Source organism: Pelecanus crispus, chromosome 10 (genome assembly GCF_030463565.1).
Source record: "Pelecanus crispus isolate bPelCri1 chromosome 10, bPelCri1.pri, whole genome shotgun sequence".
Taxonomy (NCBI): domain Eukaryota; kingdom Metazoa; phylum Chordata; class Aves; order Pelecaniformes; family Pelecanidae; genus Pelecanus; species Pelecanus crispus.
In genome coordinates this window covers 39,643,134-39,714,843 of record NC_134652.1, presented here as the reverse complement: position 1 = coordinate 39,714,843, position 71,710 = coordinate 39,643,134, and the positions used below count along the sequence as shown (strand labels likewise).

The 71,710-nt window shown below is 45.2% G+C and overlaps 1 protein-coding gene across 1 annotated transcript; it reads left to right on the top strand.

The window, feature by feature from the left end:
- The first annotated feature begins 41,121 nt into the window (after positions 1-41,121).
- Positions 41,122-61,164, top strand: MINPP1 (multiple inositol-polyphosphate phosphatase 1). Its single transcript, XM_075717950.1, has 5 exons — positions 41,122-41,698; positions 42,590-42,778; positions 43,647-43,744; positions 45,217-45,350; positions 60,765-61,164. Exons 1-5 carry the CDS (start codon positions 41,122-41,124, stop codon positions 61,162-61,164), a joined length of 1,398 nt encoding a protein of 465 aa, XP_075574065.1.
- The last annotated feature ends 10,546 nt before the right edge of the window (positions 61,165-71,710 follow it).

Below are 71,710 nucleotides of genomic sequence, written 5' to 3'. Positions count from 1 at the left end.
TCAAGATATTTTATTTTTAGGTTACAACATCTGATGCAGGAGGGAAAGAAAGGATGGGCACAGGCACAACAGCTGAAAACAAACTTGGAAATACCAAGAACAAGACATTTCCATTTCACATTTAGTTACATTAGCTACACCTTCAACTCACATTCAGCATTTCTGGAGTCATGGTGGCAAGATTTATATTGTCACACTGATGTCACCTTCACATGCAGTTTCCCCACAGTCACAAGCTCCTTACAAAGAGCCTGTCACCATCCTTGCAAACTAGATCCAATGCTGCTTTTTTTGCCTCTTGCTTAGTAGGGAAACAATATAATTGAACAAGCTGGGTCGGGTATGGAGGAGGAAGACACAGGATATTGAGCAGGTGACTCCTGAGTGGTGGTTCAGTAAGGAAATCTCTGTTATGAGAACTTAGAAGTTAGTGAAGCTCTTTTATAACTACAAGTTACATGAGCCAAAGGCAGTAACAAAACTTAGCTCTGGGGAGAATCCAAAGGTCAGAAAGAAAAAGGTACGGAAGCATGCAACACAGACCTCCAATTTAATCTCACACAACGTTTAGATAGATGAGCAAAGTGATCCTCCAGCAGTGGCCTGCTCCCTTCTTACACACAATGCTTCCCTACCACTAAGGAACTTTCTTCTCACGTCACTGCAAATGTACGCCACAGGTATGCATCAAAGCAACAGAGCTACATAGTGAGACTTGGGCAGCAAGTTCTGCCTACGGGAGGAGAGCAAAGCTAAACAAAAAGACAACAATTGGCCAATATCAAGCACACCTTTTCCCGAAGCAGCTTCTCTTGATAGAGAGCTAATTTTTACCTTGGGCAGCTAGCGAGGAAGGGATGCACATCCAAAAGTACAAGCAGAGCCTTTGGCAGCCTGAAGCTCTGCTGTGGTTCCTTCCTCCCCTCTTTCACAGTGAGGCTTTTTCTTTTTTAAACTTATCAAGCAAATCTCACAAATCTCTCAGACCCACTTAAAGCCAGGGGTTAAGTGGAGCTGAAGTGAGACAGCATATCTCTTATTACACTAAGATTGTCTTACATGTTCCTTTTTGCTAATTCTGTTGGTGCAATAGTTACCAGTGGGAAGTAGGAGGAAGCTGGAAGGCGGATCCATTCACCAGAGCAGCATGATACAGGTAATAGCACAGTAATTCAATACATACTTGCCCTCTGGGAGTATTAAACTCCACGGCTGGGTCTGCAGAAGAGCTCGGTGACCCGGCAGAGGTGCAGCCTGCTCCCAAGTGTCACAAACTGTGCCTGTTTCTTGGGTCTCCGGAGGCCAAGCAAGCAGAGGCTCTGCTATCAGTGTGCTGGAAGTGGTTTATTCCCTCGAGGCTGTAAAACACAGCAGTTCAGCAGCAACCCTCCTGACAATACACCATGCTCAGAGGAGCCACGGACCTCAAGCTCCCAGTGAGGCTTTGCTGTCATATGCCATGCACACCAAATTCAGCAGAAACTTTTTTTCTCCTGCGACACTGACCTGAGTCTCCTGGGAAGAAAGATTCATTTATTCTTTTGTTGCAGTGGCCAGAAGAGACACCTGCACAGATATGTGCTGAGGGCAATGAATGCAAGATGGATTTGCACTTGACTAACTCACTGCAAGTAAAAAACAAAGTTACAATATGATACCTGGGATAATGACAGGAGTGCTTTAATTAGTCTACAAAGCAGTGTGTAAGAGTGGCTCCTGGGCAACAATTACTCTGTGTTAAAAATCAATACGTCCCTAGTCTGATGCAAATGATACCTAAATCTCAGTACCAGTGCTTTTTAAGTGGGCTTAACACACACATTAACAAGCAGCAGATGACTTGCTAGGGGCCAGGGTGGAGTTGAGGGGTCATCTCTGTTGGAAGGCGGCGTAATATGTCCATAAATAAAGTAACTCAAGTTCACCTGCAACAAAGTAAGTACAGCTGAGCCCTAAGGCAGGGGGAAAAAAAGATTCGAAACTTCTGGCCACAAAAGTTATTCCAACTTTCAAAGGTTCCCATAATTTGTAGCAGAAATTTGTTTCAGGTGATTAAAAGTTTTCTACCCTCTGTTTTGACCTAAAAGCCATCAACTTGGAAAAGGAACTTTCTGGACCACACCCCTGCCAGGCTACAGTAATTGCTTTTTAATCTTGTTTCTTCTGGGCATTGAAAAGCATTTTTGCATTGCTGCAACAGCCCTCCTGTGCAGTTAAATAAACGGTAAGACATGCTCACCTCCCAGGCTTCGGGGAAACCACGATCGGTATTCATTCAGAAATTCCTTACAAAAAAAGATCTACTTTCAGAGTTTGCTTTTGCTGTTTGCTAAGCCTCTGCTTTCAAGGCAGAGCAAAACCCTTCAGGACAAGCAAACCTGGGCAGGCACTACAAAAGCAACCCTGAGAGACGAACTTTAAAGCTCCTGCATAGCTACCCCACATCAGGCTGCCTTTCTCAGAAGCAACAGTTCAATACCGAGAATTGCCACCAAAGTAACTAACAAACACATACTTTGAGTTTAAATAGATGAAAAGATTCTGATTTAACTTTGACCACTTCCCAAAGAGGAGCCACACAAGAAGAGATCCAACAGCCCTTCTGCTGCAGAAACCGGAGGCGCGGGGTTGGGGGAGGCAGAGCCGAGGGGCACAGCCGGCTCTTCGGGATGGAGACACCGCCGTGACACAGTCTCGCCATCACCAACATTATTTTAAAAGCCTCAGGCCCCAAAGCCAGAAGTATGACCAGTCTAGTTTTGACCTGCGTGAGCAACTTACTCTCCCCGCTGTCTCATCTGTTAGTCCTCATCATCTCCCCGTTTCCACCAGGCAACCTCAATGCTTTGATGCTTTGTTTTGAAGAGCTTTAATATGTTTTTAGTATTCCAGCAAGAGCTGCCTTCCTTTCTCCTTCTGACAGTTTCTGTGATAAACTTTGATATCGCGAGTTACCAAACGTGGTTTTTGAAAGATGAGCAAGTTCCCCAAAGAAACCAAAGTACCGGATTGGAAAGGGAGGGGGGAATTCCCTGCTGCAGTCCGCTCCTGTTAAAAATACTAACAGCCAGGAGTCTGAAAGCTGCATCTGCGCAGATGTGAGGGATTAATAATGTCTCCCAAACAAGTCTGTCAGCATGGAAAACATTACCAGCTTTTGCACTAACTTCCCTTTCTGAGAGGCCATCTCCTGCAGTGCATCTGTTACTCAAGTTTTCCGTTAGCTTTATAAACGCCAAACAGCCTCTTCCAGTTTTAACAGTTAATCAAATGATTTGTGGAAGGTGCAAAACCACTCAATTGGCAGGAAAGAGAAAAACCGAGCTCCAGCAATGTATTTGTAAATTTGACCTGAACAAAACAACATATTTTCTCTAAAAAATAATGGAAAAGAGGGAGGAAGCTGGCGCTACAGCTTCCTCAAAAGGGAAAAGCGCTGCTGGGTCTGCGGAGAAATCTTGTGCTTGGGAGCAAGGAGTCACTGTCAGCAGAAAGGACCTTCCCCCCATACGCACAGAAGACCCCCACGATGCCTTGTTCAAAAGGGCTAACAGCGACGTAACACCAAAAAGAGCGCTGGCACCATAAAAACATTGAAATCACGACATCAAACAAACCCATTTGAAAATGGCTGTTTCTGCCCATTTCTGTTCAGCAGCCCAACATGGCATTAACCCACCCGTCCGGCTTTACAGGATGTGTTTTGGGAGTTGTCCGCTTTTAGTTCCCAATGGAAGCAAGAAATTTATGTGCCAGCAGCACCCAGGTCCTTAGAAATATCAGTAGTACAACATATTTCACTTTTCAGGAAAAGAAACCTTTATACTGCAGATTTGACAAGCCGGTTGGCCTCCGATTTCGCAAAAGCATGGTTTTTGGATCCACCTTCCCCCCAGCCACAGGCCCCAAAACTAGACACACCCCAGGGTCAGGAACAGGAATCTGTTCCACCCCTCTAAAAGCCATCTGCAAAGTCTTGGGGCTCGCCAAAAAAAGTGCTAATTTCCCTTAATTGCTGGAATGGGACCATCCCCTCTGCAGGGAGGGAGGGAGGGAGGGAGCCCTGCACAGCCAGGAATTACAGCCAGCTCTCCCTCCCCTGCCCTGCCCTCGGGGGATGCTTATCCCTGACTCCAGCCCCATGCATACATTTGCTGGGAAAAGCAGATCTCCTTGAAACACAGAAATGGTGATACTGGTTGCACTCCTGGATGTAAACATGCAGGCTGATCTCCTGCAGAGGAAGCACGACACAGTGGCACGTATGACCTGGGTGGGAGCATAACTGGGATGCCTTCACTTGTTAGTTTTATTCTGGCTCATTGCAGACAGCTTTGTGAAAATCCAAACGTGCACGCTTGCAAAAAGCAGGATGAGGATCCTCCCTCCTCTCCCTTGCAGCTCTGCAAAGTTTTTTGGCTGCTAAAGGAAGGGGCAGTAACTGTGGCAAAGCATCCTCCCATGCGCCCTACAATCCTGCACTCAGAGGGGTACTTGCTGAACAGCCTGACTGGAGGAAGGGTGAGAAACAACCTGGATGGCACAACTAAAGCGTTTACTGTAATAGGGTTCACTGCTGAGCTGGTAGCTGCAAAAGGGGTATCTGAAGTCCTAAAAGCACGAGCACATTCTGCTCTCATCAGATACAGCCATGGGTCTTTCTACGTAGGATTAAAGATGGATTGACATGCATTGCAAAAGCAGTTTCATTAAGGAAAAAAAGGAAACATTCTCTATGAACTACAATGCCAAAGAAAAATCGACACAGACCCTAAATTTCTGACCTTACTAAGCCAGGATTTGTTTCCTGCTTTAGCACATCCAAAAACCAGTCCTGTTTACACTTGATCAGCTGCATGTATTACCAGTTGTTACAAGCAGTATACAGCAACATTTTCATCCCCTCCCTGAAATTCCTAAACATTTATTGCATGTGAGCATGAAAACACAATCCAAGTTTGACAACACTTGCCAGAACAACAGTCCTACATTCTGAGTATATAAACACCACACACAAACCTGGTGACCAATCTAGCAAAGGCAGCTGTTGTTTAAACATCAAGCTCCCCTTCTCACCTTATCAGAGCCCCAAATACAGCACAGGGTCCCTGGCAGCAAGGCAGGGCTCAGTGGCACCCACGCCATGTGCTCCAGGTAGGGCCAAGACTCACCCTTTCCAAGCGGGAGCCAAGGCACCCTCCTTCCACAGCAGCAGATGCTCCTCTGTCACTCGGTGGCAGGGTCCAGTTTCCCCCATGCCCTCAGCCAGGGCTCCCTCGCTCTTTCTAATGACAAGTAGCTGGAGAGATCTAGTTTCTGTTTCCTTGCCTCCACCCTTCAGGTAACAGCCACTTCTCAGGGACTTCTACAAGCCCAGGGGGAAGGTGGTGGCAGAAGAGGTCTCACAGAACATGACAGGGCCTTGAGAAGATGGGAATGGACAGGAGGAGGTGGAAGACACGGAGGAACGGCAAGAAGACCAGTCCAGGAAGGCCAGACAGACTGCTCTAAGAGGTGATTTGAAAATGTATGATTTTAGCTGCATTTCTGAGCCTTGTACAAACCTCCACTCACTTTGATGACAAGTACCACCGCAACTGGCAGGTTTCATTTGGGAATACTTGCAAAGTCATGCTGAGAATACTTCTGTTAAATGCTGTGCTTAAAAACATGTCGCTTTACTGCACATACACTGCATATCAATACTTACACTTGAGGAACAAGTTAAGCATGCAGCTTTGTAAGTACCTACGGAAGTCTCCAGATAAGGGAATAGCTCTCCTTCTCCCTGCAGAGTTAACTTGAACGCTTGTCTAAGCCACTGGAGGAACAGTGCTGCCCTCAACCTGCGAATGTAAATCATAGCAATAAAAATACCAATTTAAAAAAGGTACTTTGTTCAAGACAATCTAACATGCCCTGTACAAGACAATCTGTATTCTAAGGGGCTGACTTGAGATCTTCATTTTTAAAAGAAAAAAAAGTACAAAGTACAGCAGAAATATGTGGGTTACTGTTAAGCATACAGCAAGTCACTTCACATAGATGACCACAGAGTAATTCACTTCTGTTTTATAAAAAAGGAAACGTTTTTAAAGCAGTCCTTGAAAGGAAACAAATCCTCAAATTCAGAAGAGGATAATACTACCTCCAGAGAAGCCAATGAAGAGACTGTTCATCTTTTATTTTAATTCTTCCCCCATTTTTAAAGCTATAAATACAGAAAGATCAGCACGTTCAGCTCTTCAAATACTTCAGACATTCCACTTTGCAGTGTCTGTGGAAATAAACGCACTTTTCCTTCCTTCTAGCTGAACTTTCTGTTGCCTCTTTTAGTGACTATTAGCAACATTAGGAGCAAAGACAAAAGGATGCAAGAACTACACACAGCTGCATATCCGAACCCCTCGTGCCTGCAAGCTCTCACCCTAAACCATACCTCCAATTTCATAGTTCTTTGCGTCTAGGATACACACCAAAGGCAAGCAGACATTCACACACACACACTTTAACTAGAATACTGAGAACTGGCTTTGTAAGCGCTGAAATCCCTTCCTAGAGGATGGACCAGTCAAGGCTGCTACAGCACCAATGCAATAGCATCAATATCTGAATTGTATCTTACTAGGATCAGGCACCACAAATACCCCAGTGGCATCTTGCCTGTGCCCTCCACCATTGCTCCTCTGCTCCCTCCCCTGCCATCAGATCCTTTCCCAAGGATTTCCCACTCATGGCATCTCTGCTGGCTTCAACCTCTTCTGCTGGAGGGACAACATGGTGCTCCACCAGCCCCTCACCGTCTCCAGTGCCAGAGCACTGAGGCTGTGCCCCAGCTCAGAGAAATCACTGGGGGAGCCGGGGACAGGACTGCGCTGAGCAGAGGGTCTGTCATCCTAGAGGGAAAAGATCTCACAGTCCCGCACCATGCTGTGCTAAAGCATTGCTCCAGCACCCCAGAACCTACCAAGCCCAGGCAGAGTGTCTCAATGGCACTCGAGCACTTCTTTCCGATAGCAGTGAGCTGCGCTAAATGAACATGGCATATTCTATTATACATGAGCTATGTTAAAATACATCCCGCAAGCATTTAAGACCACATCAGACTCTATCCCAGCTATCCTAATTCAGGAAAGTACAGGGAAACAAGGAAGTTCAGGCATTTCCAGCTGTCACCACTGGTCTTGTCACTGCACTGGCTATTCACTGCCAGCAAGTGCTTTAGTTACCACACCTTACAGAAGCAATACCCACTTCAGTTAAGCCTACTACAGACCCACTATTGACTCTCATGGTGTGTTTTTTTAAAAAAAACAAAAAACCCCACCAAAAAAACACAACAACAATGCATCAGTCACAAACGGTTCACTGCAGAAGTTATTCCATTTCAGCGGTGCAGTGATTGCCATTAGTATTTTGCACGACACAGACCTGGAAGAAAAGTCACTCACTATAGTGCGAGTGAGGGCAAAATGCATGGCACGATCCCATGTGCTGACATTCACCGTGTTGCTATTTTCCTCTTGATAAGGTCCTACTCTGCTAGGTAAACCACAATGCATTTCTCCAAAACCTCCTGGGACACCCTGTAACACTAGAAACTGGGGAGACCAAGAGAAGGGGTGGGGGTGGGTGGGTGGGGTGGGAATCAGCTCTATGATAGCCATGAATTAATTCAGCCCAGAAAGCTCACTTTGAACAGATGTACCTGAACCTTTGGTTTCTCTGGGAATTGAATCTGCAGCCTCTCAACCTAAAAGCAGGGATTTAGTGATAAGGGATCAGAGCTTACAGCTCCCAGGCATTCATACCTCACCTGGGTCCCAGGGTGGGAAGCCTCTGCCTCCCACAAGCCACCCTGCTACCACAGTCACTAGCTCAGAGAGCAATGCACCAGTGAAAACCAGTCTCCCTCGCTCGAGGAAATTCAAGCAGTTCTTCTCCAGCGAACATCTGGAGTTGGTCCACACACTGAACACATCAAAAAGATTCTCACTGCTACTTAGATGAAAACTTGTAATAAACGAACTAGGATCCTTCAGAAAGTAGCACACCACTCTTATTAGCACTTGCATGCATACTAAATGCCATGCAATTAGTCAAAGTCTTAATGGTAACATTTATACAGGAGCTTACGCAAGAGATGGGACTGAACGGTGTACCCCGACTACGTGTGAGTAACCAAGACTACAAGGTGCAGTCACTTTTTCTGATGTTCAAAAAGGGATGAGGTGTGTTTATTGGATCGTACATTTGTATATCCAGCTACTTTGAAATCACTTCACCCTGTAAGTTCCAACTATGCACAACACAGCTGGAAACACAAGGCAATTACAAGCAGTAGCACTTTACCTATGAAAGGTATAAAGGCTTCACCTCAACACAGGTCACAAGAAAAATGAATCCTTCTCACACAGTGTAAAAATTGTCTTTCTAAACCATTTGTGCTTTAAAGTGTTCAGATATAGCTTATTAATTATATTTATTAAGCAGTCTAGACAAACTATAGATTCATTTTTCTTGAAGCCAGGTAAACAAACTCAAATATGACTTGGATTTTCATAATTATGAATCTGGTTTGTTTTTTTAATTTACTATGATGAGTTTTGCACACGCAGCAAGACCTGACTTTGGAACCTTCATCTTCAAAAGGTTGGCCCTTCAGTGTCCTCACAGCTGCATGTAACAGGAACACATGCACAAACCCATTCCCAACAGTGTCAGGGTGTCTTTACACAAATACAAAGGTCACAGACCGTAACACACGACATTTACGTGCTGAAAGTGCAGCTAGGCGGAGGCAGGCAAAGCATTATCCACAATTTTTGCGAAGCTTATGGCGGAAAGGCCAAACACTGAGCAGGTTATTATCCAATCTGCAAGTAAACACAAGTAATTAATTCAGTCGCATGGCATCACATCTTGCAAGCTGAATTTCAACACATAGCTATTATAGTGGAACTGCTTGAAGGAACAGAGCAATTCCCTATGATTTTCTAGTATATAGTCTGCTTTCAGACTACAACCAGGAAAAGACCAAAAAGGAAGTCCTGAACATGGAAACAAGATTCCCAGATCATTAACAAATAAAATCCAAAACAAACTATGAAGCCAACCAACATTTTTGTAGAATAGACAGTTATTGCAGAGTGGACAATTATTTTAAATATTTGCTCATATCCAACTGCGAATGGAGAGTATTAAAAAGCACTATTATCAGTGTGAGAGGGATTACAAAGTTAATGCAAACAATCTACTTTTAACCTCTTAAGTACTTTGTGCGACGTTAGCAAAGAAGTCTAATGGGAAGAATCATAAAAGGATTTTAAAGATTGGCAGCCACCCAATGAAATGGCCAAGGAAAATTCCCTGTGGGCAGTTATAAAATGATGCCAATCAATTCACTGGTGCCATGATGAACCGTGAGTTAAGCAGCACCATTCAGAAGTTAAGATCGTTAAGGACTAACTGGTAGTTCATTGAAAACATCAGCTCAGCTGGACAGGCACAGAGAAGGAAACAGCTAACAGCCTTTTCTGTTGCATATATCTGGTGCACCTGTATCTTAAATCCCAGCTGTACCTCAGGTTCTTCCCTCTCCACTCCCATCCCACCTTGGCACTGAGAAACACTGAATAAAGCTTGCAGGACAGACTGCCTCTACGCACGAGGTGGGAACCCTCCTCCCCAAAGCCCACATTAGCTTTTTACAGTAACAGATCTCCTTCCTTGGAGATTTTCAAAACCCAACTGGACCCTGAAAAACCTGATGTACTTTTGAGGTTAGTCTTGTTCTGAGCAGGAGGTAACATAAATTTGTCTGCAGTTGTCATCTCTACAAATGTTCTCATAGCCACTTATACTTACTGAACTCTCAGTTGAGCTCTGGCATTCCCTCTCAAAAACATAGATGCCTGGAGACAAGACACATGGCTATATGGGTCTGTGTCTTCTCAGCAAAGGTGCTTGTTTTCTTGAAAGCATTCCCACAGAAATTCTGAACAAAGTGTCAGAATGCAAATAATCCACTTCTGATAAACGTGCTTTGGGCCCTGTTTTTGTTTTTAAACTGTCCTTTGATAAACCATCTATTTACATTTCGAAAGGGAGAAAAACTGAAACAGGAAATTGCACATGCATGAAAACAAAGGCAATATCTGACAAGTCATTTTGTTAATTTGTGGATAATTGCTCATTACTGTGAAATAAGGCTTTTGTACTGTTTCACCAAGAGTAGATAAGAAACCCTAGCCCATTACTAAGTATTGCTTTTGGCAAATGTGAGCTTCTCCTAGCGCAGCGAGTCTCCATAAAATCATGTTTCCATTAAACGCATATCTTGGCATCTGGTACTGGTGGAAAGTACTGGTGGAAGTACTGGTGGAAACAGAACACCACGTTCTGTAAAGTCATTTAGTACGGACCTTCACAGGCTTGCATTCACCCTTTTCTGTCCGTTCTTGCCTTGTTCACAGTGGCTGCTTTGACCACCACCTACCCCCACACTGCCTCTGCTCAGCACCCTGCCCCCCAAACGGCCAACTTCAGCATTTTGATAAGAACATGTATGCTCCTCCTCCTTCCTCTAAGTCTTGTTCACTTAACTATTAGGCTAAAAATGTTAAAACTAAAATCATTAGACTAAAAATTCCCTAAGCTCTCAAAATCCACAGACCAGTGGCACTTGATGCACCCTCTGTAAGCAGCAAAGCTCACCCCGAGCTCCCTGCTGCCTGCCTCACCCGCTGGCACTGGATTTTCACTCCCACTTGAAGCAAGCGGACCTTGAGCCCTGATGCACCATCACTAGCCAAGCTGGCTAACAGCACTTGCGCTGAAAGTGGCCACAGGCCTTGGAGTTACTTTGTCTGTGAACGGTGAGTGTGCTCTGGGAACTGTATGCCACTCGCATAGCCAAGCAGGTATTTTTGCAGCAATCGCCCTCAAGGCGCTTTCAAGGTCTTTTTCATCATCGTAACAGCAGGAGTCATTTTCAAACCTTTCAAATAGTTTTAAATTAACTTCCCTGACAAAGTTTTCCAGAGCAATATAATCCAACTACATAAAACTCTATGCAGAAGAGCGGGGGTGCAAGGAAGACAAAGTACAGACCTTCAGAGCAGAAGAGAAACTCCAGCTCGATTTAGATGTAGCTGTTTCATTAGTATGTAGATTCAAAGCCATTCCTATGCAGTTATTGAAGCGCTACCCAAGCCTTCCTAGCAAGCAAAACTCCATTCTGTGTACAAATAGGGCTTTTATAGCTTGGCACAGCGTTCAACTGCAGAGTCAAACTTTTCAATGCCTGGTAAATTTTTACTTGAAAGTGGCAGGAGAGCTCATGCCAGAAGCCCATATGAAATGCCAGCTCTGTGGCAGAAGGTCGAAGGGTGGTATCAAGAGATTTTATGGAAGCGTTTCAAGACAAACTTCTTAAAAGCACTGTGCTACCTAAGGAGGCACAGATTTACACTGCTACGAAAGCCTAGTAACAATCTTTATGACTCCTTTCCAATCAAGGGTAGTATCTTTAACACTCTAGCTTTCGAAAAGCACAGCAGTAGGGTCTCCTGTAGGTAGCGAGAGCTGTTTCTGTGTCTATTTAATCTTTGGTTATTTTGCTGCAGTTAAGAATAAAGAAGTGTTAAATGCCAGGGGTTTTGCGCAGAAAAAAAGGTATTGTCTTTTACAAAAAAAAAAAAACCAAACAACCAAACAAAAAAAACCCCGCACCCAAACCCAACAAATCTTCAGGTGCAAAAGGTGTTAGTTATTTCATGTGTAAAAACCCCAGAAGTCAGACCCCCAGACAACTGAAGAAAGCACAACAGAGTTTAAAGACCAACAGCCCAAACGATTACCCTTTCTCCAGTAGTACCTAAAACTACAGCTGCAGAAGGGGAAATTTAATTTGAACTGAAAGAAAGGCTCTATATTCTCTACCGTTTTTATAGAAGTATTTAAGGTTAAATTAGTGTCAACAATGACCCTGAACAGACGTCAAGCATGAAAACTTTCAACATACTGGACTTTGCCAGCTGTCACCACATCGTAAGAAAAAAAGAGAGTAAAGCCCCATCAAAACCTGATCTGTCCACTCAGGGTCTCCCCTTGCATCTACAGAAATGCACTGTTAGATTCACTTACAAGAGCAAATTTGCAAACACTTACACACTCTCCCTTTAAAGCATTTCAATTGTCTGAATCTGCCATTTTAACAAATTCAAGTAGAAGACCTTAAATTCAATTAGCACAAATCTCAGTGCTCCCAACATTAAATTTGCAAGTGACATTTAATGGCATTCAACACACACAAAGCTAAGCTAATACACTAATGGACCCGCAAGGAAAATTGTAAGACGCTCCAAAACACGATGCTCTTTTTTAGTCAAGAAAATGGAAGGTGCAGGCTGCACCGGACAGGAAGAGATGACAGCTATTAAACATTCGTCTTAAACCAAGGCTGCAAAAGCTCTCCTCTCCAAATACACCACACAGCTACTGCTGCATGTAATACGAGAGCTAAGAAGAAAAGCAGCTGCGTTATTCAGCAAGATCTCCTTCCAAACTGCTGGGTTTGGGGGGCAATATACCTAACGTAAGGCTGTTTCAGTTCTTCAGAGAGGAATTACAACCCCTTCTGCCACTTTTACTTCTGCTTCCTCCCACCTTTTTCTGATGAAGGCTTAGGCAACGCAGCCCCACTTACCACCATTCCCCAGACCCACATCAACTGATGCTCACGGCAGCGCTACATTTTCCAAGCCCTGTCCCTGCCAGCTGATAAGGATGCAGGCCACATCCCAAGAAGCCAGCCCAGTGAGCACACCTGAGGAATTCTGCTAGCCTGCCACCCCACCGCACACCTGCACCTCAGCCAGCTTGGCAAGAAAGGTGCCAGTTTTCACACAGCTACGCTTCCTGCATTAGAAAAACCCAAAGCTACTGGCCTTCAGGGATTCCTTGGCTTGGATGGGCGTAGTCTTCACTGGGTAAAAAACTGGTTGGGTGGCCGAGCTCAGAGGGTAGTTGTAAATGGAGTTAAGTCCAGTTGGTGGCCGGTCACGAGCGGTGTTCCCCAGGGCTCTGTTTTGGGGCCAGCCTTGTTTAATATCTTTATCGATGATCTGGATGAGGGGATTGAGTGCACCCTCAGTAAGTTTGCAGACGACACCAAACTGGGTGGGAGTGTTGATCTGCTGGAGGGTAGGATGGCCCTGCAGAGGGACCTGGACAGGCTGGACCGATGGGCCAAGGCCAACTGTATGAGGTTTAACAAGGCCAAGTGCCGGGTCCTGCACTTTGGTCACAACAACCCCATGCAGCGCTACAGGCTTGGGGAAGAGTGGCTGGAAAGCTGCCTGGCGGAAAAGGACCTGGGGGTCTTGGTCGACAGCCGGCTGAACATGAGCCAGCAGTGTGCCCAGGTGGCCAAGAAGGCCAACAGCATCCTGGCTTGTGTCAGGAATGGTGTGGCCAGCAGGAGCAGGGAGGTGATTGTGCCCCTGTACTCGGCACTGGTGAGGCCGCACCTGGAATACTGTGTCCAGTGTTGGGCCCCTCAATACAAGAAGGACATTGAGGTGCTGGAGCATGTTCAGAAAAGGGCAACAGAGCTGGTGAAGGGTCTGGAGCACAGGCCTTATGAGGAGCGGCTGAGGGAACTGGGGTTGTTTAGCCTGGAAAAGAGGAGGCTGAGGGGAGACCTTATCGCTCTCTACAACTACCTGAAAGGAGGTTGTAGTGAGGTGGGTGTTGGTCTCTTCTCCCAAGTAGTCAGCGACAGGACGAGAGGAAATGGGCTCAAGCTGCGTCAGGGGAGGTTTAGGTTGGAAATTAGGAAAAATTTCTTTATGGAAAGGGTAGTCAAGAATTGGAACAGGCTGCCCAGAGAGGTGGTGGAGTCCCCATCCCTGGAAGTGTTCAAAAAATGGGCATATGTGGCACTTCGGGACATGGTTCAGTCTAGTCTACCCTTGATTGGCTTAGAGTAGACTTGGTAGTGTAGGTTAATGGTTGGACTGGATGATCTTAAAGGTCTTTTCCAACCTAAACGATTCTATGATTCTTTAAGCCTTTTTTCCAAATGGCAACATGCTTTGCCTTAACTCCTTTCAATAAAGCGAGCTATGTCCAAAGACCTTCAAAATCAGGGAGACAGAAGGGAAGTACAAGTGAGAAAACAGCTTTAGAGTCATGGTTAAGAGGAGGGAGATTTTTTTGCTTGTTTAAATTTAAGCAAATTAGCCCAAGCAAAACCTACAGTTAGTGAAGATGCTTTCACAATAAAGATTCATTAGTGGTTTTGTTTGAATAAGGATACCAGAGCAGCACCACACAAACTGATGAAGGAAGCATCAACAGGGCATGTTCTTGCTCCTCTGATTTGGATGTAAAACTGTAAAACCAGCAACAGCAGTAACTACATTTTAGAAGCTGCATTTCTTTAATAAACACCTTATAGTCTCCAAAATTAGACTTTCTTTTCCCTTAAGAGCTCTTGGTCAAGAGCTATCAGAACAAAGCTCAGGTGGTACTTCAAAGATTTCCACCCACCCCACCCCACCTACATGAACACATTTGATAAGACCAGAAACAATACAGACAAACATTTTAAAGATGTTTAAATATTCACTTACATTAATGAATTATACACATCACAGGGAAACCAGTTACACTTAGTAGCTTATTAGGATGGATGTTCTTTTTATCAACAAAAATCAAGCCCGAGTAACCTGCACCAAACTCTGTCTCTGCTAAGTAGTTTTTCAAAAGCATAAAATATATTTGGGATGAAAGCGTCGCAAAAAGCCAGTAGGTTTCATGCTTTCTTCACTCTTCTGCATTTCCCCCAGCCTTTATGGGGGGAGAGGACTTAATTATTAACTTGAATGATGCCACACACTTTGGGAATTCAAGCTGTATCAAAAGCCAAAGTTTCCAATCCACAGCACAGGAGTCCTGCAGAGCAGCAGCCTTTGGAGGGCTGCCTGCCCCTACCTGCATGCTGGCGTCCTGGGTGCAAAATGCCTCCAATGACACCAAAATCCTTTGGAAAACACTGGCAGTACACGGGAACTCAGGTTCTAAAAAAAAAAAAAAAAAAAAAACCCAAAAAACCCAAAAAAACCCACCTCTCAAAACTCAGGGTTTTTTGAGCTCACCTCTACTTCAGAGCATTTTTTCTGCATACAGTTGGTTTTGATGTGTTGCACTTGAATTACGACTGAAATAGCATTCAGGTGCTCTGCTCTAGTTCAGCAAAGAACAGTGTGGACCTACCTCGCTGTGAAGTCTTAAAAATCCTTCCTGCACAACACGTGTCTCTGGGAACCACACCGTGAGAGAAGAATCTCATGTCACGTTCAACAAAACCAGCGTTCACGGCCACGTGCAAGTCTCCTAGTTCATTTTTTGATGGTGCTATAAAGATTTTTTTTTACTCCAAACAGGCCCTTCCTGACATGCTGGAGAACAAGCTTCTGGATTATTTTTGTCTGAGCATTTTTTTTCAGGATGTCCTGTTGCCCCAATTAAAAAACCTTTAATTCAGCAACCATTCCTTACGGCCAGACTGAAATTACTATTAAATCTGAGTAAGTCCCAGGCCACCCGTATTTAGCACACCAATTAACCAACGCTGAACAACACAGAGCAGCAGCGACCAGGAGATGGGAAGAATTTTTAAGTTGCCATCACCAATGGCGCATCCATTCTTCCTGCACGTGTTCAGTTCAAGAGAACTCAATAATTATTGAATTAAAAGCAGCACCTATTCAAGCTTGACGAGCATTGAGAGAAGCAATGATATACATGGAGAACAGGTATACAAAAGGTGCTATTAGCAAGCCACTGCCTTTTAAGCGCACCGTTAACTCTCAGAAGTCAAAGGTATTCATTAATACCTCCAAGTCCTGAAAATGATCCGCGTGCTTTGATTTATTAAATTTAGAAGTGTCGCAAGTTTTCATTAAAAGCTAATTAAACATCTGGAGACATGTTGTCTCTAGGTTGATACGTGAAAGACGAAAGAAGGGTGATAAACGATTTGGGAATCACAGTTTGTTGCACAGACCACAAACACAGTTTAAAGGCATCTAAGCTAAATTTAATTCTGCTCTACATCATAAACCTGGAAAATCAGGGCAATCTCTCTGGATTTAAAGGGGTTTTATTACCTTTATTGTAAAAGTAGCCTTTGTCTTTTGTCTGCCACCAACCAGGGTTGACTATGTTTTCTTTCCAAACTCTGAACACCTTCACAAAGCTGAAGCAATTCCAATGCCCACCAAAATACTACATGAAATAAAACAGCAGTGCGCATTACTCCAGTGCAACATCCACTCCCCAAGCAAATAAACGTAGCCAAGCCCAAACCCACCAAGATCAACAGCAGAGCTTCCACTGACTTGAACTGTCAGGCCTCACGTCTGTGTTTTATACTGGTTCACAAACGGGCACAAAAGCCAACAGAAATCATTTCATCCACACGGACCTAAAGTGGCACAACGGAGTCTGAAGGAATCACTACAAAACCTGTTGTGAAACCGCGACGCACCGATGCTGCCACCCGCTAAAGCGACACGAAGACGTTCGTTGACATCCCATTTCTGTCTCTGCTAAGAGAGGCTGCCTGCATCAGCAAAGCTCCATCAGCACCATGTCAATATGGCAGAGCTCCATTTTTTTTTTTACAAATAATACTCTTTTCTCCGTCTTTCCATGCTTGCTTCGTGTATTTATGGTGCCTGAAGGCACCAAGGCATTCTTTAATGAGGTTTCACACAAGACAGAATAAATTAGAAACCTTGATCAAAACAGGGCCTCCAGCAGGAACACAGTAAAGACAGCCACATGCGTTATACACCCAAAAAAATCCAAATAATCCAGCACGTCAATCAGCAAGCGATTTCACAGGCAAACATGGAGCGCGCCCGCCTGCCAGGGTGGGTGCCAGCGAGGCCTCTCCTCCTCGCCCCCAGAGACCCCCGGGCCAGCACCGCTCAGCAAACCTCATCCCCAGGGAAGTGGCGCAGCCCTAACACCGCCGCCGCGGCCCTCGAAGGCATCGGGACAGGCCGGGTCCCCTCCCCACGCACAGTGGGTGCCTCCAGCTTCTTTTGGGGCGGGAAGCGGCCTGTCTTTGTGCCCCAGTGAGCTGAGGGGACCAGGCAAGCCCCAGGGCTGAGGGGAGCCCTAAGGCCCCCCCCCCAGGCTACAGGGACCCAGCTCACCCCCACGGTCCCACCTGAGCAGAGGGGGCCGCGTGCCCCCGCACACCCTGGGGCAGGAGGGACTGGACCCCCCACTCGGACACCTTTGGGGGTGAGGGGAACAGACCCAACCAGGCGCTGGGGCTGAGGGGACCAGAGCCCCTCCTGGGTCCCAGAGCTGAGGGGACCAGGGCTCCCCTGGGCCCCCAGGGCTGAGGGGACCGCAGCCCCCCAAACTGAGGGGACCAGAGCTGCCCAGGGGCTGAAGGGACCACAGCCCCCCAAACTGAGGGGACCAGGCCTCGATCGGGGCTCCCCAGCGGCTGAAGGGACCGCAGCCCCCCGAACTGAGGGGACTGGGGCTGCCTCCGGGGGGGCTGAAGGGACCGCAGCCCCCCGAACTGAGGGGACCATGGCTCAATCAGGGCTCCCCAGGGGCTGAAGGGACCGCAGCCCCCCGAACTGAGGGGACCAGGGCTCAATCAGGGCTCCCCAGCGGCTGAAGGGACCGCAGCCCCCAAACTGAGGGGACCGGGGCTCCCCCGGGGGGCTGACGGTACCACAGCCCCACGAACTGAGGTTAGGACCGGGGCTCCCCCGGGGGCTGAAGGACCGCAGCCCCCGAACTGAGGTTAGGACCGGGGCTCCCCCGGGGGGCTGAAGGGACCGCAGCCCCTCGAACTGAGGTTAGGACCGGGGCTCCCCCGGGGGGCTGACGGTCCGCAGCCCCCGAACTGAGGGGACCGGGGCTCCCCCGGGGGCTGAAGGGACCGGGGCTGCCCCGGTCCCCCCAGGGCTGAGGGGCCCAGATATGCCCGGGCTGAGGGGACCGGAGCCCTCCCCGGGGCTGAGGCGGCCTGGACACCCCGCGCGGATCCCACCGGGCTGAGGGGCCGGAACCCCCGAGCCGCGGCCCGGCCCTGCCGCTACACGGCCCCACCTCAGGCGGCGGCAGCGGCCCCGTCCTCGCTGTCACCCGCCGCCGCCCCGTCCCGCCGCCGCCGCCGCCGCCGCCGCCCCCGGGCCTGCGCCCGGCCCCAGCGCCCAGCCCCGCGCTGAGGGGGCGGCGGGGCCGCTCGCTGCTCACCGTGCGGCGCGGAGCCCGGCGGCGGGGCGGGGCGGCCGGGTCGGGTCGGGTCGGCGCGGCCGCCGGATCGGCGGGCGGCGGCGGCGGCCCCGTGTCCCGTGCGGCGGCGGCGGGCGGGGCGGGGCGGGCGGCGCCGCGCGGTCACGTGAGCCGCCGTGTCATTCCCGCGCCGCCATCTTGTGTTGGTGCCCTGTCAGGGAGGGCGGCTGCCGAAAGGCGTTTTTCCAGCGGGATTTATCCTCTCCCGCCGCTGCTCGTTAAAAGCCTGGGACACGGGGGCAGGCCGCTGGCCGCCGTGAAAACCGCTATTCTTCCTTTCTGAGCGCTTGCAGCCAAAAAACAAAAAAAAAAAATTTAAAATCTGGCATCAGCGTAACGTACTCCGAGCAGGTGAGGTGTAGCAGGGTGTGAGGCGTTCTCATGCCAAATCTGGCTGGCATCGTGAGGGGGCTGTGCCAGACGCGGCCTCATCCTTCAGGAGGTGAGGCCACGCTCCCCACCGGCATGGGGAAGCGTTCCCTTTCCACAGGGAAAATGCAATCCAGGGCTGGCGCGAGTGGGCCCTGTCCTGAGAGCTGCACGACCGGAGCGTGCGGTGGCGGAGCGAACTCGCATCTGCTTTTATTTCAGTCTCCGGGGGCTGTTCCTGGCTGTTGGGGTTCTGCTCACCTTCTTCACTGTAACATAAAGAGCTCTGGAGACACAAGAAGTCAGCTGTTATTAATAAAATCTTAGTTAAAATAAAATCACAGAACAGCCTAGCTTGAGAGTGACCTCTGGACGTCATCTTCTCTAGGTAGACAGAGTAAAATTTCATTTCATGAACACTAGCGCCTCACACCGTATTTCAAACCTCACGCTTCACAAATTGTGCCTTGTTAATACAAAAAAAAGTTGGGTGGGTTTTGGTTTTTTTTTTCTATCCAAAAAGGTCAAAAGCATTTTGCAATGCCCGCAGAGGCAGTGGGGACACCCGCATGCGCTGAGCCTGGTTTCCTGCGGGTCTGTTCCCCAGCGTGGGAAGATTTGCAAGGTCTGATTAAAACTTTCCCCATATTTCAGGCATTTGTTATCTCTCCTAGGTGGTTGCTAGCCAGCAGATCGTGGAGATAGCAGAGCCGCACCACATCCAGCTACCTCTCCCAGGCAGTAGGAGGATGACAACACACATGGGAAGGACTGGATGTGCCAGTATGTCACAGTAAATCAAGCAGGAGACAGTTTTTGCTGATCTTGGCACGCAAACATATAGAAATCTAAAAAAACCCCTCATGACTTATCCTAATCAACGAGTGATTGCAGACATTACCCAAGCAAAATCAAAATTAAGCTTGGATAAACAGTAATTTATGCATTGGGACAGGTGAAACACAATGGTGTCCAGGTTCTCTGTAAAGAACTACCAAATACTGCAGTTTCTTAAAATGTAGTTTAGCCATTCAGAGGGAAAATTCTCTGTGTAATAAAACTCAAATTTAGAGTCAGTGTGAAAGTTAAATTTTGAGATCCACCATGACCTGCAGCTTTTTACATTTTTTCATCAGTGCTGATGAAGAGGGAATGAGTTTTGTTTGACCTCAGGATCCAGGCAACAGCTTTCACCCTGTGCAAACCGCTTAGTAGTTAGGAGGGGAAAAGCAGGTGGAAGAGGATGGCTTACGAGAAGGGTGCTGGGGAAATTCAGCATGAGATTTCACTTGACTTTTCTCCCAGGCAAATAATTTGCAATCTGTTTTTTTACCTGGTTGTCTGTGCGCAGCACTCAAGGGCTAACTATAAATGCATCTTTTTCATCTGAATAGGAAACCAGAGTCTGAGCATTGTATTGACCACTGTTTTACCACTCTTTGCTTGACATCTCCAGGAAGTCATTATGGAAATGAGTGAGAAATGCAGGTGCTGTGTTGGGTCACCCAACATTTTGGCAGTGTTGAGCCAGTCATGCAGGCAGAGGAGGTTTTCTCCAGGCAAATGGACAGGACCAGAGTCGTCCAGAGCTGAGCCAGAACTCCTTGATCTTCTCCCATAGAGCAAGAAAGCACCTTGTAAACCCTCTGAGCTAACAAAATACTGCCTTAAGCAAGGAGTTTTCAGAGAGGCCAAACTCTCCCCTCCTGCCCCCTTCCAGGCAGGCCCTTTCCTCCCCCTCACTCTTGTTGCCACAACCTTGTTTTTAATTCAATCGCTTCATCTTTTTTGGGGTTTGTTGCTGAAGACAACCCAGGCGTCGACGGCTTCAATTCTCTCATCCCTGCAGAGGGATTTATTTGTGAGTAGATTTAATACCAAGCTGCTTGGTTCTTTTTTTTTCCCAAGTTGACCAAGCTTAAAATCTGATTCTTACCAAAGCTTTGCAAGGCTGACTTGCATGAGCGTGCTTGCGCCCGGAAGGGTTTAGGAACAGGGAACTGGGCCAGCTCACTGCTCCCTGCCTCATTTCTCCTTGGAAAACACAAAAGCTGATGGCGAAGATGGAGGGGACCTGCTGGAAGCAATGCCAGGTTTCACCATTCCTGCAAGTGCCGAGCACCCACCCAGCCATGCCAGGGAGGAAAAGGCTTGTTGGGAGTGTCGGTGCATCCTCCTTGGGGCAGTGGAGCCTACGGACTTGACAATCCCCGTCACGTTACATCTTTCTATTTGCTGTCCTTGTGCAATGCTATCAAGACAGGGACGTTCCTTAATGGGGGTTCCTGCTTTTCAGCCGGGCTGTTTTCTCCCTGACTATCATTTCTTGCAACCCTGTCCTACTAATGCGATAACAGGATTAATGTCACTGACACTTCCCCCAGGGTAATCGTATAATAAATTCCCCCTTTCCAGGGTTGTTCCCCTAGTATGGGCATTTTCAAGCAAATAATATGAACCTGAAGGCTGTGCAAATTGATTCCCAGAAAGCCTGACCTCCCTGTTAGGAGGGAATGACAAAGGGCCGTCTGAGAGGCTTGGAAATAGCTGTCCCGGTCTGCCGCCTGGGCTTAATCCTGCTGAGCCACTTACGTTCCTGAAAACAACCTTTCCTGCCGGGCTGCAACCAGTCCCCAAGTGCCAAGGGCGGGGAAGACGCTGAGAGAGTGTGCCGGCACTGGATAACATCATTTCGGGGGGCTCCCTGAGGGACGGAGGTGCCCTTGTGGGAGCGGGAGGGGACAACCCACGGCTCCACTCAGCTGGGGGTTTCTCCTGCTTGCGCTTTGATTAAATTGATTAATCAAAATTGATGTGTACATGAATGAATCAACAGTAAAATGCTAATAGATCACAATCATTAATAACCATTAGGCATTGATCAATAACTAATAAATTAATGATATTCAATTGGAAGTGCTATTTTTATTTAGATGTAATAGATTTACTATTAGCACACTAATGCTTTATTAATGAGCTAATATTAAACTAACTTAAAACTTCAGTAGCCTCCTTCATCTTACCATATGCACCGTAGGTACGTCTTTCATTACAGCAATGACCATTTACCCACTCACTTCATTTACAACATCACTTGATACCATATGACGTAATTTTCTCACTGATGGTATTTATGACATCACATCGGGTGCATCATTTATGTAGGTTGCAGAATTTCCATAGGTTGCATCATTTATTTAGTGGCTTTATCCGTGATACCATTTAACGTTAAATGGCATCATCAACTCAGTGCCTTCGTGATATCATTTCGGTATCATTTTGACACCATATGACATCATTTATTCAGTGAGTTTACGCTAACCCTGCAGTTAGATGGGGTTGCACTGACTGTGACGTTTTTAAAAGCCTTAGAAATAGAAATGGCGGGGGTGGTCGTTGCTCCAAATTTGTACAGTGCTGTCGCAGTCCTACGGGGCTTTGTCCCTGTCCCCTGATGGTGGCAGGTGGTGTTAAGGACAATAGTAGCAGCAGCAGAGTGAAAAAATAAGAATTAAATACATTGTGAATGGAGTCGAGCAAAGGGCACATTGCATTCACATGCCACAGTTTTAAGAAACGGCAGAGCAGGGCTCTTTACTTCAACATAAATGGTAAGAGAGACCAAAATACCTATTTCCAAAGGACGCAGTAGATTCCAATTTAGCTATTTTATTATTCAAGCAAGTGATTAATGGTGAGGTGGTACCATCTTCTCAGATCAGCGATGTTATCCAGTGATCTGTTGCAGACAAACAGCATTATAAATGCAAGATTGTAGAGTTTTCCTCCTGTTCATTTTAGATCATTAGAAAAATACATAAACTCATTTCTTTAATTAATCTGGATTTAATGGCTGATTGCTCCTGATTAAAACAGCATGTGTCTTTGGGGGAAAATGCATCAAAATTTGAAATAAAAGGAGAAATGCTTAACAGAGGCGGGGCAATAGCAACCATTTCCCCATTTAAATAGAAGAAAGAAAAATGAAAAAGAGGTGTGAAAGACAGTAAAAGAAGGAAGAAAAGACAATTCAAAGGAGACAACAAGCCAACAGTTATCAAGAGAGGACCTGTGGGGTTTCCCAGAAGCCAGCTGTGCTCAGCTCAGCGCTGTCATTGACTTGCCCAGCACATCCCATGTGCAAGTGGAATATCTTGGAACGTCTCGGCTGGACTGGGCCACTGCTCTCCCCAGGGTCCTGGGGACTGGACATGTCCCTGGGCTTTGGAAGCAGAAATAAGAGAGCCCATGGCACCACCATTTCATACCTTCAGCGGATCCGTACAACGTTTCACTGAGCGCCATGCTAGGCCTTTCCCATCGGATAATGAAAGGGGTGACAAGGGATCCCGTAAAAATGGCTGGGGAATAAAAGCAGCAGCTCAGACTTGCTGCCATGCAGACGCAGGTCAGAGACAATGAGTAGCCGTGGGGCTGGGAGTGGGATGGAGCTGATGGTACTGTGTCTCCCACCGCAGATATCGCCATTCCCGGCTCCTTCAGCCAGCGACACGCTTCTCGTCAGCATCCTGAGGGGACCCCCATGCCACAGGACATGATAACCACCTGGTTATTCTCCTCCCTATTTCTGTTGCCACTAACAGGGTTTGCTGCTTTTCTTAGGGAAAAAAAGATGTTTTCTTTTCAGGCAGTGATGTGTTTCCTGAGAATGGCTGCTCCCAGGCTTTTTGTATCCCTCGCCCCCTTTTCTCTGTCATCTTTGGCTCTGATGCCCTGTGCTGCCTCCTCTTTCAAGGAGCAAGCACCTGCTCCTGACAAGGCTTGTCGAAACCCGCAAGACTTTCCCACATTTCCCATACCAGAATATTCCCCAGCACCAGTTTATGGAGCGAATTGTTTTAGCCATGCTTTTCGCCAGGAGGATTTTAACACCGGCACTGGCATGCTCTTTTTGTCCCTCTCGATGAGTTGAAAAGGAGGAGCACAGCTGATGGAGGGCACCGTGCTACCCTCCCCGTGTAGGAGGGTAGCGAGCGATGCAAGGAGACGGATACAGCAGCATTACGACAGCAGCTCGACAGGGCTGTTATCTCTGTGCTCTTGCAGGCTGTGGTAGTTTTGATCTGATTTGCTTTGAAACTCTAATCGAAACTGCACCTCACCTGCTGCAGCCCTTGATTTTTCCCACGATACTAGTCCTGCTCATTCAAAAAGCTTTGTTTCCCAGGACCCCTAACTTTAACTGTAAATAAATAAACGTAGAAGTGGATTTGAATCATTGCTGTGCTGCGTGTCTCCGCTTGCCCGTTTCCTTGTAAAACCTATGCTTATCCCCAAAAGGGTAAATTGTGTTTCTACACACACACACACTAGCAGGGCTCAGCTGAGCCTGGACCAGAGCCGACCCGCTCCGAGCCGACACCACCGCATCCTGCTCCCCGCAGACGGTGTCTGCTTGCTCGGGGAGGTCCAGCAGCACAGGGCTTGATAGCAGCCTAAGAGGTGTTAACTACAGAATGGTTAAAACTCAATTACCTCAGCCAGGCTGTGGGCAGGAGTTAGAAGAAGAAGAAGAAAACCTTGCTCTGCAAAATCGGCAGCACAGAGGTGGGATTTCACAGGGGCAGTCACACAGCTGTGTCTTTGCAGTAACTCAGGGAGCTCCCGATTAGCTCCCAGCTTTCAAAAGAGAAGATTACTTTGCGGATACTCTTTGTTTTCACTTTGCCAGCAGCTTTATTCTCAGAACAGCGTGCTAAAATTGTGGGAGAACGGGAGGAAATGGCTTTGCCAAGTCAAGTGGAGCTAGCATACCTCACTTGAAGAGGACCGGAAAACCGTATAAACCATGTAAAACTCAGAATCATATAACCACCTTGCTACTGCCAAGTGTGGGAGAGAGCCTAACCCCTTCAGGGTGGCTATAAAATTGATCACTAAAAAAATGTTGTTTATGCCTCTGCTAAAGAAAGAAAAGGCAACCGCAAAGCACATTTGTCCTACAGGTGGTTCAGATATTATCTCAGCTTGGACCTCCCTTGCTGCAAGTGCCTTTCGGAGGAGACGATGGCAGAGGTTTTGTGGGAAGAACGCGGGAAGTGGAGCGGCTCCCATCAAGTTCAACAGGAGTTTTGTCCTGAAGTGCCGGTCAGACATGTCAATCCTATTAGCAGTATTATTCATGGGTCACGGCGCAAGGGCTGAGGGTTGAATGTGTTTGTTCTGCAAATTGGACTAATATTGTGAAGACCGTAAAAGAGGGTATGTAACACGTTTGGCCTCTTGCTGGTATCTAAGATTGCAGTGTATTACATTTCCTTGAAATTACATTAGTTCACATCCAATTTTATGGTAACTTATGGCTGGGAAAGACTTCAATTTCATTAATAATGGCCATTTTTAACATTTAATACATCATAAATCACAGCAAAAAATGTTTGCTCTTGATTTGGAATGAGACAGCTGGAACAAATTAAATCTGAAGCCCCTCAAGTCGGCCAAGGCATGGGCTTGCTCCTGAAAGGTGCTGCAACACCCAGGTAACCTGGCAGCCAGCAAACTGAGAGGCTGCGCTGAGTTTTTGGATAAGAGTGCAGATCGTGGAGATGGCATCACAAGAGGTCATCTAAAGCTCAGGTCAACACATCAGCCCCATCCTAAAACAAGCTGTGAGTGGCTTAAACACCTCTTGTTAGATCGACTGTGCACATCAATGCTGCACCACTGGCTGGGCACAAATTTGGAGCCAGGGACTGTCACATGGCTGTACCAAACGCCACTACCAGTGTGGCGGCTTCGCTGTCAGACCTCCTGGTGATTGTTTTCTTTGCTGCACTTGCTTTTATGGTGACATTGGTGTCGTGACACGCTTCAGTTGCACCTCCATCATGGGCTAGGAGCAATTATCTCCACAGCAGTAGTAATTTGATTTCAGTGCTTCACCGTCACTGGCCATGATATCACTACCATCCGTGCACCCTTGGTGCAATAAGGATATATTAGGCACGATGAATAAGTGCCAGCGAATAGCTCATCGGCGTCACCCACTGTCCCACATCCCTTCAGAGCTCAGCCTTGTACACCAAGTGCTGTGGTTGTCCTTTGACACCCACTTAAAAATGCAGCAGTAGTAACCCAGGGCTAACAATAGTATCAAGCTGAGCACTAAAACATGAGAAAGCTGGTTTTAACTGTGCGCGCCGTGGTATTTTTGATGCAGAAAGGATGTTTGATGTAAATGTTGGGGGAATAATTCATACTTGGTACGTACATGAATACAGATGTGATTTGGACGGCATGCACAGGACGTTTAGAAATGGAAATCTCATTACCCTAGCAGTAATTCAGGACTATTAGAGGGAAGCTTAAGGTCTTTAATCAGTAAGACTGTATTATCATAACAGAGTTAATTGCAATAAAGTAAAAGATGCTGATTAAAGAACACTTTTCTCCACCTAATACCTGCTACCTACTATATGCAAAAACACCAGCGGGCAAAATTCTGCCTCTGATTTGCTGAACCTTTCTCCTTCTCCCCAAGTCAAGGAGAGAAAAGGTGTGTTTGCCTCCTGTAAGGCTGGCCCCAAGCTGTGTATCTTTGCCTTGACCTCGCAGCGGGAGGAACACAGGCTGCCCTTTGCACTTGCTCGGCTTTCTGCTCCTGTTGGTGGAGCCTGATGAAGTGCAAGCATCCTCGCACTGAGACCAGAGGCTAAAGCCCCCGGTGAAAGTGCACAGCTCTTCTGACTAATGTGACAAAACTCTGGATGGAGGAAATAGGAGGGCTTGGCCCTGCTGTTACAGGGACATGCCCAATCCCAGGGACAGCCTAGGTTAACACCTGCATGGCTGTGGGCCGTACTCACACTCATCTTCCTTTACTGAGCTGTAGAAATAGCGACATCTCATAGGGCAACAGCGACCAGCCATGAGGGCAAGGGAGGGAACAACTCCAGGCTGTAACTGAGACCAGGGACACTGCTGTCCCTGCTAACCTTCTCCACTCCAGATCCACAATGTCGCACACTTAAATTTGCAGCAAGTTCTGCTTGAGCAGCTGTTACCGCAGAGCATTCCTGATAAGGCATTCGCAAAAGCATCATTAGTGTTTATCCTCCACAAAGATACATTGCTTCGGGCCACGTGCTGCAGTCAGGGCAGTATTGCTTGTATCCCTGCAAAATATCCAAGGATCAACAGTTAATTCTAGATTATTCAAGATTTGGACCGGGATCATGCATGACGCCGTCTCTTTCATAGGATCACAGTGTCACCACAGTGCTGGACCTCTTGGAGTCCCTACTCCACCTCCCGCCTGCAGCAGGAGTCACCTCCCATCTCATCGTGGGTTTGGTGCTCCAGGCCCTGACCTGCTTGGCATTAGCAAATGAAGCCAAGGGCACATCCCTTTCTCTTGGAAAACACTGCGTCTTTCCCCTTATATATGGTGCACTGGGTTTGTTCCCTTATAAAGGCACTTCTCTAGCTTATTTTAAAACTCACTGATCCTGGGATGTCAACAGCTTTATTACCTCTGTGCCCTGGGGGCTGTTCTGCAAGAAGTGTGGCTGAGAGCAGCAAAGTGCCGTAATTCAGACAGCCAAGTTCACCGTTGCAAAAATTTCCTTCCAAACGAGATACAAATAAAACTGCATCTCTTCCTTGCCCTGGACAGGAAGCCTCACTGGGAGCTCGACGTGCCATTTCTTTCCTTTTGCTGCCACTTGAAGCCTTTCTCGGATGTTGTCTGAGACGGTCCCTGTATCCTTCTCCATCTGATGCTCAGATCACAGCCGTGCTCCAAGGATGCAGCTCCCATCATGCTAGTTGCCCTCTTCTGTGCCCCAGACCCACTCTTTACCACTGGAGAGATCAAAGACACCTTGCGATAAATCTCTTTATTTAACTGTAATTTGACTTGAAATTGTTGATTTGGGAAGATCGTTGGGTTCATGTCTGGCCAGGCACTCCTGCGAGGTCTACTGGTCACGATGCTCCCTTGCCGCCGACTCACCCAGTTCAGTCTTGGGTCATCTCCTGGGAAGAAGTGGCCCATAACTGTAATCTTTCTTCTGGCGATGACCTCACATTTTTCTGAGTTGGTCTGCTTTGCCTTCAGTTTGAGTACAAGGACATCAGTACCAGCTCTGTCATCATGGATCTAGCTGCCCTCAGCTATTTCTGAGCTCTCCCACAAACCTCCTATCTAACCTTTAGAAAATGGCTTAGAACAGATCCCTTCCTCCTCCCTTCAGAAACCAGAGCCGTATACAGGCGTGTCCTGGTTTTGGCTGGGATAGAGTTAATTTTCTTCCGACTAGCAGGCATAGTGCTGTGTTTTGGATTTAGTATGAGAATAACGTTGATAACACACTGATATTTTATTTGTTGCTAAGTACTGCTTATGCTGGTCAAGGACCTTTCAGCTTCCCATGCTCTGCCAGGTGTACAAGAAGCTGGGAGGGGGCACAGCCAGAATAGTTGATCTAAACTGACCAAAGGGCTATTCCATACCATATGACGTCATGCTCAGTATAGAAACTGAGGGGGGTTGGCCGGGGAGCAGCGATCGCTGCTCGGGAGCTGTCTGGGTATCAGTCGGCAGGTGGTGAGCAATTGCATTGTGCATCACTTGCTTTGTATATTATTATTATTATAATTATTATATTGTTAGTATTATCATTACTATCTTACTTTATTTCAATTATTAAACTGTTCTTATCTCAACCCAGGAGTGTTTTTCACTCTTACTCCTCCGATTCTCTCCCCCATCCCACCAGGGTAGGGGGAGTGAGCGAGCAGCTGCGTGGTGCTTAGTTGCTGGCTGGGGCTAAACCACGACAAGGCATGATGGCCATCTCCATGGAGAACAGAGAACAAATGGAAGCAATTTTGCCAACTCCCAATGTCGCCTTTCTGTCTCGAGATATACCTCTTTTTGTTTGTTTGTTTGTTTCTAAATCGTTTGAAAAGGAGTAATTAGAAAGGACTATTCATCTTCCCTGGGTGACACAAGCACGTCTAGTTCATATAGGAATGGCCATACGGGATCAGACGTGAAGTCCCATACGTCTCCACCAGCACGTACGGAGCACAAAACTGCTGCAGTGAGACTTTCCCAGTGCTGTTCTCGGTGCCGCAGGGCTTCTCACAGGTTCTCTTTATGTTTAACAGCCCGTGATTATTTTCAGCTAAAAATAACGTGCTCTAAGGTCTTGGAAGAATTAGCTGGCTTTCCTACGCCAAGAAGAAGCGCTGACTTTCTGTGTCAGTTCAAAGTTATTCTTGGTAATGAATTAGCCCTTGTTCAGACCACACGTACTTTAATGGGCTCCTTGACTCTGCCTGCCTTGCTCACGGCTGCTTCAGGAGCCAAATGCCAATATACGCTCAGGAGTCAAACACAGAGTGCTTTCATCTGGGAAAAGGAAACCTGTCAGCATTGCCAAATTATCCAAGAGGAGATCTCCAACCCTGGCTGGCATAATCAAAGCCTTTGTAAAGCCTGTTTTTCTTATGCAAAATACATAGGGGCTTAAAAGCAAAATAGTTTCAAATGCAACCATCATTTCTCCTTATTAAATAAACAGCTCTTAAGAAAATACTTGCTCATTAGCAGGAAGATTTATAATGGCTACAGAAGCTACAAGAGGATACTGAGGCTGCCATCAGCAGCTTTGGGATGACCAGAAAAGCCCAGACGGGATCTTTAAACGCACAGACCAAAAGTATTTTGTTCTGTGTCCACTCAAATCAGAGTGAAAATACACTGACAACAGAGGGAGCAGATTGACTTTTAAAATTTTCCACAAGAAAAACAACAACTTTGGCTAAGTACAACTCACTGAATTTTACCTTATGAAAAGTTTAAAGGTAGTTTTGGAGTTCAGGGGTGATGTAAGGATGGCAGAAGCCACCATTTCACATGAGACTGTTTTGTAAACTTGCTCTGCAAAAATAGGCAGTGTCTGTTTGCAGTAAGACAGTCTGCTTCAACCTCAAAGTTTAGCTGGAATGTCTTAGGCCAAAATTACAGGGAAGCTAAACCAGAGGTTTTATAAAAGGAGCAAGTTGCAACCTTTTCGTGGAAGAGGGAATATTTTACAGTTAGCAACAAGATCCAAGTGTCACCTTTTTTTATTTTAATCTTATTCCAACCCCGTGATTTCCCTGAAATAGACTCACTCACCAGGAGTGTCACGTTCATCTTGATTCAGCTAATGATATTTATACTTTTACATTGGATGGGAATAATTTTCCTATCCTGTTAATGCAGCATGTGATTATTACGTATCTTTACCACGCACATAGACATATATTTTCTGTGTGAGAAAGGAAAGCAACTGGCATTTTGAATTACTGAATGATAATTGTAGGTGGCTGTTTTTCATAAAGATTAAGGAATTCCTTTCACTATGATAAATGGTTATAAGCCTCCCTTTTATACTAAATCAGTTCACAAGTGAATTTATTTGACAGTCACGGGTTGTGGGTCTATTGAAGAACATTTTCCGCCCCTCAAAGGCATATGTGTTAATGTAGTGAACATGGGTAACATCATATTATGGAGTAAAGGTACTGAAACTTCCCAAATGATGGTTATTATAGAGTAAAGGTACTGAAACTTCCTAAATGATTGTTTTCGGTACTAACACCTTGTACAACTAATGCTACAGATCAGATCTAGCCAGATTTCAGTAAGGCTCGTTTCACATCCACATCTGGAGAAGTGCAGTCAGTGCCTGAGCAAAAGGGGATCCAATAACAAGCACTGAACCGAAATAAATTATTGTCCTGGCATTTTAAGTAAAAGGCTTTACAAAATCAATATGCAGCCATGCGCCATTGACGTATCAAATGCAAAAGTGAATTCTAACAAGGGAAATCTGCCAAAAGGATTTTATCCTGACACGAGTGAAGGAAACACAGACATTCAATCAGAGTAAATGTCAAGAAAGCGAAAACAAATAAGAACTCCCATTCTGCACAGCGCTATCTCCCCAGTCATAAAAGCAGTGACTTAAAAATTAGACCCTACTGCTTATGAAACTCTGAAGCCTGACTTCACACCTCCTGAACAGACCAGCTCAGTGCCTTCAACAAAACCATGACAGACCTCATAATCCCCCAAAGAAAGCAAGAAGAAAAATGCTTGAGTTTGACTATGTTACCAAGCTGTGCTCCCCTGCGTACAGCTTGTTTCTGTACAGGAGTGTGCACAAAGATTTGTTTTCCTCAGCCACATCAATAACAACAAAGAAAAACTTGCCTGGACCACTATTTTTGCCTGGCATGCAGTATGAAGAATTTGAGTAAAATCCTCTCCTGTTTCACTTCAAAAGAAGCTTGCCCTTCTCTTACGTGTGGGGTTGCACCGGTCCCTCTTTCATGGGCTGTTTCAGGAGTTTCCCTGACACCCCCGCCAGGATGGACCCCCCCCACACACCTCCCTGGGGACCTGTCCCAGGGCTGCTCCCCACACTAGGGGCAGCTGTGCTACCCCACATCCAACCTGAACCCCCCGGGCTGCAATCTGGGGCCAGGGTCCCTTGTTGTATCGCCTGTGGCTGCCAAGAAAGGTTTGGCTTTGACCTCTCTGTAACCAGACTCTGCAAACACCCAGGAACCTGAAGAGGGGTAGAACGTCCCAAGCATTTTCTAGATTAATTCTTTCTTCTTCTTTTGCATTTGAGTGGATTCTTCATACACATATAAAGAAAATAAGGTGATTGTCATAGCTCTTTGCTTGCAGCAGAGGACTCAAAAGGCATTCCCGAAGCAGGATGTGTTAGCACCATTTCTCTACCCTCCCTCTCTCTAGGCCCATGCCCCGGGCACCGCTACTGTACTGTGCAGCACTTTTCAACCCTGTATAAAGAGTAAATGAATTTACCTCAATGAATGGTAAATCCAACCTACAACTCCCTCGTCCTTTATCCAAGCTAAAAGCGTTTCTGACACGAACTGATTTTGAGGGGCAAGCAGACAAAAGTTTTAATTTGTTACCACAGGCTTCAATAGGGAAGTTAAGGATTTTCTAGACAAAAGACTAAGACTCAGCTAACTCCAGCTGAATGCCTCTTTCTGTTCATTTTCCTTTTGTGTTGCAACTGCTAACGGTGCTAAAAGAAAGACCCCGATGACCAATGTGCCCGGTTCATTCCCATTATTGAAATCTGAAATGCAGGCAGGATCAGCTGAGCTCTGGGCAAAGCTGCAAAGCAAATCAACATCTTTCCCCTGCAAAGCTCTGTTTGCCATCAGTCTCAGCCTGGTTTTGGGTGGAGCAAAACGTTTCCAAAAGCATAGACGGATTATATGGTTTGTTTGCAGCCCACACTGCCTGGAAAACACGAAAACGGCTAAATACGCAAGAGCTAAAATGAAAGAAACTGTGAATGCCGAAAACAGATTTGCAGTCAGTCTGAGTGTGAGATTTATTGACAACTGGTGTGGAATGCCCTTGCTACCATAACTGTGGTGTACTTTTGACACAGCTGCAGACTTTGGGGAGGACAAAACAAGCATCTGTCTTCATTTTAGCACTGAAGGGATCTAGGAGTTGATGTTTGATATTTGCCTCTCCTCTTGTGTGAGGATATTGGCAAGTACAGTAATCACTCTGGCTTCCTAACGCCTTGCCATCTCTCAAATCTGGATGAGAAGAAAGCTAAGTTTCACAAAATAGGGCAGTGAAGAGCACACAGAGAAGTGAGCCAGCAGTGAGTTGTTACCTCCTGTGCAAAAAAAAAAAAAAAAAAAAAAAAGTGACAAAGTTAACTAGTCCAGATAAGAAAGAAATTTTGAATGGAACTTAAATTGCTTCCCAACTTCTTGGAGGCCCTAAGAAATATCTGTAAAACAGCCTCTTACATCCATTGGCAGATAAAAGTTAATGTGGCCTAGGTTTTTCTATGATAATGTGGGTGATCAACACTTCTTTAAAGAACAGAAACTAGAAAATATAGAAGGAATTTAAAAGCAGTATCATAAGGACAATTTACTGCCTTAGGATTGGGAGAAATGTTACCAGACAACATTTTATTTACTGAATCTATTAAAAAGGTGGCTTGGTCATGAAGAAAATCTGTCTTAGATGACTGCTGTAATTTTAGAGAGCTGCTGACCAGCCGTGACTGTACATCTGCTGAATAAATTGGCAAACTGCCCCCGTTTCCAGTTCTTTATCCTGAATGATTTAACGAGATGTGGCTTTGAATGCAGCGTGGTACAGTTGGATTTGTTTCACGCCAACTTCTGACACTGAATTTTTCTGAAGCTCTTTCAGAGCTTTTCCGTCCCTCTTTTCATGTGGGGATGGATGGCAGTAGTCAGGGGAGGTCACGCTATCGGCACTGTCACGTATCGGCACTGTAACATCCCTCTTACCTTGGGCAAGAAGCTTGGTTGTAAAAGCATGCTGCAGGCTTGAACCTCTGGTTGGAAGCAAAGTAAGAGAACAGGGCACAGGACCAAAACATCCTGTCTCACCTAGCTCAGTATCTGCCATCAGAGGCAGGCAAACCATGTCATTCCTCTCACCGAGCTTGGTAAATTTATCTTGAGGTCAGCTAGGTCATTTATTCTTACTGGTGGCAGGCTGTTCCCAAAGCTGCCCTTTCCAGATTAGAAACCTCCTAACACCCAGCCCACGTTTACTCGTGTCCAGTTTGCACCCACCTGTGCATCCTCTCCTAAAACCCACACCACCCCAGCAGCTCTTCTGTGCAACTTCGGCACTTGGGCAAATGTGATGGTGGATGGCCAGCACCTGCGTGCGCCGCTTCCCAGATGCGATCGCAGCAATACCCACAGTGGGTAGCATTAATCTTTCCCTATCTGCACTGATAATGTCTCTTCTGACCTGACTTAAACTCCTATTTGCTGTTATGTGGCCATGCCGCACGGACGGCTCGCAGTTGCCTGGAGATCAGCCGGTCTGTTCAAGCCTTTCTCTTCCTTTGTTATTTTGCACTGATGAGTTTGCAGTAGAAATCCCTGCCGTTTGCTACAAGAGCACAGTTTTTCACTGTTAAATTTCAGCCCATCTCCGACTGCTTGTTCTGTGTACTTGGGTCACTGCCAAGCTTTGAGCTGATAGCAAATTTCATTATTATAGCCTTCTTTTGGCCATCCAAGCCCAAATTCAGTCTGACAGAACCATAAAAAAAAAGGTTGCCACTGGATTAATTATTACACTTGGCAATTCTTCCATGATTCACTATTCTAACTAGTCCCTTGCCTTAAGCATGTTACAATCTTTGAGCTTTTTTTCCGCCTTCTATTTGGTGAAAATACACCCTGAAATTTACCTTTTCCATATATAGAGCACAAATCCACAGTGGGTAGTTTCTCTCTCCCCCTTACTTATGTGGAAAAAGAAACTGTTATTATTTATTTTTACTCTTGGAAAGCCCAATTTGTCTCGATTTTGAGACTTGCTGAATTTAACTCTGCGTTTTTCAAACTCCAAGCTATTCCACGGCCTGAGTGTGCTTGCTGTATGGGATCATGCTGCTCAAGAACTGGAAGGGCTTGATTTGCTCCAGAAAGACAAGCCACATAATTATGGGGTTGTCATGCTGACGGAGTTGCCCACACAGGCTGAAGCCACACTGCAAGACCAGAAACTCTGCTTGCAAAGACGTCAAACCACTTAGGATCCCCGAAGGTTTCTGTATTGTCTGGGCAAACAAGCCACATGAGGCACAGCCTCATTACGACACAGCCATGCATTTAAACAATATCGTGCCAGAAGGGAGAGACCTGAGCCGTGATCCCAGGCATGTTATAGCACTCAGGGTTTCCGAGAGCGCTGCGTTCCCCATACATGACCAAACGGGACCAATATCCCAAGCGCTGGGTGGCTGACTGAAAAAGCCGAGTGGCGAAAGGGCACAAGAACAGAGGGGCAAGCATGGCTGTGGAGATGTAGTCGTACTCAAGGTTAATCGAGGACAAGGATGGCCTTTCCCGTCAGCAAGCGGGCAGTGGCTCCACCCTAATTATAAGCCATTTAAACAAACTAGCCAGATGGAAAAGCAGGCCTGGGGAGCTTGGGAAAAGACTTTGACGCCAACCTCAAGGAGATCACATTGAGCAGCTCTAAAGCAGCTACTCTTTGCAATGGGAGGGAAGGACTGGAAAAGTGATCTCCAGACCAAGCAGCCCAGTCATAGACCTCCCACTGACGACTGTTGACAAGTCGCAGTGCTGCAAGTCCCAAACTGTAACGACATGCAAGTCAGATAGCAACCAAAAGTATTAGGAGATGGTCCCTCTCTCTCCATTAGGATAGAATGGGGGAGATCTGAACTCAACCCTTTCTGTGGAAAGCAGTAATTATCAGTGCATGCGTTGTTCCTTTTCCAGTTCTCAGACTGCTAACCAAAATGTGGCATCAGCTAAAGAAAACACCACCGCTTTCCGTAAGAGCGACGACTGTGTTTCTGCTCCCTGCTCACAGGCACAGAAGACAGAGGACTCCCCAAAAGAACAGAAAATGCCTCTGAAGAGCCTACATTTCAAAAGGAAGCAGTGAGGATCTGGCAGTGCCCCCAGGTTAAAGCAATTTTGCACCTCGGGTACAAAAACATGCATCCACAGTGAGCCCCACTCTGCTGACATGGCTTTGCGCTGCAGAGCAGAGATGTGATGCCAGCTGACAGAGGATCAGCAGCCCGGGTTTCTGGATGCCACCACCTCACCCAGCAGCAGCAGAAACAGCTTTGCTTGCTGAGTAGAAACACAAGCAGCTGCATTGCGAGCCAGTGAAGTTCACAGGGAAGAGGGTCACCCTCCTCTTGGGAGAAATAAAAGCAGCTCAGTTACCATTAACATTTCAGAGTGCACAAGAAACTCCCGAAGCTAATGTGCTGGTGCATCATCTCCAAGTGTAAAGGCATGATCCAAAAGCAGGCTGACTTGCCCCAAACCCACACGCTCCACCTCCTCTGAGTCTCCACCACACCACCTCATGTTTCTGGCCCTCTTTATGCCAGATCAAACTCACCGTCAGCTCGTCTCTACCCTGTCCCACACCTCCTGCCCAGGCCAAGAGCCAGAACAGTGACGCATCTCATGTAGATCTTCGTACCTGAGCTGCCCTTCTGCGCCTTGGCTAGGCTGAGCCCAGCCCCAGCCTGCAGCCCCTCCACTGCTGCCGAAAGCCAGCGACAGCATGTCTGCAGGGTTCATCCGGTTGAATGAGATAGAATTGGGTGGTCTGGAGCATGCAGTGCCTTTGGATCTTGTTGCTTTTGCTTTTTGCTTTCAAAAATTGAAATTCACTTGCTTATGGAGAAGAAATAACTAAACACCTAATGAATAGAGGACAGCTTTCTGCTCTGAGCTACCTCTGCCGAAGCTATGCAGACCTTATTCTGAAGATGACATCCAACAGTGAGGCCAGGGTGTCCCAACAGCACCACTCCCGTGTTTCTTACTTCCCTGTTACTTTGGGACTGTGAAGCTCAAGGACTGGCAACAACTTCTTTCATTTCTTCTCCTAAAACCATGGCTGACCATCAGATAATAAGGAATGGCTGGCTGGCAGCCAGCCGGAAGAGATCCTTGCTTGGAGATCTGTTCCTTGAAAGTGAAGAAAATGAAAGGACAGGTTGCATGAGAAAGAAAGCAGAACACAAAATTAGAAGCCAACACTTTTTCCTCCCTGGACTGTGTAATTAATATCATTGGTTGTAAAAGCGCTATGTGGAGAGCTGAAACCTAGAACCGTTCGTCACTTTTACAGCTGCAATTCTGTACTATTTGAATTATCTGAATACTCAGACTGGCAACGGGAGCAGTTTCTTCACTCCTGAAAAGAACAGCTAATAACATACACTCAGCTGGGGACATATAAAAATATGTTTTCTCTGCCCTTTGACTGCTAAAGAAATATATTGCCATTAATGGTAATTACAAGCCATCAAAGCACTGAGGAACAGGAAGGCTTCATTAGAAAAAAGGTGTTTTCAGGAGAGGTTAGTGCATTAACTTTCTCAGTTGCATTTCAAATATAGCTTGGTTTGGAAACCGATGCACCTCTAAGGAAAATCCATAGAAGAAGCATAAATAAGGAAATTATTCAGGACAGGTCTTTGAAACTGATTTGACTGTACTGTAAGAGGACAAAAAATGCTAGTGAATGGAAATGTGACTTACGCATTAACCACTCCCAGCACCACCATATTTGGAGATGGGAAGAAACAAAAAAGATAAAGGAGAACAAAAGAGGGAACAATCTGATACGGTTGCATTTGGAGCAGGCATGTTTGTAATTTTTTTTGGTTTCTAATTTAAACATTAAAGACACAGCAAGGACCAAAAAAGGGTATCGCAATACTTGCGGAGGGTGAAAATGGCGGCTTGGCTGCTATGTAAATGCTTTGCCCAGAGTTTCGGGGTATGGACTGGAGCTGTTCTCCAGAGAGAAGGCAATGCTCTATGCAAGGAAAAGCTTTGAAGCGGTATTTTCAGCACCCAGAGGCTGCACTTGGCTCAGTGGTGCGAGGCAGGTTGGTACCTAACCGATTTCTAACTCACTTGGCCTGTTTGTCTCTGACACATTGTGGAGCTATCTGAGCAATGAGGTTCACATACCTCAACTTACGCTGCGTAGGCGCTAGGCATCCGAGTCCTGCGGTCTTTCTTTATTTCTGAAGGTGACAAACACCCTGCACAGAAGTTCTGAAAAGAGCCTAGCTTCATGTGCAACCATTTGAATAATGCAACCTTTTCAGCAGAGAGCAGCACTCAAAAATTTCCTGTGACCAGAGGCCACAAAGGCCTCTATGGACTCAGACTCCATCAAATACAAAACGTGTTGTTTTACAGGTCTTTCTCTTAATGTTTTCAAAAACATACTAAGAAGGGGAAATAATTAGAGGTGACTCCTCACAGAACAATATGTTATTGACAAGATTTTTCCTCATCTTAATAGATACATAGGAAAAAATCCTGTGAAAGCCATTCAAAAAATGTAACTGAACAATTTAATGTGATATGATAGGATGTGACAATTTAATGTGATGTGATAGGAGCAAGCAAGGGGTCACAGTGGGGGGTAACTGTCTTCACTTGACAATTGAGGACATTGAATTCCCTTTCTGGAACGGAAACTGAGATCACAAATCCGGTTTTATTTAATTACCTTTTAAATTCACATTTTTAAAATCTGAAGATTTGCAATCTCTAACAAAAAACTCTGAGTTCTCTTCCTCTCCCTCACACACATAAGCTTTGTGTGCACACTGCTGCAATATGCAAAGTCATTTTCCTACTAAAACCAATTACAGTTTCGTTACAGTGAATAGTTAAGTAGAAGATGGAATTTATATTTTTCTTGGTATTTTATAAAATACCGTCAATAGGTTTCAAAACAACCTAAGACAGTGTTTTCTGACAACTGCACTGTACGTAGTTTCATGCTGATTTTGTTACAAAAGATGACATGCTAGAAATGACTTGTGGTTAGATATGCCTAATATAAACTAAAGAAGATTGTATGAAATGATGATGGAGCATTCGCATTTTTTCCCCTCTGGACCTCTTTTCAAACTGAAATCCAAATTACTTCTCTGCACTGGTCTTGAAATGCTTACTGACAAATTTAGTCCAGCCTTGTAAAATTGGAAAGCTCCCAGGAATCATTTTTGAGGAACCATTTACATCTCAAAGAGCTGTACTAGACAAATGATCAAAATGCTTTTGTTTGTCTCGCTGATGTTGAATTACTACCGTTTTATAGTAGACGGTGTCCTTTTTTTTAAACAATAACTCGTTATTAGCCTCACCTTCTTGCACGAACTTGTATTTTCCGTATTTAACCTGAGCCCTTTCCAGCACAGCTCCGTGACCGGTGAAACACATATGCAGTCACTAAGAGTTTGTTTATCTGCTTAATGTGCTAGCAATTAAAATGAGGCACAGTGTGTGTTCCGCCTCTCCACTGGGGAGATCGTCTTCTGGAATCACCTTGGGACTGTTCCCCCTTCTTTCAGGTCCTTCAGCATAGCTTAAAGACAGCAGCAGGGTCTTGGTGATACATGCAGTGATAGAAACTGCTATGAAGAATACTGGTGTAAAATCACCTTGTGCATGAAAACACTCCTTGGAATATTTTAAATAGGAAATAAAAGTCTAGGAACTGGCCACATCCCATGCAGAACTGGGAACATACTGTATGCGTTTGCTCAAAACGATCTTTTGTGTCCTGACAGAATCAGCCTTTGCTCCTCTTTCCTGAAGTTACCATCTTGAATACTTCTGATCTCTAAAGAGGAGAGAGAAATTTAACTTAGGTTACGAGCGCAAAACCTGTCTGCCTCTCAGCACTGTACTTGTTTGGTGCTTACCTACAACTGCCTCGAGATCCCAGTGCAGGAAGAGCAGCGTGCTGTGTGAGGCTCGGACGAACAGGCCACGAACGGCGACAGAAATGATGAAGTACTTTGTGCTGCGACCAAGATGCAGCTGAAACAAGCCCCAGCAGAACAGCTGACTGCATTACCTCTCAAGTGAGATTAATTTGTTGACAGCTGACATACGTGCTGCTAGGCATGAAGAGATCACAAATCCAACCCCTTATTTGTTGCATCTCTATGAAACATACAGAACCAAATCCTCGCTGACAATTTTTCACTGTATACCCTAAAAGTCTCCATTTTGCTTGGTGAGAAGTAACCTTTCACGCTACAGAGGGTTGAGCCAAAGCCTTCAACAAGATAATTTACATTGCATTCTGTAATATAATAATTTAATAACAACAATAATTTACTTTGCATCCTTTCCCAAAGCCACCAGGAAATATGGTGGCTGCACAGTATCACTGTGGGACAGCTAAGTCACAGCACTTGGGTTTAACGCAGAGAACCCGTAACTTCGTCCAGAAGCTTTAAAACCCTTACTTATTCCAATACTTTTCTTTCCCCTTTCTCTCTCAGCTTTAAAGGCTTTGCCTATCCTAACTGTTTGAGCCTTTGCGTATCATTGCATGAACACTTTGGTCTGGTTATTCATGAGGTGGGAGGCAGGTGAGATGCATACTTCCCAGCAGAATTTCACTAGTTGACTAAATATACCATGAAAATCTATTTATTCAGTGAAAATTCTCAACTGTATAAGCAACAGTGTAGGCAGGGAGTACACCACCTGATCTTTCTGTGTATAAAACATAGGTCTCCCCAGGACATGCTGTGGCCCAAAAGCTAAACCCATTTCCTGAGACGTGAGATGTTTTTGTTAACCTCAAGCCTTGCTTCTCCTACAAATAACTCCGTTTCCTTAGCTACAAGCCGATACCTATTTAGTAGCGAGAGTTTTCTTGAAAACGGGTATCATCAGCACTGGGGATGTTTTTGCTTACGCTTTTTGCCCAGGCTGTTTTATAACCTGACGCATCACCGGCGCGCTCAGGCTTTTCTACAGGATGCCTCTTTTTATTCTTTGCTTTTCTAAGCCTTTCTAAGCTTTTCTGGATAGGTCATTACAATGTCGTCACGCCGTGCCGCCAGCAATGCCAGCGGGATGTGAGGACTGATGATCTTAGAGGTCCTTTCCAACCTTAATGATTCCTAGTTTTTACTTTCATTAAAAAATAATCCAGCCACCACGCCAGGACACGTTGAAATTATTACCCTTCATTGGTTTAGTGGTGGACTTGGTAATGTTAGGTTAATGGTTGGACTGGATGATCTTAAAGGTCTTTTCCAACTTAAATGATTCGATGATTCTATTGATTCTAACCAGTACTGGTGGTTCTCTGGATACCGCTCCTGGCTGGAAGCATCCCCAGCTGCAAAGTTTGTGCTCCCGCTTGTTCGCCTTTTCCACAGCGGCGCATTTCCACCTGAACCCGCTTCTCCTGGGAACGCGTACGCCGCGTTAAAAAAAACCCCGACGCCCCGCACTGCCTTTGACCTGCCATCCCCGGCAGCGGCGACCCACCATCCCCCTGCCAGCAGCGTTGCCTGTATACTTTTAGAGCGGAGTTCAACAGCTTTCGGGAAACAAACAAAAAAAAAAAAAGCCAAAAACGCCCCCGAAAGCCCCTTCTTCGCTTCGCTCGCCCAACGCGTCGGCTGGCGCGGTGGAGGCCGAGCCCTGGCAAAGCGGGCACAAGGTGGGGTGAGGGTCGGGGTCTTTAGCGTCGGTGAAGGGGCTATAAATTGGTGGAAAAGGAGGGGTTTTAACACAGGGGTGTAGTCCTGAGGAGGGGGAGCCCGGCCTGAGGGGAGCCGCCGCCCCGGGCGAGGCGGGGAGGAGGCGGAGGCCCTGAGGGCAGCCATGGCTGCCCTCAGGGCCTCCGCCTCCTCCCCGCCTCGCCCGGGGCGGCCCCCTTCGCCCGGCTCCGAGCCTCCCGGGTCGACGCGCAGCCCCTGAGGCGAGGGGAAGGCGAGAAGAGGCGGCTCCGCTCCGCCTCTTCCTGCGGGCAGCCGCGCAGTCGCTGCCATGGCGCCGAGCCCAGCAGCCGCCGCCGCTCTCCTCTCCGCCGCCCTCCTCCTCCTCCTGCCGCCGCCCGCGGCGGCGAGCGCGGGGTTGAGCGGCTACTTCGGCACCAAATCCCGCTACGAGGAGGTGAACCCCCACTTGCTGAGCGACCCCTTGTCCCTGGGTCCCGCCGGCGGGTCGCGGCTGCCCGCCGCCTGCGCTCCGCTGCAGCTCCGCGCTTTGCTCCGCCACGGCACCCGCTACCCCACGGCCGGGCAGATCCGCCGCCTGGCCGAGCTGCACTCCCGCCTCCTCCGCCGCCGCCACCGCTCCGCAGCAACGGGAGCAGCCGCCTGTCCCGCCGCCGCCGACCTGGCCGCATGGCAGATGTGGTACGAGGAGAGCCTCGACGGGCGGCTGGCACCGCAGGGCCGGCGGGACATGGAGCACCTGGCCCGGCGCTTGGCCGCCCGCTTCCCCGCCCTCTTCGCCGCCCGCCGCCGCCTGCTGCTGGCCAGCAGCTCCAAGCACCGCTGCCTGCAGAGCGGCTCCGCGTTCCGCCGCGGGCTCGGGCCTGCCCCCAGCCTCGGCAGCGACGGTAAGCACGGACCCGCTTCTCTGAGGGACCCCCGCTCCCTCCCCGAGGGGCTGAGGGGACCCGTGGGGCCGGTGCCGTGTCCCCCATCCCCGGGCTGAGGGGGACCTGCACCCTGCGTGTGTGTCCCCCCCCGTAGGGGCACCGCTGTGGTGTCCCCGGGAGGGTGCCCGGGAGGCCGGGCCCCAGCGCCCTTGGGTCCCCGGGAGGGTGCCTGGACCCCAGCGCCCTTGGGTGCCCAGGTGACCGGACCCCAGTGCCTTTGGGACCCTGGGAAGGTCCCTGGGAGGGTGCTCAGACTCCAGTGCCCTTGGGTGCCCAGGAGGGTGCCTGGACCCCAGCACCCTTGGGTGCCCAGGTGACCGGACCCCAGTGCCTTTGGGACCCTGGGAAGGTCCCTGGGAGGGTGCTCAGACTCCAGTGCCCTTGGGTGCCCAGGAGGGTGCCTGGACCCCAGCACCCTTGGGTGCCCAGGTGACCGGATCCCAGTGCCTTTGGGACCCTGGGAAGGTCCCTGGGAGGGTGCTCAGACTCCAGTGCCCTTGGGTGCCCAGGTGGCCGGGCCCCAGCACCTTTGGGACCGTGGGAGGGTGCCCGGACCCCAGTGCCCTTGGGTCCCCAGGAGGGTGCCCGGACCCAGTGCCCTTGGATGCCCAGGTGCCCAGCCCCCAGTGCCCCTGGGTCTCCAGAAAGGTCTCTGGGAGGGTGGCCGGCCCCCGGCGCCCTTGGGTCCCTGGGAGGGTGCCTGGGCCCCAGCACCCTTAGGTGCCCGGGTGGCCGGCCCCCGGCGCCCTTGGGTCCCCGGGAGGGTGCCCGGGTGGCCGGCCCCCGGCGCCCTTGGGGACATCAATACTTCTCCCAGCTGTGTCCCTGAGAGCCCACGTTTGCTTTCAGAGATGGAGGTTGAAGTTAATGATTCCTTGATGCGGTTTTTTGATCACTGCGCCAAGTTTATTGCCTTGGTGGAGGAGAACGACGCAGCGATGTGCCAGGTGAATGCCTTCAAAGAGGGGCCGGAGATGAGGAAGGTCTTGGAGAAGGTCGCAAGTGCCTTGTGTTTGCCGGTGGAGGAGCTGAACGCAGGTAACGAATGCCTGTTACAGGTGGCTTTGGCTCCCAGTCTGGCTGAGGACAACTTCCGAGATGCTGTGTAATTATGCAGAGTGGGTAATTTAAAATATACTGTAAATCAGAGATGCAGTCTCCAATTAAATGCATAAGGCTGCAAGTGTGTATTGGTGTTGCAGTAATGAATGCTTGTTAGTCAGTGGTCAGAAGAAAAAGATGTTTCAAAATTAATTCTGCTTTGTTGAGCAGATGTAGCTTTTGTAAAACCTGTTGCGATTCAAACGCGCAAATAACTTAAGGAAAAGATGGGTAGGTATGTCTGTGTTGTAACTTTACTTGTCTAGAAGTGCCAGGTTTCCCTGTGTGGCCAAGTGCGGGGGGAGCCCCCCCAAATGGGTGTTGCTGTCGTTTCCAGCATGTCCCTAAAGCCACAATCCCAAAGCTACAGCACACTGCTGTTAGAACTCCACCGCTAACGTGGAGGATGCATAGCAGTAGTCAGAGACGGCTCTGTGGTGAACAGACGTGCCTGCCTTGTACTGCCTCTTCCGCCCTTTGTGGCGATGAGGACGCGCTAGCGATCAACACCTACAGCACGTGCACCAGCAGACATGCAGAATTTGATGTGAAATGCTCTCATTTCCCCCTTGTGTAGCAATGTAATGTGAAAAGCTTGCAGTATGAAATTTGGATTCTGTGCAATAATTTTGTTGAAAACCACTTATTTTTGGTGCTTGGCCTTTGGACTGGTGATACTTTATTGGATTACATTGTTTTGCATCATTAAATTGTAATTACATTTTGTTTTAGAAGCAAGTTGAGAGAAAGTTGCTCCTTGTGTAGCAGTGGTTTATCTTTTGCTTGTTTGTTGGATTTATTGCAGATCTTGTTCAAGTGGCTTTTCTCACCTGCTCATATGAGTTGGCTATAAAAAATGTCACCTCCCCATGGTGTTCACTCTTCAGTGAAGAAGATGCCAAGGTAAGTGCTAAATGGGAGAGATACCTGAGAAGCCGTCAAAAGAAGCCTTAGTGTTCAGATATAACTGCGCAGTCCAAAGTTGCAAGTTGTGGGCCCCTTATTCTTCAGTCTAATGAAGCACTTTGGTCTCCAAAGAGCTCTGGATTAATCGAGCAGCAAGACTGAAATACCTTTCTTCATTCAGATGTAAATATTAGTGCAGTCTTGATTTGTCCTGATTAAAACAGTCTTTTCCTGTTGTGTTTAATTCTTATATGCTTTTATTTCTGTAGCACCTGGGAAATAGGGGAGGCCCCCACATAGATAGGTGGTTGGCTAAAGGGTAGGCAGGGGAGTTAGGAGTAAATGTTCTCCTCTCAAGGAGGAGGAAGGTCACCATGGACTTCTGCTGAGACCTGTGCTGTTCAATACAAGTAACTTAGCAGTGAGGTGGGAAAGGTTCCTGATTATGTGGAGTTACTTGGGATAGTAAGAATACGGGGTGTTTGAGAGGCTTTGCAGAGGGGCCCTGTGAGGGTGGATTACACAGCAATCCAGTGGCAGATGGTGTTCGCTGTGAAACGATGCATATGGGATAAGAAGTTGAAACTTCATAGACAAGGTGGCCGCCTCTCAGATCCATTGTCCCACTGAGAAGTGAGATTTTGATGGTATAGATGCATGAAAATGTTGGCTCAGCTACAGTAAAATCAATGAACAAGAATTAAAACCCAACAACTTTAATGCCAGGAATTGTAAGAAAAGGAGCAGAGAACAAGGAGAGCATCATGTGCCTTTACATAAATCCGAGACACAGTTCTGTCTTTTTGAGATGTGTGCACATCTCTAGGATGTCGATGTAGACAATCTCAGTTAAAGGTATGGGATTGCTTCCATCTGTAAAATGATTAGCTAAGCTATGGCTCTTTGACCTTCATAAGGCAAAATCAGAAATGCTAAAAAAGCAGCGGATAATGATTGTTTTGTCACGTGCAGTACCTAACGGGTACCAAATGAAGCTAGCAGCAGGCAGGTTCACAACAAGACTATATTTTTTAACACTGTGTGTAGCCAGGCTGCAGGGCACTATTAAGGCTAAAACTTGGTCCGTTCAAAGGGGAGGTTGGGTTACTGTGGGAGAGAATCCACTGAAGTCTATTAAATTTGTAGAAAACCACCTTAGGGCTCAAAGCTAGGCTGAAAATCATTGGAGTCTGGGGAAGCGTGCCGGCTGTTTTCCATAGGCCTGATTATGAGCGAGATCAGAGACAAGGTACTGAATTTCGTGGCTCTTTAGTCTGATCTGTAGTGTCTGGTTTTATGCTGAAGCGGTTTCAACTGGAGCCTTGATGTTTGGGTTGGGGTTTTTTTTTGTGTGTGTGTCAAAGAACTGTTGATTTCATGCAGTGTGTGGTAGCGTCCTTGCTCCAGGTTGTGGGTTTTTTATTTTCCCTCTGTGCCATAATAAAAACTTGTGAACTCTGTAAGTTTAGGTACTGGAATACCTGAATGACCTGAAGCAATACTGGAAGAGAGGATATGGCTATGACATCAACAGTCGCGCCAGCTGCATTTTATTCCAAGATATCTTCCAGCAGTTGGACAAAGCAGTGGCAGAGAGCAAAAGGTAAAAAAAAAAAAAAAAAAAAAAAGGCTTCTGTACTTTGGCTACTAGCTTTCTGTGGTCAATCCTGAGTTGGATTTAATGTGAACAGAAGTACTTTACTTCCAAATGTAACAATGTTAGGAGAGTTTGAGCCAGGAGAATTTTAATTGGGAGAATCCGATTTTTAATAGAGCAGTATTACTGTAAAGAGTGTATCTTTTTGTTTCTTCCATTGATGCTCTTGTGCCCAGCTAATTTCTGTCTTTTAACTTACTGATCCACACAGGCCTTCAAGGGACAGGCAGCTGCTGTGTCTGATAATGGTGTTCTCTTCCTGCCCAGTTTGAGAAGAGGCCATTGAGTTAAAACAATGAGCTTTTTGTTTAAAATGGCCTTGTTAAAAATCATTTGTGATGAAAATGGAAGATTGTGAGTTGAAAGCACCCCCGTGATACGTTCTGTTATCTGCTTACTTAAGCGCTTGAGCGTGGAAATCTTTCTGCACATGTTTGAGTCTCTTGCGTTATTAAACCTTTCTGTTTAGATTAAAGGTGTTGAAATGTAATTATGGAAAAAAAAAAAAATTATTACAGATCAATCCAAACACTTAGTGACTGTAGACCAGGATGGCCTGTTGCAGGATCCAAGAGGCCAGAGCTGTAACAGCAAACCAGCCTTATTGTAACAAACCCGCTTTGCTGGAACTGGGGAAGGGCAGACTTTAGGCGACATAATCCGGTGCCCTGTAAGAACAGGAGAAAGACACTTCGGTCCTGAAATCGTTGTAAATGCCTTGGTTTACTGCATGAATCCAAAGTAGAGTAGTTCAGCCAACCAGTCCGAGAACTCTGTGTAGGATATTTAGTTTCCCATCCTTATTCTTTTACAGCAAAGCTGTAGTTTGCGAACAACACTGTAGCTGTAGGAAGATACTAGGCGTTACAAGTAACTGTTAGTAGACTTGAAGATAGAATAAATAACCAGGTGTCTTCAAAGGATGGTGGTCTGATAAAGTGGATTGTCTTCATCTATTGCCATGATTTGACAACAGCCATTTTGTGTCAGTGGAAGAACAGCAGCAGCAGTACTCCATCCGCTGAGCTGTGCAGTCCTAAAAACTGCCTCTACAGTGTCAGGATATAACCATCCCTATACTTCCTTAAAAATTAGAGATGAGATGCCTGTGCTCTTTTTGTGTATTGTTTACTCCTGTGAGCTGGGATCAGTCAGCAGTGATTTAGTATTTGTTTGGTGTTGATCTTGTCTCCTGTGAATTGTTACGATGGGGAGAAGTAAAATAGGAATGAAACTGGGATCTGTTGTGGCATGGAGAAAACAAAGGCTGCAGTTACAGGTTGAGATGTTTGTGTCACAGAGTTACCTGCATTTGCTTTCACGTGCTGGCAATCTATTTTTTTTTGAGAGCTGCTTTAGGATTAAATGCAGTGCGTTCATATGAGAATTAATTTACAACCTGTGTGCATACTCCTCGTGCAAAATGAGGAATTTTAAATTCGTAGTTCGGTGGTCAATCACGTGAATTAATACCTTAGCAGATAAGTGTGGAAATGTTTATGAAAGTACCCAATACCAAGGATGTGATTGTAAGATTGTATAAATATTGTGCCATTAAATACTTGGTAGAAACCAATTTATAAATAACTTTAACTTATGACCAGCAAATTCAGCTTTGGTGTTGATACATAAACATTAGTTACATGTGGTGGATGTTCTTGCATTCCTAGCATCCTTGGGACTTTATAGTCAATATATTAAAGTAGATCTACCTAACACCAGCAAAATGATATTAATGGCTTTGATACTTTGGAAAGAAAAGCATGTCACAGATATTTGAGGCTGGCTATGTGTGTTTTTGCATGATGACCTGTTGGAAGACATGGGGTGGGGTGGTTCTTTTTTTTTTTCCTTTTAGTTGGCAGGCTGAAATTAGAAGTAGCATTTGCATTTTGGGTTGGAGGAACAATCCATAAAGTTGATTATAACCATTTTATAGCAGAGAAGACAGCAAAGAAGTTGTTTTTTTTTTTCCTTTAAAACTTTGCTGACGGAGGATCCAAGCTGGACGTTAACAGTGGTAGGAGAACTGTGTGTTAAGTCAGTTGAAGCATAATTCTCAAACAGTCAGTTGGCTTTTTTGCTGTCCTTTAGTGTGTGATGCAGAGAGATACCTTGTATTCGTCACTGGAGCTCCGAGGGACACAAGAATGTTGAGGTCATGTTTAATATAATACATGACATGGTTTCTCTCATCTAAAGTGGAGTTATAGAATCATAGAATCGTTTAGGTTGGAAAAGACCTTTAAGATCATCCAGTCCAACCATTAACCTAACATTACCAAGTCCACACTAAACCAATCAAGGGTAGACTAGACTAAACCATGTCCCAGAGTGCTACGTCTGCCCATTTTTTGAACGCTTCCAGGGATGGTGACTCCCCCACCTCTCTGGGCAGCCTGTTCCAATGCTTGACTACCCTTTCTTTTATCACTAGGTAAACAGTACAAGTACCTTTTATCTTAATTATTTTGGGGATTCACCTGGAAAATCAGAGCAGCATGTCTGTTTTTAACAGAGTATTGGCTTAGCATGCGAGAAGTTAAATGCGTTGAAAATTTGCCTTTGAGACAGACGTACACGTAGACTTTCCGAACACTTGCATCCAGATCCAGAGCCTTGATCCTGCTCTAATGACTGTGTGAGCCCAGGGAAGGGGGCTGTAGGGGGTTGGAAATGAGAGCTGCGGATGGGACTGTACAGGACTATGCTTCTTTGTGTGGCAGCGGCAGTCAGGGGCCTTTCTGAATCTCCCCTGTACTGTGCACCACCCAGCACAAAGGAGACACCTCTGTTCATTTTGCCATGAATGGGTCAAAACTTGGCAGTTGCAAACATGAAATGAGTTTGGCTTTGGGGAGGAGTTGCTGTGAATGAAAGGTGGGCAGCTGGCGATAGGGACCCCTCTCCAGCCAAGCTGGCTTAAGAAAATGTGCTGTCAGATGATCACTCTGGCATCTGGAAATTTAAGGCTTGTGTGGGAGTTGGTGATGCCTCTCATTTTGGTAGTGGTGGAGTACAAGCAGTGGTTATGCTAGATCACCCTTTAAAAAAACTTCTTCGCTGCATCCTTTTTTCAGCCTACTAGAGAGCTAAATGAAAAATACATGAGGGCACAGGTCCTTAACACCTGGCTGTGAACAGATTGACAAGCACGTTGCTGTGATTGCTTCTGCCATGTGCTCTGTCTGTCCCTGCAAACAGAGAAAGTAAGAACTGGGAATGAGAAGATCAGGAAGAAATGCAGGTTAAAAGAAAAACAGACAAGCAAGACCCTTAACACCCCTCTGGCCTTCTGAAGTCTGAAAAATAACTTCTAAATGCAGTTTGACTCGTGTAAGGAGAGTGATCAATTTTGTTTCCTTTTAGTGTAATTTGCTCTTTGAACAGTGACAGCCTTTCAGTCCTTAAATGACATGCACTCATTGCAGCAGCGTGTCTCAACTGTGTGTAAGATATCCCTGGTAAGTTTAATAATAAAAAAAGCCATAGTTGACAAAATCTGTATCTATACTTCTGATTTATTGAGAACTAGATCAGCAGTCACTGAATTAGGAGGTGGAGCAGGCTCCTTGGGGAAGTGCAGGTGTCTGAGGCAGAGCACTAAATGACTGAGATAACTTCACCCTGTCTTTCGGCTTTGGCTGCAGAAGTTTGGTTGCAATCTCTGGGGCTCTCGTGTTGTATTGCCACCACAGAGGGAAGGAGGTGGTGAGTTTATGCGTGTGTGTAAAGGATTGGGACCCTAAAAATCTTGCAAAATTCAAAGCTGGATGAGCGGTCTCTTTAGTCCGCATCATCCTAAGTGGGAACTGAAAGCTTCCGAAGTGCCTTGCCTCGTACAGAAGGAGCGTGTCATTCCATCCCAGAACGTAAGGTGGCAGTCTTAAAGCACCGAAGATTTGAGTATAATCTGAATCAGTAAACCTGGTGGATGGCAATTTGCCGCCGCCGATGTATTGGAACAGCTTGAGTCTCTCGTGATCTAGAGAGTGGAGGTGCAACTAATGCTTTTTTATCTAGGGAGAGAGACTTATCCTGTATCCCGTGGCAATGTGAGACTACAGATGAAAACAAGAAACCATACAAATAAAAAAATATGCCTGTGTTAATAAGTGGAAAATGTTTGGTTGTGCATATGTATGTACGTGAGTGTCTCTTTTTATGGTATTGTGCAACTTCAAGGCAACAGGTTAAATACTTTTGCAGCAGTTCATTACTCGGAAAATGACCCTTTGTGATGATGAAATGTCTTTTAGTGAAACGTTGCTTCAGCTTAGTGATGTTTAACGTTGATTTGTAACTGGCTGTTTGCGTTAAAAATTTAAGAACCAAATTTACTTCCAGAGCATTATCTTTGCTCCAAGTTCCCCTTTCTTTCTGGAAAGCTTAGATTGGGCTATCCAAAAGTAGAAGGGGGAGCATTTCTGCTGCAGCAAGAAGCTGAGGGACCTGGATTACCTGTTCTACTCCAGGCTTGGCAGTGGAGAGCAGTGTTGGCAACGCTGCATTTTTGTAGTGTACTTTAAGCAGTTGTATGCAATAGCTTTGTCCTGTTTTCATTCCCAGTTACAGCTGAATTAGAAAGAGAAACCTTGCTTTTACAGTAAGCCTGTTTCTCCCATAAAGTGATTCTTGACCTTGCAATCTGATTGCTCACCAAACATTAATTTCCTTATTAGTTGCCTTGTTAAGGCTTGCTTTTCTTTCTTCTGGGGAAAATATCTTCTGCTATGTGTCCTGAAGAAAATGATGAAGGTGGTAATAATTACCTATTGCTAATTAGTCCCACCTTCAATTTGCAGTGCAAAAGTTTCAGACGTTTTTAGGATCTTTCATCGTGTGATTTCCAATAGAGTTCTTGGTTTAAACTAGCAATAGTCTCTTCTGTGTGGGTCTTGCTGTACAGCAAGATGGTTTTGAAGGCTGTGAAAGGGATTTTCACTGTATGATTGCTCTTGCCAACTGCTCCCATCCATCCAGACAGCTGGTGGAAAGGTGTTGGAATATCTATCCAGGAACTTGGGTCTGATGTTGAATTTATCGATAGTTGTATTAGTGACCATGTACTGTCAGCACACCCATGCATGGATCCTATTCTTCTGCACCCTCAGTAGCAATAAAGTATAAATGTCTAATAAAGGTTAATTTTTCAGTAGAAAGCATTTGCTCCTTGAGACCTTACCACAGTTGTGGTGGACCTTTCAGGACCACATTCCTCCATGCCTTCTTACCAGTCTGTAAAGAAATGTCAATGATCGCATTTCTAGGGAGAGGTTGGGGGCCAGGACTCTCTCTTCCATACAGGGGTTTTTTTTGGCAATTAAGGAAACTTGTATCACAAGAGTTGAATATAAAATTAAACCAGGTGACTTCTTGTACTGAAATGGCATATTTGGGCAGTTGTCTTGGTCCATAAAGCACTTCATTTTTTTGAAGACGTAAGAATTGCATTTTTCCCAAGTCTTCCTGCTACGGATAGAAAATAGAGTCAGGCTATGCAACTATGTGGCAAAGAAGCAAATGGGGAAATACTCTTCACTGAACTGTTGGGTTTTCCCCCAACTGGAGCCTTGGCCATACCGAAAGTGTGCCTGCTCTTCGTTATATTGATAGAACTGCCAGCTAGTGAAACATGCGTGCATGTTCACTTGCAGTTATGCTGCTACGGAAGAATCCTTGAAAGGCTGCTATTACCAGTCAGCATTTGTTTAAACAGTTAGAAAGTGTCCAGTTTCCCAAAGCTGTGGTATTTAGAGGCGCTCCAACATTGGGATGTAGAGGAGCTACCAATGAGTATCACCTTACCTCAGGAGAAGCATTGAGTTCTTTGTGGGCTACGGCTGGCGACCAAAACCTATTACAATTTTCCTCCCACTCACCCCCCCCAACATAGTGCTGACGGTAGGAATAACCTCAGACTTGATGCCTACTCAAGAGGCATATCTGCTCTGTGTGTTGCGTGGCAGTGCTAGCTCAACCCTATTGCTCACTGGCTTCATAGAATCATAGAATCGTTTAGGCTGGAAAAGACCTTTAAGATCATCCAGTCCAACCATTAACCTACACTACCAAGTCCACCACTAAACCAATTAAGGGTAGACTAGACTAAACCATGTCCCGGAGTGCCACATCTGCCTGTTTTTTGAATGCTTCCAGGGATGGGGACTCCACCACCTCTCTGGGCAGCCTGTTCCAATGCTTGACTACCCTTGCTGTGAAGAAATTTTTCCTAATATCCAACCTAAACCTCCCCCAACGCAGCTTGAGCCCATTTCTTCTTGTCCTATCACTGACTACTTGGGAGAAGAGCCCAACACCCACCTCACTACACCCTCCTTTCAGGTAGTTGTAGAGAGCGATCAGGTCTCCCCTCAGCCTCCTCTTCTCCAGACTAACCAGCCCCAGTTCCCTCAGCCGCTCCTCATAAGGCCTGTGCTCCAGACCCTTCCCCAGCTAAGACCCTTCTTGCCTTGTTGGGAGACTTGGCCCACTGAACTTGGGAGGAGAAAGGGGGAAACGCTACGGTTGCAGGAGGAAGCCCCTGTTGCTGCCACGTAGGGAGTGGATCTGTAGGAAAACTGTACATGGAAGGCATAAAGATGTGCATCGCTTTTCAGCTTCAGGTTTCTGTGAGATGCCCAGGTGCATCTTACATTTGTGATCTGGGAGTGCTGTTCTGCCAACAGGAACTGCGTGTGTTGACGAGAAATCTGTATTTTGGTAGTTAATGCAATATAAAGTTGCTAATCTTATTAAAAAAAAAATAAACAGAAGAAAACAAACCCCACACCTTAACAGCTACACAATTGGGCAGTGGTGGATTTGAAAATTGGTTGTGGCACACTTTAAGGATATCAGCTATTCATTAAAGCTGTTTTATACTTTTTTTTTCTTCTAGCTTCAAATATTATACAAGTCTACCTTTCTTGCTCATGAAAGAGACTATGAAATACCTGTTATTACTCGTACTGTCCGAATGGATTACCATAAGGCTCTGGAGACTGGGAAGTGTGCTTTGTGCGGCCATCTCAATATTTAAAGTGTGTGGCTAATGATTTAAAATACAAACCTAGCTGCACATGTACATTGCAAAATATTTGGTGGTTTCGTCTGAGAGTAAGCAGGTTCCAAGGTATTTTAAAAAAAGGACTTAGTTGAATTTGAATGTAGTTCAAGATCAAGTGAAGGTGATCTTTGCAGTTATACCAGGCTAAGCCATAAGGTAAACAGCTTAATTTGCCAATTCATTGGTAGCTTTTATTGTTTCATATAATTTACTTCCTCTTTGCAGGTCAGTTCACAAAGTTGGTAACCATTCTGTCATCATTTACTACCATGCGCTAATTGCTCCTTTCAAAACTGTTGACTCGGTACAAAAGAATTCGATATGTGATCTAAAAACAATTAACTGTTCAAAACTATCTTTTTATAATATGTACAAAGGGAACAGAGCAAAAAGCTTCCACGTATGCAGTAGAAATGATAGAACTGGTTTTAAAATAACCCTTTTGCTCAGATCCAAATTGTTCAGTCATTTCTTTTAATAAAACTATTTGGTTGCCACTGGGATCCCAGGTTTGTGCAGCGCAGGTTCTTGGCTCTTTGGGTGCATCAGCAGGTTCAGGGCGTCCTGTGTCCCTTGGTGGGAGTTGTAAACCAGCATGTTTGATCATCCACCCAGTAGCAGAGCAGCTCCGAAGGAGAACCAGGGCTACAACACGTAGATGTGTAATTTACGTTATTTGAAGCATGGCGCAGTTTGTAGCCAGATGTGTACTACGTGGGCTTACTTCGAGGTACGAAGCGGCTCTTGCAGAGCTAGGCCAGCGGTGTTGGTGCTGTGCATCCCGGAGGGTCCCTTTCTCAGAGGGTGTGGAGGTGCGGGTGGCTCCCTGTGGCTTTGTAGGGGGCTACTTCTGGGGTGTCCCCACCATGTCCCCTGGCTCTTCAGGGTACTGGGAGAGCCTGTGATGAAAGCTGCCGGACTAGGTGCTTGTCACCTCATCTGCTGATTTCATAGTGGTATGTAACCTAAAAAAAAAAAAAAAAAAAAAAAAAAAAAGCTTGACTTCAGTATATCTGTTCCGAGAACAGGTGTGTGTGCGATGGGTAGGCTGATCCCTGTAATACGATGTTCATGTATTCACAGAACAACGTGTCAGCTGTGCGGTTCAATAGACTACACGGTTTACTTCTGTGTATTTTTCAAATGTACTGGTCTTGACTTCATTTCCAGAAAATCAGAGAAATGGGATGACTTTTGCTAATAAACTGTAAATGTCTCAAAGAGCAGCTTTGTATCATTACTGTATGGTTGGTTTTGATAGCCCCATCTTTCAAAGATGGGGCTTCTGACATGATTAAAGGGTGCTTTTGGGGAGACCAGGTAGAAGTGTGAAATTCTCCATAGGTCCTTGCACACGTTCAGCAGCATCCTGGTGGCTGCATTTCTGAAGAGTGTGTGTGTGTGTGTTCTCTTGGATACCTGGGCAGTCCAGGGGACCTCCCCTAGGACTGTGTCTTTTCATCTGTCTGCCTAGAACTAGATATTTAAAGTATTGCTTGTGCCTTTCAAAAGTCTTAAACTCACATTAATTACCTAATGCTCGCTTACTCAGGATTCCTCTGAAAAGGTATCTCAGCAGCTTTTATAGAGTCATATCCTTTTATCTAAGGAGTTAAAAAAAAACCCCAAACCCAAGCAAAACAGTACCTAGGCAACTAATACACAAATGAACTGACCTAACCAGCATTCACCTTGGGCAGGAAAGGTTTGACAAGTGGCATGACCTTGACTTGGTTTCGGCTCGTCACTATGGTTCAACATTTAGCATCAGCATGATGCTGCTGCAGTAACGCATTTAATCTCTGAGGTCCATAAGAACGTGAGAGGTGGGATTGTTCAGAAAGGAGCCTTTGAAACTGCAGAAGCTCTGAAGTGAAATGCAGTGAAGCCTAGTTAGCTTTGGGTGATTAATTCTTGCCAGACGAGATAAGAGCTGTTGCCTTTTAATCAGAGTTTTAAATGAGTTTTACGTAGTCTTGTCAGTTTTTCAAGTTTACCTTTGCCATGAGCACGCTCATGTATTGCCTTGTTGGAAAAGAAGAAAATTTTTATCTTGTCAGTATTTGTGGTGGCATTTTGTTGTGTTGGTACTGATTCTGGAAATCAATGAGCACAGCTGTATTCTGTTCTACTATTTAAGGTGGAAGTTTTGCAATGTGAGGACTTAATACTGTTTGACAGATTCCCCCTGCTCCCACCCTTCTTCCCATTGGTGGTAACACTCTGAGCAATGCTGCTCTTCAGTATTTTTGCTGCCTTCCCAGTCCCACCACTGCCACTGCATTCCCTGATCTCTGCTGTTTCCTTGTAGATTTAGGGTTCCTCCAGCTGTTTTTTTCCAGAAATAAATCACGGGGGGAGGTGGGAGGGATGGAGAGTTCATCCCATAGCTGAAAATAAACGGTTTTGGAGTCCTTTGTCCTGGCTTTCGTATTGGGGGGAAAAGGACAGAATGTAGTCCAAGCTTGTTTGTTTAACAGTTGTTAAAACTTAGCTTCTTTGAAGTTGTTGGGGGGATTTTTACATGAGGTTTGAAGCTTGGCCAGTTAAGCTTTGCTGTAGGAAGTGTTTCTTCTTAACCCAAACCCCAGGAGACAGTGGGATATCTCAAGCTGAAAGTCACATTGGTGCTTAGGAAATAAACTTTGGTTAAAAGAAAGTTCACTTCTTCCCAATCTAAAGTGATATATCAGTAGTCCTAGGAAGAGTAGGAACGATCTACTGTGGAGGATGGGTGAGCTGATGCAGAAGATTCAGGGTTAAACCCAAACCTGCTGAGGCTGAGGAGAGCTAGAATTTGCCTGAATGATAAATCCCACCTCTGTGCTTCTCCACGGTGCTTTTTTTCCATGGTGAGACTTAGCTTTCAGGGTTGTGCTGATGAATTGTTCAGCAACTTCTTCATTTTCAGCTGTGGTCAGATTTGCTTAGAAGGTTACAGCATGGGCGGTTTGGTAGCTGAAGCTGACAAATCTCTTCAATGAACCCTGCTCATGTCTGCCTAGTGACAGCCACTTCTGCTCATTTGGAAGTGCCCCATAAAATGAATATGAAACCAGTCACCAGCAAGTGCTTTCAGACCAGCTCTTAATATTGTATGGCAAAGTTTTATGCACAGTCTCTTCATCTCCCTTTAAAGTTGGAAACTACTTTTTTTTTTTTTCCTACTCATCAGTGTGCTTTCCCAAGTCATTTTCTACTAAATAGAAGGGAGGAAAAAAGTGAATTGAAATATCATTAGCAGTTGCCAGAGTCCGATGTTGAGAATTTTGTCTGATGCTTCCATGTGATGCTGAGTCATTAATCAATGCTAAAGAAGATTGAGTGTGGAAACCTCAGGCCTTCTGTTTAATATTTTATTACCCTGTGCTACTGTTTTGAATTTATCAGTCTTGTTGATTTCCTGTCTTTATCAGAAATGTAGGGCAGTAGTAACCTTTGCCTGTATGCATGCTCTGAAGAGGCAATCTTTCATGATTTCCCCATAATTAAAAATATTACTGTTGCTGTTTTGACCTTGATGATGATTTTTATTGTTGTTGTTGTTGTTAGATACGAAAGCACATCTGAATTGGAGTCGTGACCCCAGAGACTGAACAAGGAGTCCTTGAGTAGTCTTAGAAATCAAGTATCTAGTGCTGGTGAGAAATCAAGTATACTGTGTTAAAGAGGCTATTGGAAACTCAGGATTGTATCATATAAGGAAACAGTTTTAATTCTCATAAAAATAATATGGTGGGATAGCTGTGAGTGGGAGAGGTTTGTATTGTCTCCCAAGGTAGTTTGGCCTGTCAGCATGAGGACTTCTTGGGACTAAAGCAGGTGAAATAAAAGCTCAAGTTACAGTGACAATGAGTGCCTTATTTATTCCTTCTTTTGTCTTCATGAGATTTTCTTTCCTTGTTCTTCAAAACTGCTGCGTGTGTGTATGTATATATGCTATAGTTTGTTTCCTGTTTTGGAAACATACATCTTGCTGGGTTTTTTTAACTAAGAAGTTAACCATATTTTTAGTGATTTACTTCCATTTCAAAATTCCTGCTAGCATCAGCTGGAAAGTAAAGCCAAACCTTGCTTAAAGCCAGCGTTGAAAACCAGAATGTTTTTGGTTTTTTTTTCTTTTTTTTTTTTTTAGCAGCTCTGAAATCTTTTTTTTGTGGTTGGGGTGAGTGTGTGAAATCCACTCCCTGTGGAGTGAATAATGCCTATGTAACACTTGTTTTGGAAACTTTAGCAGCACATTTACATTACTAGCTTCCTTGCTTAGTAAACTATAAAATACAGACCACCACGTTTGGAAGCAGGCATGTGTATAAGGCCGTGCAGCTGGGACAAAATGAAAATGTGCCAAGTTGCTAGAGCTGGGTGGTACTCCCCCAAGAGCACTAAAAACTTGAATGGAAATAGCTGAAATAACAGCCAGTGTGTGTTGGTTTCGGCCAAGAAGCTTGTGGGGGCTGGCAGGTGTGATGATTTAAAAATGAAATAAAGGAAAAATGAAAAAAAAGCAGCTCCAGGAGAGAATCAGAATTACAGGCCAGTTGAGTAGAAATAACAGTTGAGACTAGCATTGATAAGCACCTTGATGAAAATGATACATTGGGGTAGTGTCAGTGTGGCTCTTCGAAAGGAAAACATACCTCTTGGAGCTCTTGGGAAGGATCAGCAAGCACACAAATAGGGTGATCGGGGAGACACAGTCATGATTTCCAAACATCTTTCAACAGGTTTCCCTATCAAAAGAAATCAAGCAGCCGGGGTTAAGGGGAAAGGTCCTGACGTGGGTAAAAAAATGACTAAAAATACGAGAAATGGAGGGAAGGGATAGCTGATTGATTTTCCTAGCAGAGGCGGGTCGCTGGTGGAGATAGGTCTGCAAGGAGCCGGGCTGCTCAGCATGTTGTAAATGACTGGGAAAAAGAGGTGAGAAGTTAAGTGGCATTGCAAACGCAGCACTTTTCTTCGAGATAAATAACGTAAATTGTTTCTGCGAGGAGGATTGTAAAAGAACCTTGTGAGACTTGGGTTGAAAATTGCAGATCTGTGAAGTAATCCACGTGGTAAAAATAATCATCTTATCATTTGTCAGGGAGAATCTGGGATAACTTACTGCTCAGGAGTTGAGTTCTGAGGTTGTTATAGTTGTCTGGAAGTATCTCGAACTTCTGTAATCAAACTAGAAAAGGTGTTAGATGTCGTGAATTAAGAAAACAGAGCATCACGGGTGCAGCATGGATTTACAGTGTAACTCCCTGTCTTGAGTATTGTGCATTTCTGCTGCTCTGATCTAAAAGGATATAGCTTGTTTGGAAAAGTTGTGGAATGACTAAGGTAGGATTTCTCAACTTGGAAAGAATATTATTGCAAAGTTGTAAGTAGAAAGGATTAAATGGTACATAGCATCTACAAATAGAAAAAAATGAGCAGTGTGTGAAGCTGTGCAACTCCTTGCCACAGGGTGTTGTGAATGCTAGAAATGTGCGTGGATTTAAGGAGAGATTTGACAAAAGAAAGATTCATTGAGAATTCCTGCATTACTTAAAAGCCACATCCGGCCCAAGAGATCTCTGAGCTGGAAATTGCAGGAGGTCAAAGGAATAGCCTTCTGTCTTCTTCTATAGGCATGTGGGTTTTGCTGCTGTTCCTACTTGTTGACTGACAGGAGGGACGTGAATGTGTCCTAAAACCTGAAAACACTTCCCTGAAGGTGCGTGTGGAGGGGGAGGATATAAATGAACTAGTCAAATGAGTAAGAGGAGGGAACAGAGAATGGAGGGGGAGGGGAAGAGGTCAAAGGATCCTAAAGCTTTACAATTTTAAAATGAGGGAAGGGATCATAAATAACACGGAGAGAAGTGTAGGCAGAACCACTGGTTTGGCAGAGCCGGAAGAGGAGCTCTAGTGAATGTACACCTCTTGGTGCAGCAAAGGCGCGGGTGGGAAAAAAAGTAACATCCTCCATACAGAACCTTTCTGTGGTTTTAATGCTTCTTTTGAACAGGAAACAGAGGCAGGTTTCTGATATATATTTTTTTAAAGTGATGTTTTGCCTAAGGGGAGAGTATGTGCGTGTCTAAGGAGTATAATCAGAAGAGGTGCAGGCTCACTGGGGAGCAGAACTGTGCAAGGTGCGTTTCAGACTACGCAAACACCACGGCTGTATCAAGCAGGTAGTGCAGAGCCCATCCTGTGGCCGTACTGAAGTCCTGCTTTTCTGATCAAAGTTCGAATCCACAGGCAAGTCCCCCAGTTAACCATTTTTTAGTTGCTTCATACTTTGGGTTGGAGCGGAGGAAATGCCTCCTTTTCAGGCCAATCAAGATGTGTCTTATCTGTGGGTGGGCTTTACTGGCAGCTGGAGTGTTGCCAAACATCACTTCTTTTTCTCCTGAAAGCTACAGGTGTATTTACACATCCTGGAACAAGTGACCTGGGCTTCTGAGCGACGCTTGGAGATGGTCCCAAAAAGCAATCATCCTTCTCCGGAGCAATGGGCAGATTTTCATCTTGGCTGATGCTTCCTTGTGCAAGAAGCCAGCTCTTACCCTTCCTTTGGTTGAATAACCTCTAACCTTTTGTTGCACAAGCTGTCTTCATTTTAGGCTTTGTTCGTGGTGTGAATGAGTGGCTTAATTTGCTGGCCTGTATGTTGAGGGAGTATAATCTTCTTTTTGACTAGTTGGTATTCTCGAGAATTACTAATAGCAGTAGTCCTGCTTATAATTTGGACTAATAAACTGCGGAGGGACAACTGTTGTCCTCCAACGACTGGATCGCTGTCTTCAGACTAAACTTTGGTAAATGCTGATGTACCTTCCAAACAGCTGAACCATATTATAGGGCAGAAAAGAAAAATGGCAGTATTTTGCTATCAAAGTACAATTTTTGTTCTAGCATGGTACACAGTTAAAAGCATTGGTGGTTGTAGATGTAGGCAAGAAACAGTCCTTAAAATCTGCACTGGTGGTGGCGTGCCAGGGAGGGAAGCGGTTTGTGTGTTAAATCAGTAATTTGTTTGCTTGTGCAGGCAACCATGTGGTTGTAGTTAGGTCAGAGGGTAGTAGGAGTTTACTGTAGTTTCTTAACGTGCCAATAAGTTTGTAGTTAGACTTAATGTTCATCTTCAAACTGAATTGTCACTTACCCTTTATTATGGCAGTTGGAAAAGGTTTTTGATGCTCAAATCTAGCAAAATTAATGCTGAAAATGTTAAAACTTTCCAGGTCTAAAATGATGATAATGTGGGGGCTTCTCTTCACTGCACCTTGGATTAATTTAAGCAGAAGCTTATTAAAAGGACTTTAAAATTCTGTCATTTGAAGTATTTAGAATAGATAAAGGGTATGTTTTAATAATAAATCGTTGATCTTTGTGAAGCGGATTGTGTCCTGGATGATCTCACTTAGTTGTTCATTATGCTATGTCATTCAGGTACTTTTTGCGTCTGCCAGGGAACAACAAAAAAAAATTGTTCCTATTAAACACAGCTCAGCATCCTGGGAAAAGCTGTTGTATTTTAGCCGTAGGCTCGTACTAAAGCAAATCTGTGAAAATAAAATAGTAAAAATCTTATTTGAGTTAAAAAAAAAAGGTCTCGGGAATTTTTTTCCAAACACAGCCCATGATGGGGGACTAGCTATTTGTACTTGCAGTTGGATCTGCATTACAGAAATAATGAGTTACTGCGATGTCCTTGAGCCTTCCCACGTGCGGACAGCGGGACATCTGATGAAGGGCTTGGCTTGGTTTGTGTGTTAACAAAGCCTTGCAGCTGGCTTGGTGATTCACTGCCCTTCTCTCAAATTCCTGATGGGAGGAGGCAATGCTATCTAAAAATCTCGTATTTCATCCCAACCCAGTATATTAACTGTAGCATGGTCACTGGATGTTCCTGTACCTGGGAAGAAGAGCACAAGTGACTAGGTTGACACAGGGAGTCGGAGACATGTGCTCAGTATATGGATGCACACCATTAATCTGTTTCTTGCTTTTGTTTACCATATTTATATTGGGCTCTAGCTGTAGCCTAACTACATTTAGTACAACTTCTTACATTTTATGTAAGAGCCAATACGTTAAATTGGGACAAAATTTAGGAAGCTTGGATGTTTTAAAAAAAGTCTGTGTTATATTGAAATTCCCAAACAGGTTTTTATCGGGCACTGGAATAAAACAAGTTCAAAGTCTACACCTTTAAGCCTTTGTTGCTGACAGCTGTGCAATATGTTGGTATGTTTGTTTTAAAGCACAGGCTCTCGCTCATCCTTTGTGTTTTTTTTTTTCTTTTTTAGTTCAAAACCTATTTCTTCACCTTTGATTGTACAAGTTGGACATGCAGAGACACTTCAGCCACTGCTTGCCCTTATGGGTTTCTTCAAAGATGACGAGCCTCTCAAGGCAAACAATTACATCAGACAAACGCATCGGAAATTTCGTAGTGGCCGGATTGTGCCTTATGCAGCCAACCTGGTATTTGTGCTTTACCACTGTGATCAAGTGAAAACCTCTAAAGAAGAGTATCAAGTGCAGATGCTGTTGAATGAGAAACTGATGTCGTTTCATCACTCGAATGAAACCATCTCTGCTTATGCGGACCTCAAGGACTATTACAAGGACATCCTGGAAAACTGCCGCTTCAAAGAAGAGTGTGAATTACCAAAAGTTAATATTACTGCTATTGATGAACTTTGAGGGAATGAAACGGAGTGGCTGTTCTGCAAAGTGGATCTCGGTTCTATTCGACAGACGTTGTGAACAAGCACTTTTGATGATTTGCTGCTGCTGTGTTGACTTTCTAAACTTGCAGATCTGATGGGTTGTCTCAGCTCAATGCACTGTTCGTTTATTCCATAAGCAGAATTACAAAAGCAAATGCTGTAACAGGGATGTTGCTGAGCATTTGTAACAAATACGTGATGCAAGATGAAGCGTACCTGTATATTTTTATGTACAAATAAGTAATTTTATTGGTCATTCCTCTTAGGAATGTGCCGTGGACGGATTTAAGAGCTGGGGTGGCTTCGGTTTTATCAGAGCTGAAGGTGGTTGGACTGATTCAGTATTGCTTTGCACTGCCTGTTTTGCTAGCTAGTGTTTCTGTGGCAGGCATGAAATAATTCAAACCTGTGAGCTTTTTTGCTCCTTTTTCTGAGCTTCTAGGAGGGAGAGGGTACATAGTCCTTCTCCACAGCCCAATTTCTGCCTGGAAAGCACCATGGGAACATCTTTCTTGGGCATTTAAAGCAGGAGGAGTTGCACTGTTCTTGCATGCATTATTTGCCTGTAAAGGGTCTGGGAGTTGAAAGTCTTAAAGTGATCATCGACCCATCCAGCATAGCAAGTTAGCCTCCAGGGTAAGTAAATTATCTTTGAAAAGAAGTAGTTAAAAAAAAAAAAAAAGTGAGGGAGTGGGAAGTAGCCACTCTTCCTTTAAGGTGCTCTGGGAGATGCAGCAGTTGTTCTCTAAGTAATCCGTTCTCTAAGTGATCTGGTGTGTCCTTTCACTTGACACCATCAATTTCTTGTGTTAAAGGTTTGGGCTAGGGCATTCAGGTTAGGCTCTGCTACGGCTTTGAACATCTTGGGCCTGTCCAGGTGCTGACAGTTGTCCTAGCAGCTCTGGTTGGAAGGGACCTCTGGAGATCTCCAGTCCAGCCTCCTGCTGGAAATGGGATTGTTGCTAACCCTAAATCCAGGCAGGTTTTGGACTGTAAAAAGTACCTGGCTGAGACTTGACTTCTGCTATCTTTAAGGCACCTGACATGGTGTCACTTACATAGGCCTTATGCGTTTGGTGTGCCACCTTGTTCTTGAAATTAAGCTGGTTTTAAAGAAATTAATTGCATACAAGTACTGGTGATTTTTGAAAGCAACTGCACTTAAAGTAGGTTCACTTGCTACTGAAAGTTGCAAAGTATTTTAGAGTTCTGCAGTGTGGCAGGAAAAGGAAAAATGAAGAGAATTGTCCAGAAATGTCTGAAATGCAGTAAGTCAGATAAAAATTCCTTCATTGTGCAGAAGGGAATGGCTGCGTGAACAAGTTGCCCCAAAGCAAATGAGAGTGTCGATTTATGGTGCTGGTAGGTCTCAAAGTGCGTACTCACACCCTATGATGAGTGTTCCAGAGCTCACCCCGCAAAGTAAGGCGGTTTGCCGTATTTACTGAGAAGGTGGTGTAAGGTTGGTATAAGCGATTACTATCAGATGCACCATAAACATTTATACCTTCATTTTGCTGCAGGGTAACTTCTTTTTGTGGGCTCACCTTCAGAACTGGGAACTTAACTGCCCCAAAAACAGGAAAAAGAAAGCTGAACTGGCTCAAAGTTGAGGAGTTAAACTTTGTATAATTTTTTTATTTTTCTTGAGGACTTAGGCTTCTGTCACTTTTTTTTTTTTAAATATGGCTTGTATAAAAGCACTTACGATTTACATATCTGTAAGTTAAGGAGCAATTGAAAACCTGTTTTTTACTGTTGTACTCTGAGTTAAGGGGTTTTCCCTACATTGGGATGTAGGGCCCTGTTTCATTTGTGCACAGATTTCTGCAGAGACCAAGGTTCTGATCACTGAAGATACTGATGAAAACTGATGGATATTTCAGCATTAACATTCTGGTGAAATACTTACCAAATACTTGCCTGGGTTAGCTCTGCAGCTCTTTTTCTGAAAGCAGTGAAATGGTTAGGGAGGAGTATCAATGCTGAAACAAAGGTAGGTATATAGGTCAGGTTAATTGTCAGCCCCAGTGTATGACTTCTACTGATGTATTAGCTTTTCATGTCTCCTTTTTTACATGATCCTACCTTGACACTAAGTCAACTGATCATAATAACTGTGACAGATGCCTGTTATGAACTTTATTGCAACACTTGCGGCAAGCTACAGAGGAATGAACCTTTGTTTAAAGGCAGTTAAGTTTGGTAAATAGGAGAAACAAGGATGAGAAAATCCACCTTTAAACAAATGGTTTTTTTCCTGTGAGTCAGTCATCCTGTGATGATTGATGATTTGAACAGAAGGGATGAAAGCCTGACTACTGGAGAAGAATGAAGGATTTCTGTTTGGCAGTTGAGTGAGACCGATTTTAAGACATCGTGTTTGTTAAAAGATACGTCCTTCTTCCTTATGGAGGAGCAATACATTGCACTTGACAGCTTTTTTGATCACGTGCCCGATGAGGTGGAGGAAACAAAAAATTCTTCTACAGTGAAGCATCATTTGCTTCTGCGTGACCAAGTTGATTGTATGCTTACATTCTGTGCAAAGGGCTTCAAGGATAACTCTTCAGAGGCTGTTTCCTATTTTGCCTTGGAGTACAGGTCCATCATACCTCCAGCATAACAGAGATATCTTCGGTGGCTGTCAGCAATTAACTGAAAAGGAAAACGTGCTATCTGTTTTCTGATCTGTATTTAAAGGATGCACTGACTCACTCCTTTGGCAGAATTAGAGGCTGAATGTGGAAACTTTGCACAATTGTAGCAATAGAAGTGTTTGGACATGTAAATGTTTGAGGCACTTGTTCATGTGACTAATTCTTACCATTAGGGAGGTGACTTCAGTGTGACCCTTTTATTTACTAAATACATAAATCTGTTTATCTACTGAAAAGGAAAACTAAAATGGATCAAAATATTTCCATCAAGTTGGGCAGTGAGCAGTGTTTGAAAAGGCTGCCGTATCTCATGACATTGCAGATTACCACATCCTGAAAAAGTCTTGCAAGAAAGATAATGCTTTCTCTTCCTGCACGTGGCTCTGGACAAAACACCTCATCTCAGTCATCCATTGAGGACTTTGTTTGCAACCTTTCTCATTGATGTTTAAAAATGCCGACAGTGTTCTTGGATGCCGGCCTTAAATACGTTTGAAATGTGTTTTATTTTGTTAAATGTTGAAAGCTTAACTAATCCCTGGCAAATTCACTTTTTTTCCTCCTAAGTACTGCTGCTGTAATTCTGGTTAGCATCGAGCTGGCAAATCGCTGGACACAATGCGAATTTGTAATAATATGGTACTAACTGGATGAATTTTGAGAACTTGTTTTGGATTTTTAGTGCTGTGAAATAAAACTGCACACTTTCTTCATCTCTGTTTTATGAGCAGTAATGATGACACGATCTTTGGTATCATGGCTGTGTTCTGCTTCAAAACACATTTGGTAGGTTGGTATTACTTGGTGTCTCTGATTATTTTAAGTTGTCAGATTGCTTGGTGATTAATACAAAATGCCTTAATTAGGTTTTTACTCTCACATTTTGAGGGGAGTGCAAATTTATTCTTGTTTCCAGGAGCCCTGGTTTTAAAAACAGCAATAGTTTCCTGACAAGGTTTTTGCAGGTATCACTATATTATGCAGCGTGTCTGGAAATGTCCTGCATTTTGAAGTGGAGTGAGGGTTACACACACGTTTTTGTGCAGTCCAGAATCTGCTGCAGTATTATTTTTCTAAACATTATCACTCTCTCAATAAAAGGTTGACACTGTTGATTTGATAAAGAATTAGAAACATACATCACGCAATGCTGTCTAACCTGTCATTTCTTGTAGGTATTTAGCAATAGATCCTTGTTATTAAGTATCCATTAGCTACTTAGCTTGTTAATTCTCTGATTACCTGTATGTAAAAATTAAGCTTTACCTGCAGCTTGCCTCATGTGCTGAGGATGCGGCGCTTTTGTAAGTGTGCTGTGGCTGAAACGGCATCATCTTTGATCAAGGGCTGTTTCTTCATTTTCAGAAGTGTTAGTCTGTAAGACGGTTTGAAATAGAATACAATTGATGCTGTTTTGTTTAAAACAAACAAAACCCCAGACTGTATAGTCATAGGAAAAGGAGTGAAATGTCTCTAAAGTTAAGATACCAAAACCATGTATAACCTCTAGGGGAAGAATGCGATCACCGCCATTCCCCCCCGCCTTTCTGGTTTTTTACATTTATAAAATGGTCATTTTGTTAGTTGTCTAACTTTTCAAAAGGAAGTTAGTATTACCAGATGCTAGTTTGCAGTTGCTGGTATGGCAGAAATAACGGTTTGCCTTTGAATTGTTAAATTCTTGCTTTCTTGGGCTTTAAGTTACAGACTCTTTCTCCTGACTGTCAGAGTCATTTCAAACCTGGCCATTCTAAGGAGTGACCTTACTGGACTGGAGCGAAGGGCTCTCATGTCCTCCTTAGTTATGGACCTTCAGAAGAAGAATTACATACAAAAGCAAATGGTATATGTTGGTAAGCCCACCAAAGCACGGCACCAGGAGCAGGTGAGCCAGGAAGAGCTCATAACTTTGTTTAAGATTCCTGGGGAGACTTTTTTTTTTTCCCTCCCCAATCTTCCTCCTCCTATGAATCTGTTGTCTTGCGGCCAGCCGCACTTTCATCACCCGTGTCGTCATGCGATGGTGAGGTCACGCTTTGCTTCTGTGCGTGGCGTAGGGGGTTTCTTTGTTTTAAAAGTCCCATCTGTTTTTTGTGTTGCTTTGACCGATGGGTGTGCAGGTACATTTTTATTTTGATATGCTACCACCTTCAAATGCATCTTCATCATGAAGACTCGGCAACTACTGTGTATGCAATTCAGCTTCTGAGTGCTGTTTTTCTGCCTGGTTTCTCAGGATTTGTGATCCAGTAAGCAGAAAACTATTTCTAAATTCCTTTTTCTAATGTTGATAAAGTTTTTGAAGAGGGTTTTCATTGAAATATATGCCAGGCCAGAGCTAGGTTCTGCTTCCAGATCTGATACAGGTGTATGTTTGTAAAGGCCATATGGCTTTTTTCCCCTCCCTTGTTTGCTTCCAGAAGTGGAAAATGAAGATTATATAACCTGCATTTACGGCTTTTTTCCCAACTTAGTTAAATACTTTAAAGAGATGTTTGTACTTAAAATCAAGACAGAGGAGGCAGGGAGGTTCAGGCTGACAGTGTATTGTCTTTATGGTGGTGGATTTTTTTTTTAATTAACAATTCCTCTTTTTTCAGAGGGTTTAAAGCAAGCATTGTTTTTCTGACATTTCTGTTGAAAGGTTTGAGCACACCTCCTACTGTGTTTAATTAACAAAAACAAATAATTGGTGTTCAGGGAAGGGATTATCATTGAAGGACTAGGATGGAAGGAGCTAGCTCAATTGCTTATTATTATTATTGTTGTTGTTGTTGTTGTTGTTGTTGTTAAGGGGTCAGGAAAGCTCTGCAGACTTTTCCATGCTAGTGACCTGCAGCTCTCAAACGCTTCACTGGATGTGATGACAAATTCTGACCTCCTTACAGAAACAGAAGGTGCCCAGCTGATCTTGGGAAGCAAAGTACACGCCAGAAGGAGGAACCAGCCTGGATCAGGCTGAAGGTCCTTTAGCCTGGTGACCTCTGGCTTTTGGTGGGACGTGGTGCCTAAGCAAACACGTAAGGATAGAGCAAATATTTCCCCATACGCTCCCGATTACCGGCCATTTGTGGCTACAGGGTTTTCTTGAGTTAAGGAAAGTGGGTTTGCATTTAGCTTTATCTATAGCTCTTAATCACTTTCTCTTCTACACGGCTCTCCTGTTGCTTTCGAAATCCAAAGCCTTAGATTTGCCCTGCCATGGGATGTGGTGGATGGTGGAGCTCAGCATAGGCTTTGTGAAGGTCCAGCTCCTTTTGTTTCACTTGAGCCTGCCACCTGCTAGACTGGAAACTCAGTCATATTTCTAGGAGCTGTGATTTTAAAAACAATAATAGCTCTCTGACATACTTGATCAGCAGAGTTAGTTACCATATGCAAATGGTAAAGCTTGGCCTGTATTCTGGAGCAGTTCGTCATTTTGTGTGATACAGACCTTGTTTCAGTGTTGTGTTTTCCTGAACACCAGCAGTTTGTCTGATTCCTTGAAGCATTTTTATTGGGAGAGGAGTTAAGCACTTGATCTCTTTTCATCCTGCCTATGCTACTTATGGCTTGTATTTTCTTTTCCCCAGATGGGAGAGCAACAGGGAACAGGGCTCCCATCTTGCTTATTTTGTTCCCTGTACTGAAACCATTCTGTTTTTCTAACTGTTATTATTGCTACTTCTATTTTTGGCTTGGTTTTGCCCTGTGCCTATACATATATTTACCGGACCAGACTTGCACACAGTATTCAAGGTGAGGGTGCACCATTGACTAGAAAAGGGGCAAAATGAGGATTCCTGTTAAGTTTTCTAGATTTTTATTTCACACCCACCCACACCAAATAGCGTCCCATTTCTTTCCTTGGTAGGTGGTGAGCATCAGGCCAATGCATGTGGAGCTCTTCACTGGTACCTCCCGCTCACTCCTGACAGTATTTGAAAGTATCAGCAACCAATGTTCCACAGTTGTTTCTCAAAGAAGACACTGTCCTCCATGTATAATGTATTCCTTCTTCTTGCTATTAGAGGCTACTTACTGCTCTCCGAGTATTTTGGTTCTGTAAAAATACCTGTAAAAATTGGAACAATTCTGTATTCTAATGTTTATGAATTTACAATATCCTGTATTTTTAACTATGGTGATTTTACATGACTAACTGGTTCATTAGAATAAATTTACGAGAGGTGAATGGTAGAGGGAATACTTTTAAACAATCAGTTGTGCAGCTTCAAAGCATGGCATTATAGGAAAATAAGGTAGAAAGGAGTTTTTGAGAGGTCCTCTATGGCATCTTCTATCTGGCTGATGGTTTGTCAAGGGCATTTGTTATTCGCATCTGTTGTTTAGCACATCTGCTACGTGGTGCCAGCTGCAAATTCAGAACGCACTGATTTTTTCCCTCATTCCCCATATATCAAACAGGTATTGAACAGTGCTGGACTCAGATCTGACCCTGGTAGGACTCTGCTGTGGATACCTTTTTCCAGCTGGAGGGTGAACTACCCTCTATATCTGGTTTTCCAAGTTCTGTATCTGTGCTTTCTTTGCTTTTTATGGGTGTAGGCATCACTAGCCGTGTCATCTGAAACAGCAGCCCAAGGCTTTTCTAGCCCTTGTCGTAGCCTGGCATCCCCAGGTTTCATTTCTGCTGTAGAGCATAACTGGCTTGTTTGCAGTGTGATTGGCACTGCGCAGCCATTGCAAGCTATTACTCATTTAACTTGCTGGCTGCTTCATGCCTACAAAGCGTTTGATCATTGCTCAGGTATTTTTCTGGAAATTGAAGTCAAGCAGTGTATCTGTAATCGCCGTCTTCTCTTACAGAGGAGATAGTTTGGCCAGCTAATTCTGGCCAAAGCACAGGGAAATGGCTCTTAATCCTCTCTGACCGCTCTGTTGTGCTTATTTATTGTAATGCTTTTAATTAGATGCATTTTATTTAATGCATGTGAAGCATTACTGCTCAGCTTACAGAAACGAATGATGACTCTTAGTCAGATGGACAATGCGCTGTTCTAAGGGACACCCTGCAATTGTCCTGACATTGCGGGGGAGGAGATACCATAGGCTGTCATGTTTTACAGAATGTCTTTCACAACCATATCCACGTATTGACTTTAACAAAAACAAAACCCTAAGCTGCTAGTTCCTGGTATATCTGCCAAAAGAGGGATTTGAAAACCTTCGTCTTTTGATTTCCAGCCTATAACTTTATACTTGGCCTTTGTGTCCCAGTTCTGTCTTCCAACATATGCTCACTGACCTGCCTGGTACCTTTGGAGATGCCACCTGCATCTTATTTCAGTCTTTACTTTGCCAGATCTGATGAGTCGATTCCTTTTAATCTTTCCTCCTGACTCTCCTGCTCACCTGACTTACTTCTGTGTACTGGCTCTTGTTTCGCTTCAGTTCTTTTGAACATAAATGGCCACAATTGTACTTGGTTTTCCATGTGAGTTCTTACAAATGGCTTACTTGCTGGCAGTGAGATTTCCTCTGCCTTCCTTCTTGGGAAGGTTAATCATTATGCAAGTGTGGGTTTTATATTCTTTTGGTTGGTTGAGGGCTGTTTTCTGTGGCACTGTGGGGGTTTTGTGCTCTGGCTCCCATCTTCTGCTACAGAACATGCTTTCACCAGGCATCGCAGGTCATTTCTTGTGCGTGGATTTGTGTATAACAAATTCATTTATAATACAAAGAGTGTTACTGATTATATTCTGAATTTCTCTGTTTGCTTGCGCGTCTGCTGCTCTTATGATCTAGTACTGCTGTATAAAACCCAGTGCCTGGGGCCTTGTGCTTCCAGCCCTCTCAAGCATGAGGCATATGCAAAGTCCTGCTGTGGCTTGGCTCTGCAGGAAAGCCTTTGGGGTTCAGATTTCATTTCACGTAACCCAGAATTATAGGGCTGTTCTGCAGCCCTCATCGGCCTTTGTGTGGCAAAGAACGGCATGTCTTCCCTCTGTAGGGAATGCAGGCTCAGCCCTGAATCCACCAGCCTGGACATTTGGGTTTACAGCTAAGCTCCCCAGGGACTGGTTATGCAGCACCTCAACAGCTGGTATCAGAAGTTCCCCCTTTGCCTTTCTTCTTCTGGGGCTGAGGTCAGGTGAGATGGATACTCCTGTGTTGCCCTGCAGCAGATCTCCACTTTCTCTGTCTCCATGCTTTCTGCTTGTAAAACCTTGCCATGCAAAATTGGTAGTGAATGCCACTCCCAGCATGACATGGCCTGACTGTCCTGCACCTGTGTGCCCTGTGTCCCTGCTCAGGGAGGAAGGAGGTGGTAAATCAAATGGGTTCTTGATAAGTTGAAGTCCTTTTCAGTGGTTTGGTTTTTTTTGTTTTCCCAGAAGGTGCTGCATCTGCTGATTCAAACCAGCTTTCGGCATGGGGCTTGAGATGGGTGTAAAAGCCAAATCTGGAGGTGGTGCTTTGAGCCGCAGGCTTCCAGCTGAATGAGGCAAGACAACATTAACTGCAGAGGCTCATGTGACCTACTTCTTAAGCTCTCGCGTGCAGCCTTCAGATCAGAAAACTAAACAGGAGGAGACAGCTTTCATGGTAAATGAGAAATTGTTTCCATCCCATATAACAATGGAGAGCTTTCAGGCTGTTTTTAACTGTATCATGGTTGTTGGGGCCACTTAGTTTGCTATAGCATGAATGTCAACTGACAATTGATCCTGCTGAAAGGTAAAGTGCTTTTTGAGAAAGAGGCTTTTCTTTACGTCCTGAGGTTCTTGCCAAGCAGTTCAGTCTGACTGACCAGGTTACCTGTTTGCTGCCAGGTGCCCCAGTGCCCCAAACTCAGTTTTCTCTGACGATGACATAAAACAGCAGCTCAAGGCCAGCACAAAAAGACTTCAGCTGGCTTGCTGTGGATGTCCAGTGGCTGTGCACGATTTTGGCCTTGGGGTGAGAGAAGGTTACTGGAGGGGGTGGGAAAGGAGGTTTTCCTTCAAGTCAGGAAAGCATAGTGGGTAGGTGGCTAAATGGATGTAGATGCTTCATAAAAGCTGAGCAGAGGGTGGCCTTGGCGTAGGAGGAGAGTGGAAGCGTCCACTGTGGTCTGCACTACTTCCTATTGCCTTGGACGGAGGTGGGCTGAGGTCTGAGCCAAGGTCTCCACAGATGACTGGAAACCCAGGTGGAAAGACGAGGGAAGCGGTATAGGTCGCATTATTGCAACAAAGCAGGGTGAACGAATAAACAAAACTCTCCTCTTTCTCCATCTCCCTTTTTCATACTGACAACAGGGGTTGAGTGGCTGGGTCAGTGTAACTCCAGGTGAGGTGCTCTCTGAAGCTTGAATAGAACTGAACTCTCAGAGCAGGAAAGCTGCTGTTCAGTCAAGTCTCTTGGTTTCTTTTCAACTAGCAGAACATTCCTTATAGTTGTTGCTTTGGTTCAGTGCACTGTAATCTTTTAACTTTTAATAGCTTTTTAAAGGTGGACTGTGAGGGAGGGAGAGCAGATCACTAAAGCACACCTTGAGGAGGTACATGCACAGTCTAACGCCATCCAAGACTTACAAATGCAGGGCCCTCCACCACCCAACTATGCTCTGTTTAGGGAATTGAGCTGATGTGACCCACTGAACTGCTAGTCTCTTCTGCCTTATGTCTGGAAGTGGGGTGAGCTAGCAGACAATTGTGTGTTGAGACATACCTATGACCCTTTATGAAATGTCATGGTAGAATGTCGGTTCTGCTGGACCCAGCCACTACAAAATAGGACGTTCAGTATGTCTCTTCTCCCTCATGACGGCTGCCAGGAGCAACACGGTTGTTTGGTCAGCTCCACTGGGTTGCAAGTGCTGAAGATGTGCTTGTTCTCATTGCTCTTTGCCCGTTCCTCCTTTGTTCCAGT

What these genes read in the sequence shown, in the direction of transcription:
- MINPP1 (XM_075717950.1), top strand. Translation starts at nt 41,122, where the DNA reads ATGGCGCCGAGCCCAGCAGCCGCCGCCGCTCTCCTCTCCGCCGCCCTC. An exon ending in CCCCAGCCTCGGCAGCGACG is followed by an intron (nt 41,699 to 42,589) that starts GTAAGCACGGAC and finishes GTTTGCTTTCAG; the next exon opens with AGATGGAGGTTGAAGTTAAT. An exon ending in TCAGTGAAGAAGATGCCAAG is followed by an intron (nt 43,745 to 45,216) that starts GTAAGTGCTAAA and finishes CTGTAAGTTTAG; the next exon opens with GTACTGGAATACCTGAATGA.